The sequence below is a fragment of the Empidonax traillii genome, unplaced genomic scaffold, assembly GCF_003031625.1.
Source record: "Empidonax traillii isolate 1590-97213 ecotype Southwest subspecies unplaced genomic scaffold, ASM303162v1 scaffold27:size3997909, whole genome shotgun sequence".
In the NCBI taxonomy this organism is placed as follows: domain Eukaryota; kingdom Metazoa; phylum Chordata; class Aves; order Passeriformes; family Tyrannidae; genus Empidonax; species Empidonax traillii.
In genome coordinates this window covers 2,467,758-2,537,568 of record NW_020955220.1, presented here as the reverse complement: position 1 = coordinate 2,537,568, position 69,811 = coordinate 2,467,758, and the positions used below count along the sequence as shown (strand labels likewise).

General features: G+C 35.5%; 1 protein-coding gene across 3 annotated transcripts; it reads left to right on the top strand.

Annotated features, from left to right (window-relative positions):
- Positions 1 to 10,905: 10,905 nt before the first annotated feature.
- LOC114071154 (heparan sulfate glucosamine 3-O-sulfotransferase 1-like) lies at positions 10,906 to 54,216 on the top strand. Of its 3 annotated transcripts, none has more exons than XM_027908892.1 (2): positions 10,906 to 10,979; positions 52,383 to 54,216. In XM_027908892.1, the coding sequence occupies exon 2, from the start codon at positions 52,501 to 52,503 to the stop codon at positions 53,428 to 53,430; it is 930 nt and encodes a 309-aa protein (XP_027764693.1). In that variant the 5' UTR covers positions 10,906 to 10,979; positions 52,383 to 52,500; the 3' UTR covers positions 53,431 to 54,216. The 3 variants fall into 3 exon arrangements, with proteins under 3 accessions (XP_027764693.1, XP_027764684.1, XP_027764702.1); XM_027908883.1 differs by lacking the exon at positions 10,906 to 10,979 and adding an exon at positions 11,038 to 11,618; XM_027908901.1 differs by lacking the exon at positions 10,906 to 10,979 and adding an exon at positions 20,243 to 20,292.
- The last annotated feature ends 15,595 nt before the right edge of the window (positions 54,217 to 69,811 follow it).

The window sequence follows — 69,811 nt, the reverse complement described above, 5'->3', positions numbered from 1 at the left end:
ATATACCATCTCAAGGAGAAATAATCCGCTTATCCTTTGCTAACTTGGCTAATTTTGGGGGGAATCTAATTTTAAAATTTTTCTATTTTAAGTATCTAATTATTACTTTAGATCATGATTTTGCATGCATCATGAAATAAACTTCTGTGAATAAATTGAGCAAAATTACCCAAATTAGAACTTGACCAAAACACCAGCTTCTCCAGCAGTCAGAAAAATGAGATTAACAATTACAACAATAATAGTACAACACATCTGCTCTATAGCAGATTAGGTATATTATTTGAGAGTAGAATCAACAACAAAAGATATAATTAACAACAGAAGGATACAGATACTAGTATTTTCTTGTGTTAGGTGATTTCTTTTTTTGACAAGTATTGTAAGTTGTTCTTTTAATGTTACCTTGTTCTTTTAAAGAGTAATATCATCAAGTAAAATTCTTTGATGATATAGAGTCCAAGAAAAGTAGATTATATTTAGTTCAAACATTCTATAATGCTCTGATGCATTAAAATGACCCCATTACTGCATATACTTATCAAGGAAAAAGTCTAACTGAAATATCAAAAACTATATTAAAAAAATAATGCAAAGAGACCAAATATCAAAACCTGAATGAAATCAAGGGCCATATTTCCTTGCTTTATTTACTGTTATTTTCTCAGTTCCCCACCTATACTAAGCGTATATGTCTTTGTTCACCTCCAGTGGTTTCAGTTTCCTCTGCCATGGGTCAATGGCAAAGTCCCAGCTGAATTCTACAAATGTAGGCACAGATGTGAGAGGTCCATTTCATGATACACATGTAAACAACTGAAATTTTTTCAGTGGGAAAGCAGGACTTCTAGAGTTGAGAAAGCCGTAGTGTATTAAAGGAGCATATTCAGTCTCTAGGCTACAATATAATCAAGTTAGCCCATAAAGTAGTTTGAAAGCTGAACAAAGTAGCTGAACAAACACTTAGAAGTATTAAAACTATTATTTATTCATAATTTTATCTTTAGAACCTTCCACATTTCTTCAGATGCATTTAACCCAGAACGATTATAGTTACATATGTGAAAATAAGGGCCAAAGGATTTTATACATTAAATAATCACCATTTACATTTCTTTATTTTATCTGTGGGAGGTTCCTTTTAAATGTTCTTTCCCTGATACTTACTTGCTACCAAACGTTTTTTACAGCCAAGGAGTTCAATATTTGAGACCATGAAGCAAAAGCCCTGATTTTTTAAAATTTAATTAAATAACTGTCAACCCAGCCATACAGATAAAGGAACTTTAGGTGGCCTGAACTTTGCAGACATAGACAAGTAAGCAGGAGGAAACACATAAAAGATGAAGTGAATAAGATAAAAGTATAATTCTATAATTATTCTTAATGTAATCATCTCTCAGTCTCTGTTTCACATGGCTGATTGGTAAGACTTCTCACTGTTCTCGAAAATTGTGGATTTACCCTGTTCTTTGTATTAGTGTCTTCTGTATCTTTTACTGTTATCTCTTAACCATGGTGAGTTTTTTATCCTGATAAGAAGATAATTATAATATATATACAACATAAGATCATATTCCATAATATTTAGATAAATAAAATACCCATCTAACATTTTCTGTGCACCTACAGGAACAAAGCTAAGTTTCAATGCAACTTTCAGAAAAACAATAAAACAAAATCAGTAAGGTATTTCTTATTTCTTTACAGTCTACTTTGTTCTCATTTTTCTGTCTGTGATAAAAAGAAAAAAATCACTTGCCAAAAAAGTCTAATCTGGAATTGTGCCTTTCATCTTTTTCCAGTCCTTATAAAGAACAAAGTACAGTCTTTCAGCTATGATCCCATAAGTTTGTGGTTTTCCTTTGCTATTTTCTGCATTCTGAGCTTCTCCACAAGGTACATACATTTGGAGCTATGAGCTTGTTTCCACATCCTATATGCCACCAGAAAACTTTGCACTGATTCATGGAATTTGACTCCCCATGGTAAAATGCATCTGCCTTAGTTGTTTTAGGAGCAGTGAGAAGAATATATCTCCTTTCTTTCAAAGCTTCATGTGAAATGTTGTCACTCAGTGCTTACAAAATGGACTGCTGATATCAAGGCAAAGGTTGTTCTCTACATTACTTTGATGTGGGTATATTTCTTCATATTTGTTGTAATGCACTTTATCTGAACAATCTTCCAGAACAGTGGCAAGGATAGTAACTTTTTAACCACGCTATCTGAACTCTGTTCAGAACAGATCTAAGAGTAAATTACAGAGTTGTAATAGTCTAATGACTTATCTATGTGATTATTACTACTATTGGCAAAGAACTGAAACAGAAAAAATTCTATCACAGATGGATTTAATGAGCCAGCTCAGGTTATTCAGTGTTACCACAGCAATCAGACTGACTGTATATAAAATACTTTTTCATTAATACTTTTTCAGCCTGAAGAATAATCAGTTATGCATCAATGTAGATGCATGACTAACCATTTCATGTATCTTGCATTATAGACTAAACAGATGGGTTTAAATTCCACCCTTTGAAATTATTATTGCCTCTGGAGTTCAGCAGTGTGTGAGATGATAACAAATCCCAGGAACAAGGGGGATGAAACTCTGTACCAGTTGCTTCAAAATACAGGAGTTTAATACATGATGAATGGCTACCTATGGTTTGTATAATAACATCTCTGTGAATAGCAATTTGTGCTAAAAAACCCAAACTAACAGGTTTCTATCCTGATTTTCCAATCTAGTACTGAAAATGAAGTGAGGGTTAGTTTACTTCTTGATTTCACAATATTTGTAGGATTACTGTAGAATAAATTATTGGCAACCACGAACAAAAAGGAAATAAATACATTGAGGAATTGTGTTAACACGTTGTAGTACATGAGTGTAAAACTACAGAGTGAAAGACAGATTTCCCTGAAGTCAGTTGGAATTTTGCTACCGAGTTCCACATTGCCAACATTTCAGTTCCAGTACACAGACAGTTTAGCTATTTTTACCTTTAATTAATGTACAGTTCATCTGTTTTCCTATCCCTCTTCACTTATTTTCTCCTCTTCCTACTCATCCTCCCTCCTTACCTCTTTGGTTCCTGTTCTATATTTGCTGCATCTGCCAGGCAGTTAAATTTTAAAATAGCTTTTCCCTTTGAAGTGCTAATGCCAGCACTGCTATTTCTATAGCAAGTAACTTCACTGACTGTTGTGGTTTGCTTTTAGTCTTTGTTTTATGTGTTTGTACGTGCATATGTAGGGTGATATGTGATTTTAATGGTAAAGAGGTAGAAAAATGGAAAGAAAGAAAAAAATTTCCTAATTAAGTTTTACAAATAAAAGTTAAATCCCAGCTGCTCTACCTCAGGCTGTGATCTTGTCAGATCTCACAGCCTAAGCAGGTTGAACTTGGTGAGTAATTAGATAGGAGACCTCTGACGAAAACCCAGGGTGCTGTATGTGGTGGCAAGATTCAGTAGCTGCCACTGTTCCTCTTCAGGAAGTGCTTATGTTGTTCTTTCTTCATTGAATCCAGTGGCTATGAAATGTGACAGGTCTGTACAGAAACTCTGTTTCAGAAAACCGTAATACTGCCTGAAGGTAGGAGGATGTTCTTCTGAAAGGACCACTTTGTACACAAACTCATTTAGAGTCTTTTTCCATCTGCTAGTGGCCAAGGATAGGAAAGGAGATGAATTATACACTGGAGGCAGAGTACTGGACCTTTGATTAGTACTGGACCTTGATTAGTTCCAGCATGTGAAGCATTCCATTTTTGTGTATTGAGCACTTGAGCAATCACTGTTGTCTTCTGCAAGATGGTTCTTTCTGTTACTGAATATGAGATGTGTGTGTGTTCATTTTAAACTGCCCTTTTGTGACCATTTGACAGTATGGTGTACATTCATGTAGCAAAGTGAAAAAAATGCTTAGGTATTGAGCTTAAGGAGTTTGGGAGTCCTTGGTGATACTGTGAGATACAGAAAGCTCAGAGGTGTCTATTTTAAATATTTATGTTTCATTCTTTCACACTGGGGATATTTCATTCATGATTGTGTTGCATCTTCCACGTGAATAGTTTTGTTTATTTACACATATAGAAAAAACCCCTCTGATTAATAATGAAGTCATAGTTATGCTTGCACTAAGAAAATTTATCATTTGCACTACCTGGATTATTCTTAAAGTTTCCTTTTGGGAAGATAATTTGAGATAACTGTTTCCTTATCTGTATAAGTCGGAACATACTCATATTTTAATGAGTTTAACAGTGGGTTAAAGCTTGATGTCTTTTGTACAGTTGAGTCTGCTTGTGTTTCTTTGAGCTGATTCTGTTTGTTTAGAAGAAAATACAAAATCCTATTTCTCTGAACAAGGCAATGGAGTATTGCTTCACTGCTTGCTTCAGGTCACTCTCAGCCCACAACCCCAAAGGCTCTGTCCTTTTCTAAGCTTTTTTCAAGGCTCCAGGGTGCAAAGTCAAAAGATACCTGCCTATATTCTCTCTTTTTTTTTTTCTAGACTTGCTGGAGAGGGGAAGTAGGTTTCTTGAGGAGGTTACAGAGGGAGGTTACAGACACCTAAATCTTCACATAAAAGTTGAGAATTAAAAACTTTTTCTCCTGTATAGGAATGCCTTTTTGATTTAGCAGGTCCTTGGTGTATTTGAATGATAGCTAGATATACTAGTCTCAGCTCCCAAAGCATAAATGATTCTTAAGAACATCTTTAAGGAAGGGTTACCTCTGAAAATGTGGGGTGGGAATCCTGTAAACCAATTAATAATATATATAAATCAAATAATATGTATATTTTATATATATAATGTATATTTATATCTGAGATTTATCACTTTAATAACAGCATGTATGTTTGCATCTGAGATTTATCACTGTCACACAGCTTTGTTATTGTGCCGAATGGCTGGTCAAAATTCGGGAGTTTGTAGATTATTCTCACTAGAAGGGGAAAATGTTAATAGAGATTTATTTTTTTAGTGCAGTCCTGTTTCTAAACAACAACATTAAAAAAGTCTTGTTTACCTGAGCATAACAGAAATTATACATATTGAAAAAGCTTTTTTTTTTTTTTTCTCTTCAGAGATTCAACCCAGGTCAGTCTGTGCCAGCAGCCCTAAACCTGTCTAGGTTTGCTCCTCAGTACCTATTGTTTGGTAGCAATCTGACATGAGCTCCTTCTGCATATTATCTCTTTCTCCATGTTCACACATGTCCTACACACAGCCACTATTTGACTCACTTCTATTTGTTTCCTTCTTAAAAAAAACCAGCAAAACCACCCACTTCATTCACATTCTGACTTGGCTTTTTCAAGCTTTTGATTTGTACATGTAATTCTGTTTGGGGTTTAGGGACTACAGTCATTTCAGCTGCTTGTTTCTTACATCTATGTTAAATGAAGAGGGACAGCTATACCCAAGGGCTGCAATGAGGTTTACCTGACCTATAATTTTACAGCATTATAAACCACATTTCAGCTGAAACTTCAGGCCTAGCAAAACAGTAATGGTCTTGCTTCAGCATTTTGGTGTAGTAAGTTTTCCTTCCAGTCATCTCATATATGTTCCTCTAGAAGCAGGAAGTGTATCAAGGTTCTGAAGGGCAAGTCTGCAACACACTTTACTCTTTGGCTATTTGCACAGCTTCAAGAGGATGTTCAGAGACTGTGTACTGTACACACCAGCCCTGTCTGCAACTTGCCCTAGCTTTGTATAGATCATTTAGGGTGAGAGAACTAAAAATGCAATTGTACTTTTAGTTACAGTCTGCTCTGAGTCTGCAGAATGTAAAACTAAGCTGGACTAGAAATTTGGAGTAATGTCTTTTTTTTTATCATCTTATTCCTCGCTGTGATTGTTCATCCACCCTTCCTATTTTCTCTCTTTTCTTTCTTCAGTTCACCACCTCTGGTGACATAATTTAGAGTAACACAATGGACATATGAATGAGGGTATTTAAAAGTGAGGGCAATTTTAAAAATCAGAAATAATGTATATAGCAAAGTGTTGTAGCTTCAACAATTATTTACATTGGTTTGGAATGCCATCAGTAACCCTTCAGGAATGACAGAATTGCCCCATTTTTGGAAAAAAAAAAAAGTCACCTTTCAACACCATTGATGTCCTATCAATAACTTCTGTCTATTGCCTTACTGTTAATAAGGATTTCTAACAGTCTTTCTGACTTCAGTAAGAAAAATTCATTTAATGAAATTAAGATGTCAGGAATCACAATACTCAATTACCAAATAAACGTGAGAGAAAATCCACCTCTCTGAAGTATTTCACAGGTTGGTACTGTTTTGAATAACAAATGCTGCTTATTTTAAGCCCTGAGGTTTTATATGATAAAGTTCCTCTAAGTTTTATACGCATTGAAATACACATTTGTCTAGATAATCTCAATTTGTTATAAAGCTCGGAAGAAAAGGTCTTTGGAGAATGAGGAAAAGTTGAGTTAAACTCACTCTTAACGAATTCTAGTGACTTGAGTACCGAAAGCTGGATCTGCACCGTTATTTGTCAGATATTTAATTCACTGAAAATTAATTGAAAATAAAGGCAAAAGACACCTTTTATGCATTGAGTTTTAGTCTGTGCTTCAGACTGAAACAAATAATCATAATTCGACTGAAACCAGAGTTTTCATGTAGTGTCCAGAATTAATCATAAATCAAAGCAACTTCATGAACCTTAGCAGATGAATAACTGTGACCCAGCTTTGAATATTAAGCCTTGAATCAAGCAAATGTCGCATGGCCTTCAGGCCAGAGATATTTCACATAGACGTACTATTATAATTTCCTTTTAGTTTTACTAAATCAGGATTGATTTTATCATAAAAATATTCTTCCTTCAATATCATTTATTTTCTAGAAATAAACCTAGAAAATGTCTATGTTTACATTTTATATAAGCTACTGTAGTTGGGAATTTCATGCCAAATACAGTAAACCCTCAGAAGAAATTCAGTGAATGAAATCTTAACTCAGATGAAGGAACTAGCAGAATTTCTTTGATTTTTGTGTGAATGAGATTTCATCTGAAGTCTTTGATAGAGATGCAGCAAGACCAAATGTATTGATGTGACAGCACTGAAACTTGATCCACAATATGAACAAACATACTACTTGAAATATTTCCAATGACTCTGTGTCCAGATAAATTCAGATGTTGCAGTAGTGGAACTATGCACCCATATGTAATAAATCTATCTTTTCATACCAATAAGGTATCAACAAGGATGTTAACCATTTTGTAGAAACATAAAGTTGTACTTAAATAAGTAAAAACAATATAAGAAATCTAGGGTTTGAAGTTTTGAACACTTGCATATTTACATAGCTCTGAGATGACACATGAATAAAATTGCCAGTGCAATTGAGTTTTGTGATAAGGAATCTGGAGAATTTCCAAAAATAAAAGAAACAAGCAAAAAGCGTTGAAAATAGGTCTTTTCTCCTACCTCTCTAACAATGGTGATTTTGAGTTATAGTTACTAGGCCATTTGTAAGTAGAAAACCTAGCTCAGCAGATAGACAGAACTTTCACCAGGGTAGCTATATCTGTTTTTCTCCTCTATCCTTTCAGTAATGCTACATCTTTTTCCCTCTATCGCAATTAACATGTCATACACCATCTCATTTAACACCTTTGCTTTTTCCAGAGTTTAATACTAGTAACCTGGAAGCAGGCATCTGTATAGGAACATCTATTGAAATGGAAGAGAAGAAAACCTGTATAGAAATTGTGAAGCAAATAAAGACCTGCAAAAGGAAGAGAGCTTATTCTGAAAAGAGACCAGTGTATAACACAGAATTTGCTAGATTTGTTAAAAATCAGTCTTATTATTTCCATATCCTTTAGTAAATTCAGTAATAATCTTAGAAAAAAGAAAATGTGTAATTTGCTGTTGATTCCCAACTTATCAACAGCACACACAAAATAGTGTCTGAAGAAGAAATTGTGTTATATTATAGGATACCAAAATTCAATACTGTACACTAAAGTACAAGAAAAAATACTGGTATAATCTGGTATTTTGAGAGTCAAAAATTGTATGGCATGAGAAAGAATTGTTGTTGGTATTGAACATGGGACAAATTGAAAGCTATCAACATAGGAAAGTCATGAAAGAAAGACAAATCCCTTTTTTATCAGTATTTAAATGGAGATGGAGAGATAATGCTATTGTGCACCTTGCTAGTAAGTATTTACTGGAATGCCATATACAAAAATCTCTCCATCAGTGTTTAAGACAAACTAATTTAAACTGTAATAGGTCATAGACATAGTCAAGGAAATCTAGAACTTGTCTTATGAGAACAGATTCAAAGAGGATCTTGTTCAATTAAACAAAAAAAAATTAATGTGAGTGTTGTATATAAACACATCAATAGGCAAATAGAAGTGAATAACGATTTGGAATGTTATTGGGAGAGAAACAAATGAGACAATTTCTAATCAGAGGAGTGAAGTTCAGGCACTGCCCTCACTAGGAAGAGTGAAATGAACTGATTTTAAGATGAAGCACTGGATTACAAAAGATGTTAGATAATGTCTGCTGAAAAGCAGTTTTGGATTAGTGATTCAGAGGTTTTAATCAAGTCCCACCTTTTTTTATTTCTTCCTGCCAAAACTGATGTACTCATCTGAAACTTTTGATTCTAACAAGCTGCTTTGTTTTTCCTTCAATACAAGCTAGGTAGCACTATTCTATCTAAAATTATGTAATTATGTTGGAAACTCTAGTACTAAGTCCAATGTAATATGGTGGTATATATGTGGATATAGCCAGAAGCAGTCATTAAACAATGAAGAAAATGAATCTACTTGAAAAACAGATACCAGAATAAAAACTTTTTTCATCAGAATATTAATTCAGTGCACACACTTTTAAAAACAAAATCAGAAACAGTTTTCTCTGAAAAATTTCTGTCAAATTTCATTAAGCTTGTCAGATAATGGGATGACTTCCTAAGGTTAATTGTAGAAGTTCAAAACTGGCTTTAGTTGTATTCTTTTCCTGCAGTAAGAATGGCTTGCAATATACAAAGGAGCCTTCAGAATTCAGAGATGTGACAAAATGTGAAGATTTAGAAGGAGAGGACAATTAAGATTTTTCCCTGTAGAAGGGAAGTAAATATTACTTTTAAAAGGAGAATTCAACTGTAATTCTTAAGTGCTATTGTGCTAAATGTGTAGTCTAAATGCAAGCATTCAAGAATTGAACAGAGAGATTTTTAGTATCACTATACATGGAAACCACAATGCAGCCCTAGCTGTGGAGTTAATTACTCTTTTGTATACGAATAACACAAAATCTACAGCATAATACAAAAAGAAAATTAACATGTGTCATGTAAATGAAATTTTCCCACAAAACTGCTCTGCTTTTTCACGGATTTTCTTCTACCTCATTGCCCATGATTACCTATCTCAGGGCTTGCGACAATTTGTGGGATCTCTCTACATAAAGCTGAGGAATTCTGTTTGATACTTGGAAATCTCTCTATATAGCTGTATCAGGCTGAAAATTCTTTGCTAATCTAAAATCCACAAGAGGTGATTTTTGCTTCTGGCACATGATCAATAAAGAATTGTTAAACCTTGATAACATCCTACTCAAGTACAGTCCCTTGGAGCATGACAATGCTACCAGGTAGGCAAACCTGGTTTTATAGATGAGGTGAGGCAGTAATAAGTAGGTGATAAATCATCTGTTCTACACAAATTTTAATCACCTGTCAAGGGAGCTACCTGACTAACCAAGGTAAGGTGGCTTCTTGATTGGTGTTGTAAAGTACGTCCCTTACTAAATATTGGAGGGGGATGGTGGACTTGTGGAACTTCTACCTATATTTGGAGTGGAAAAGGAAGGAAGAGAAATGCAAAGTGGTTCCCGCCTTTAACAGCTGTTCTGAAACCCTTGAAGTCGAAGTAGGTTTTTTATCCCTTCTGTGAAGAAACCCCAAGTCCAGAGTACCACTAATTTAAATAAATCAAGGAATCGGCACTGCCCTCAGAAGAGAGGGTAGCAAAGCTCTGCAGCGGAGGATTGAGAAAGGAGCCGCTGCTGCTGCTTTAGCAGACCAAAGCAGGCTCACATGGACACCAGTGGATTGTTGCATGGAAAAACCTGGCTCCAGGAACTGGCGAGTGGCCGAGCGTTGTTTTTACCAAGGCTGAGGGAGGGGTGTTGGACACCTTTGTGCAAATGAGCCTAGTCCTGCTACTGTGATCACGGCCCCATGGATGCTCGGGGCCTTTCGCCCGGGATGCCTGCGCTGCCCGGCTCACCCCTCCGTGCCCGGCAGCTCGGGGCTCCTGGGCCCCACTCCGCGGCCAAGGCACCCAGCGGGCCGCTGCCAGCCACGACACAAGCGAGGCTTGCACCTCCCGTTTCCTGCGGAGCTGGGGAACGCTCCCGCAGAGAACTGCGCGGGGACTGCAACCCGCTTCGTGGCGCGGAGCCTTCGCAAATTCCCACGGCCGCTTCGCTCTTCCCCGCCCGGCTCCCGGAAGGTCCCGCCGGCCGGGAGCGGCAGTGCCGCCCGCTAATATGCCCAGGGCAGTCCCCTCGGCCTCCCTGAGACCGGGCAGCGCTCGGGTACCCGCGGCGAGCGGGGCGCTCGGCACCTAGGATGCCTCCCTGTCCTCCCTCCGTCCCTCCGCGCTGGCGGAGCCCTGCGCCGGGAGGTGAATGAACTCCAGAGAGGGGACCGTCCCGTGCGCCCTGGCTCTCCCCCAGCCCCCGCGCCCCTCCGCCCGCCTCCAACCCTGGTCACCGGGGCTGATGAATTAATCATGAGGTGGCTGCTGTTAATGCATTTATGTGGAGCGGGCTGTGCCGGCGGCTCAAGGCGGGCTAAGGGAGCGCGGGGAGCGCCGGCCCCTCCGCTCCGCCCGGCGCGGAGCCGAGGCCGCGCCCGCACCACTCTTCATGGCTCCGGAGGAGGTAATGGGAGCCGGGACTCGCTCCCCGTTTCCTCGGCCGCCAGGAAAGGGGCAGGGCTGGCAGGGTGCGGAGGGGGGCACGACGGCGCTGGCAGAGGAGCTCCAACTTGCCGGCAGGGGGGAGAGAAATGCTCGTGTTGCCGGGGAGGGGTGTGGGGGGTGTGTTCGCTTCGCGTCCCCGCGGTTCCCCCAAATCCTGCCCGCCGTTTAAAAATCTTGGCTCTCTTGGCACAAGCGCTCGGGAGCCAGGCTCACTTTATCGCCGCTGACGCTGTCAAAATCGCTGTGGCTCCAGCAGTAAGAACAGCGAGTCCCCTCCCTCTCTCTCTCTCTCTCTCCTCGGCCGGGTCACCCGCTCCTCGTGAGAAACCAAACGCTGATATTCCTTTGGCTTCATCTTCCCCGCTTACGCGAGAGTGCGGAAGACTTCCTAATTAATTTACATACGAGGGAATGATGTCTGAAGGAAGGAAAAAATACCCCGTTGCACCTGCTCCGCCGAGACTTGTCATCTGAATCTGGAGGAGAGCTATAAATCATGTAAAGTGTTCGCGGTGGAGTCGGCTTCTTCTGAGAGCTGTAGGATTATGTATCCAAATGCTGAATTTATATTTCCCACTAGGAAAAGACTGAAACTCAGGTCAGATATAAACTACATAATTTCATTTAAAACAAATCTGTAGTTATTTATTGTAATTCTAGAGGGGGTTTTTCTTCTCTTCTGATTAAATAGAAAGCACTATTAGAGCATACAGTAACGATTTACACATTATAGCCTGAAATCTCTTGCAGAGTTGGAAGTGGTTGAGTGTAAGGATGGTGCTTTAGAATCACGTATGTCCTCTTGTTTTTGCTTCATGTGGAAAGACTGAGAATAACCAGGCTGTTAAATTTTATCTTCAGTTTTTAATGTGTACAAGACCATATTTTGAGATACAGAATGGAGAAAACTTGGATGAGGGAGACCACAACTTCCATTGAAAAGGTTGACTTTCTCAAGTACAGCAACTAAAATCTGTGCTGTGTCTGCTTTGATGATTTTCATCCTTTGAAAAAAAGCTTTAAAACTGTGATAAGCTACTTCCAAGAATTTCAGTTACTGCCTCTAAGGCAATACTGTAATAGTTCTTGACACTTGCCTGCTAAATGAGCTGAACTGGTGAGACCTACTGTTCAGTCGGATGTTTATGTTATTCCTGTGCCAGATATTTCTTCATAAAATACAAAAAGAGGGGTTTAGTCTGATAAGATTATGATTTTATATTGTAGAAATGAATTCATACTTTAGTTTTGTGACATCAGTGAATTTTCTTATATTTGACTATTTTTGTTGCTGGCTAAACTAGACTGAGATTTTGTATTTTCAGATGGAACTAATTTAGATTGAGGTTAATTGCTTTATTAGCCTAAAATATTTTTAGTAATACTGTAAATGGCAAATATTATTAAGTTCTTTTGTTCCAATTATGTAAAAACATGGCTTTTTTATTAAAAAGGTGTTGTGTGTTGTAGATGGATCCTGTACATTGCATCAGCATGAGGGAATTAAGGAGTTTGTGTTCTTGGACAGCACATGTCATTTGCAAGTTTCCTAAGTTGTGAGCTTATTGTAAAAGTGTGTGTGGCAAAAGACTGCTATGCTTGTATAAGAAACTTATAATAACACAGAAATCTGTGAGATAAGCAAGAACATATGAGCTAGGCTAACCACTCAATATGCTTACTTTGAAAACAAGCCTGTATGCAGTAGTTTTCATATTACTGTTCTACAGCAGCAAAATAACTGTGCCAAAAATAAGCATAGGCCAGAAATAAAAGGACAAAAATTTAAAAGGAGACTAGTCAGGAGGAAAAAAACACATTTTGAAATTGAATCTTTCTGTCAAATCCAAGACTGCATGTTGTTTTTAAACTAAATCATACTCACATATACAGCAGTTTATGACATGTAAGGTGGGAGCCTTGGTCCAGTCTATAACCAACCAATTAAAAGAGATTCTGTTGCTATTTGGTTTGTCACAGAAAAAAGATGGTAGAGGTCAAATGACAGTCAATAAAAGTAGAGTTAATTTTTGAATTTGGAACCTTTCTGAACTTGGAACCTTTTTGAACAGGAGAACAGTTTGTTGTCTTCTCTGATTCTTCTGTCTCTAACTGGAAATGCTGTCATGAACAGCAGCCCACAAAGTGACCAAAATTTACTAAGTGATGAACATTTATTGTTCTGAGATGGCACTGTAATAAAAATACTTTTTTGGTGAAACTACCATCGTTCTGACTGTGTAGGTCGTGAATAACATGGAGGTTCTGATTTGGGATTTGAACAATATATGTCACTGCATAAGTTTCAGTCCAGTGGACATTTTTATGTTTGGCCAACAAAGTGTTGCATCAAGTTATAGTGGAAAAAACCTTTGCTTCTTTTATAATCTCAAATGAAAAAATTGTCAGGCAGAAGGAGGCAGGGTGGTGTGTTTATACTTACAGACTTTATTGTGTGTACAGTAATGACTCCTGTTTGATATAAGGAATTGTGGGCTTGGTGACTTCAGTGAATGACAAACCCACCTACATTTTCAACATTTGCAACATATTGAGCATGCTTTTTTGTCAGGTAACCATTGGTTATTGATGAACAGATCTTCAAAAGGAGATGAATGGAGAGGAGTCGGATGTCTGCATAATGTTCACTTAATGCTGTACAAATAACTACATGACTACTGGCCGGTGTTTGTAGTCACGTGAATATGCCCTCTATTTTGTGTAGCTGTTTTTGATTTACACAGTGTCATACGTATCTTGTGAATGGGTTGTTCAATGATTAACATGGAGTTAACTATGTTATGGTGGATGCAGATAGCTCCGTGTCTTAATAGACAGGTTAAGTTACAAGATTTCACATAGTGACAGCATTTAAAGTGTATGTGCATGGAGTACAATCAAATACCTTCTTAGACTGTTTATATAGTAAGCAGGAATCCATTAAACTGCTGAGGAGGACAAATATTTAATGAAGACCTGAAGAGGCAATATCATTTCAGTATGTTTGCAATGTACTCCTCTGTTTAGCTGGTGATTAAATCTTTTGATCTCAAGGAGAGCTTCTAGTCATCTGCTTTGATGCAATATTCTATGAAACCATTTAAGCTAGAGGGGTAGGGGTTTGAGTCTTAAGACTGTTTTCTCCTTAGATAAAAAATTTGCATGTAGTTCTCTAATAGCCCTAGTTGAACTTTAGTGGGAATAGTGGCAACAAAAGGACTGGTAAGGAAGGGAGCAAAATAGGGAACAGTTAATCACCACAGTAATTCAAGACTGAAGAAAAGGCCTCTCTGAGTTAGGCAACAATCTTATCTAATTCAAGTCATAAAGTCATCACTGTCTACCTTTAAGCTAGGTAAGCACATTGCCCTGTTGCTCTTTCTGGAAAGATGTTTCAAAACCTCTTTCCTAATGCTTAGAGCTTTCTTTGAACTTTCAGCTTAAATATATTCTTTGATTCCTAATTTTTAATCTCTCAATATTGTTATTTAAAACCAACTCCTTCCTTGGTGTATAGCCCTCAATAAATTATAGACATTGATCATGTGTCTTCCTCAGCTTTTATGTGCTAGGATCAAACAAGCAGAGCAAGCACCTTATAGTCTCTCTGGTGAAACAGAATAAATAGGAAGATACAAAGCCTAGTAATTTATTCTCCTGAATTCTGAACTTTGTATCTGAAGTGTTTCCTTAGGTCTTGAATAAGAATGCTAATGCTCCATTTGGTCTTCTCAAAATATTGTGGCAGATATTGGTGAAGATCAGGTTTGTTTTACAGGTATGCCAGGTTAACAATCTTCTTGTAGTAAACTAGACGTGGGTGTGTGGTTTATCTTTTTGTATTGCTCTGAAATGATCAGAGACCATCACAAAAATAATCACAGAAATTCTTCTATTTTTAATCGTGCTATGAAGAGTTACTAAAGGTTTTGCCATTTCTAATACTACAAATGGTCATCCAGTTTCTTCTGCAAGTTAGAGAGAACCTCCCCTGCATCAAGAGAGCTTCCTGTAACCAGTTCTAATCAAAACACCTCTGCTTTTTGCCACATTCACAGACATGAAATGAGTCTGAAGAAAGATTTTATTAAGTCCACTTAATATCTTACCATTAGTCACTTTTATGTTAATTTTATTATTGTGTTATGCCTGCCTATCTTTTCCGACTCAGTAAATAATTGCTGGGTGATACCATATCAAATTCTTTACTGGAATATGGAGATAGATGTTGGATTCTGGATTTCCTTTCCCATAATATTTGGTTTTTAAAGTTAATTTATTTGTTCCAGACTGCGTATTTTCAAAGTTTCTTCTTTTTGCTTTTGTCTAAAATTTCCTCTTAACACTGTTCATCTGTTTAACATGGAGAGGCAGAGCAAATCCTTTTCAACTTACACTATAAAAGGTCCAGATATAGTTATTAAGTAAAATGTTACACATTACCTGCAGATAAACAGAGGAGATTATTTATTTTGTTTTTCCTACTATGACTTTTCAGAGTGCTTACCAACCATTTTGTGTCACTTAAGTCTCTGCAAGTGACGTCTTGCATTTTGTCATCCTTCTGTTTAAAGGGGGGGAGAGGGGGGAAAGGGTCAAATTAAACTTTTTATAACCTGAAAACAGTAGACTTTTTTTTTGTTTCAGGAATTGACAACAGAAAAAGTGTTCTAAGACTGTTGTTTTTTTTTTTATAAGAGGATCTTAGTTTATGTTTAAAAAACAACAAAATATCAGTTAGTAGAGATACTGGGTTTTAGAGGTGAATGAATAAGGTAATCTTAATAAAATTTTAGTTTCTGGATGGAGATAAACTGGGCTATTTCTATCCTTGTCATAATTAAACATTTATATAGTATTTACTAGATAAAAAACTCTTCATAGGTGTCAATAATCTTCATTATACCTTCTGAGGCAGATACGTGCTCTTCTGCCAATCTAGAGCCAATCTATTTTAGATTTATAAATCTGAAAAAAGTTTAAATTTTGGTATAAATTTGTTTGAAATGTATGAAGGGCAGACTGTATCCTCAGTATTTGGAAGCTGCTCTTATAAGGTATGCTTTCATTTTTAAGGAACAAAGATACAGGGTTTCATTCTGAACACTTGAAGAATGTCACGTCTCTTTGATAATGGAGTCAAGTCAGATGTAGTTTTTCCTGGATAAAAGTGTTGGATACTATAAAGGACAGTTTTTTAAAGGTTTACACAGGATAGATCTTTAATTTACCAAGATTTTGTCAGATTTAGCTTCCACTTTTTGTGGAAAGGTAGTTACACATAGAAAGAGGGAGCTTGTCTTTTCTGTCTCCACCCTCCTTGGTTGACAGACTTTCCCTCCAGCAATCAGTTGACAGCAATCAGTTTGAGGATTATTTCTGGAAGGAAAAAGTTTACAGCTTTACTCCAACAGTAAGATTAAAAATAAAGTAGCTGTCATCTATTTTCTTGGCTTAACTAGTTAAAATCATAGCCACAAAAATGCCATATTACTCAGCTAAGCTCTTCTGTGCATTTTATACAGTAAGCAGACCTTATTAAAGGAAAGGCTCTAAAGCCTTGCAAACAACATTTTATAAACCAAAATGAAAAAAAAATAAATTTAGACTGGAACTTCATTATTTGTTATTTATTTTTTCTAATTAAACCACTTCTTTTAAAAAAGCCTTACAAAGATATTGTATTTAAATACTTTATTTTGTGACCTTGTCATATATGGAGGACATGTAGGTAATTCTCAGGATAAAAGAAGTTCATATCTTATCCAGATTTTCGACCATCTTCCAGACTTGCCTCACAATAATTCCCACATCACCGTGTTTTCCATTGTACAATTTAGAAAGGAAAATACTGGTTTAAGATGGAAAATAATTTACAACTACCAACTTTATGCTTTCTAATGATAGATTCCTGAGATGCAATATGCAAATAAACATTTAAGATTTTTTTTCCCAGGGTGAACCAGCCTGACGTTTTTTAGAACTAATCCCAAAACATTAGTTCCTTTCAGTCTCAGAAAGATATGACTTTGTTTGTTTTGTATCACATGCTACCTATTGTTTATTCTGTAAGTAAATAGTTCAGTTTATTTAGATGGGGTTTTGTTGAGGTTTTCTTAATCTACTTATTTAATTTACATAATTTCATTTTATGGCTTTGATTTTGTTCTATACTATCAAATGTGGAGTCTTCCAGTAGTTTTGGTAACTGTGCAACACTGATTTTCTGGCTGTGAAATTTTCCCCTCCCTTCCTATGGCAGAGTAATGAAATTATCCGTAGACTTCTTTGTGCTTTTGGGGTTTTCTAAATTCAAAATCTGACATGTGCACTGGAGAATGAAGAAGAACAAAAGGCTTGTTATTTTCATACTCTACTGCATTCTTAGCTCCAAGTTTCTGGATCCTGAAGTGAGATCCATGCCTGCACACTGCACAGTCCTGAGAGGTTAGGCCTCTAGCAAGTTAGAGAGCTGAATGTTTTTGTTGTTTTCATTCTTTTTTTGATCTCCCTCCTGTAAAATTAGGGAGGTTTAAGACAGTTATCTAAATGTTTGATGATTGGCTTCTTATGCTTGTACTTTATCTCCTGTATCCTGAGAACATAAATAGGGCTGGTGATAGAAAAGCAAAGTTTCAAAACTAAATTTGTCTTGAAAAGAAAACTGTTATGATAATTATGCATAGAGTTTTAGAAAATAAAAATACTATAAATGTTCACTAAATGGTCATTACTCAAAGTTAGATAGTCTAGCATTCGGAAAATGGCATTGTAGCTCTCTTCTTTAGAATCTTTGTGTGGTCACATGCACAGAACATTGTGCTTTAATACTCCAAGGAATTGTTCTACTTTGCTTCTACAGTGAAGCCGTTTCTTTTAATCAAATGGAAGCCAACAGAAATACACAAACATCGAACACAGCTCTATATTGCCCACCGGGAGATATTTAAATTTGTGCTAGCTTGCGCTAGAAGGAAATGCTGTTCAAGCATTTTGTTTTGTTTTGTTTCTGTAAAAACTCTAATATTCAGTGTGTAAAATTTCCATTAAAAAAACCCAGATAATATTATATGCACTGTATAAGGAAATTAACTGTTCAGCCAATTGTGAAATAATACTATACGCGTTTTAACATTTATTCCTGTACAAGCTAATTATATTACTTCACACCACAAATAAAGAAACACAGGCAACTCTGCTGTTTCTAATTTACTTTTTGTGATCCCAGATTATTCTCATTTATTAAATAAAAACAATCATTTATCTATATATATGTGAGGAAGGAAATAATAATCTAGGTCTTAAGTTGCAAGTATATGTTTTGATCAAGATGATTTTGCTTTTAGCTATAAATGATTCCTTCCTAGAAAGGTTCAGAACAGGAAGAATGCTGAGATTACAGGGTAATTTTTTAAAATTATGAAACAGAAAATATCAGTTGTCTGTGCATATGGTTTATTATATGTACATTAGTATTTTGACACATTCTCTGCCTGTGCAGTCATGTGCTGTTGATCCTGGTCCCACAAATTGTGTTAATTGTGCACAGTTATTAATAGCAACAGATACTTTATAATTTTTCATTTGTAGATTTTAATGAGGATAATAAGATTATAATTATATTTATTTTTACAGTCTTATTATAATATTATTTTTTAAAACAGATAAAGGAACCAAAGTGTACATTATGAGTTGTTATACAGGAAGCTTTGGGTAAGACTCAGAATTAGGTAGTTATTATTGTAACTATTGAATGAGAGATGTTCAATATGATTGATACGCCTCATGTACAGTAGTTTAAATTTGTTATAGTGTGTAATTGAGGTGAGCTTGTTTTTTACTACTTTAAAACGTACTTATATAAGACATGAAGAAATTTTAGGTATCAGCATAGGGTTGGTAAAAAACTTTTGGAGGGAATGCACTTGTTCACACACTACTTCAACTTAATATTAAGTGAGAAAATGTTGATTATGTATAATAGAATTACTGTTCTTCCTACTCCTAACTGACTTAAGGGAACTACAGGTTCCAAGAATCCCAATTGTAAGGCAGAGCTTACCATGCTGATAGCAGGAAATCCGTATAAGTAGGTGAGTTTGTTTCAGCTAACTTAATGGAAAATCTCTTATTTTCTTCTAACAAAAAGCTCGGGGAAAACTTCTTTCCCCCTCTACAAATTATCTAAGAAATTTTTCTTCCTAAATGGACTAATATATTGTAATACTGGAGCTTCAGATCTCCTCAGAATCCTTAGTATCCAAGTATGAAATAATTTCATCTTGACCTTTTAATGTCTAACTAACTCAAATTTTGCTGCTAAGTAAATAACTACTTAGTTTGAATTTAAAAAATCCTGTTTAATGTGAGATGGCTCTGAAAAGTGATTACCAGTAGGTGGTATTTGGATTCTTGTATTTGCAAATTATGCTAAATTTGGATAAACAGTAGAGTCACATTTTGTGCAGAAGAACCTAGATTAGTTAAGTATTCAGGCTAATAACTATCACATGTAGTTAAATGCAGGTATGTAATATTACTCTGTGGCAAGGAGATCTACTTTATTTATGAAGTGTATTAATTGCAGAGGGATAGAAAGACCTGTTAGAAGAATACCTGGTGTTTAAAGCAGTGTCAGTACAGCATTACTGCAGCTGGGGTGAAAGAAAAGGAAGAGTTATATACATATAAATATGCTGAAGTCATAGAAGTTTAGCTCATGTGTACATGGGAGCATTCAAAGTTAAACTTTACATTCCCTCCCATAGTTAAACAGGTGCATTCCCTCCAAAATTTTTATTCAAATCATATGAATTCAATACACATATAATATTTCTCTCGTCTCCACTCAGTGTGTTTCATTGAATGGCCATTTTATTTCTTAAGAAGTATGTGTACACATGGATCAATATTTTAGATTTAATTTGGCTTAATATTCTAGAGTTCTCTTATATTGATGTGACCTCAGATCCTATCTGGCAAAGTAAAGTGTGCTGTGCGTGTTTGCCTCAGAGTAGTTACTTTGTGTGCTTAAGTCATAGATTTATATTATCTCCCAGTGAAAATGCAGACAAGTTAAAAATACTGGTGTACATTCTTGCCAAATAGATTTAATCTGCTGCATGTGAAACTGTTATTTTGGAGAGGCAGTAGAGAGTAAATAGAACATAATAAAAAAATTCTTTACGGTTCTTTCTGTATGGAGCAAAGAGTATGAAACACATCAAACAACAGGGTGGAAAAATAGATGTTCCTGTTTTATTGCAATCTAGGTAAGAGGAATGTCTGAGATTAATCTAGTGGTAAATTAGGTTCTGTACTACTCTCGTAATCTGTGCTCATTGGACTTGCTATTGTGTGGTAATGCAATTTCTCCATATGACACCAGTGTAAAAGAAGACTGTCTTTGCCTGCAGAGCCCATTTGCCATCCATTTTCCTTCCTGCCTCCTCTGCAAACCAGAAAGTGATTGTACATTGCACTGCCTTTCTAAGTATGGCCTTCTTTGCCCTTCACTGGATCCTGCATTTGGCATAGAAAACTCAAGAACTGAGAGTCTGTTTTGATCTACTGGACTTGACTTTATTGGTGGATCAACAGATGGGACTCAGACTTGATGTCAGTGAAAAAGCTGAGCTTTTTGCTGTGAATAATCAACAGTTGGCCAACAGCTGTGTGTGGAAGGGCTCAACTGTAGAGCCTTGTTGGGGAAAGCTAGTGTTTTCTCATCCATATAATTGGTGTCTGAAATCCATCTGCAGCCATGTGTCAACAGATAGCTCAGGTTAGAAATTAATAGTCTCTAGCAGTGATAGCTAATTCCTGGAGAAAACTGGATGCTGTAAGAATGTGATAATGCTATAGTGTTGATACTGAACCAGCATTAGAAGTCTGGGGGAAGGACAGAGCTTTAAGCCAAGGTTTTGTTCACGGAACCTTGGCCAAATTCTGGTTTGAATAGATGCTGTCTACCTACCCTGGCTGTCTTATTTTGAGAATTATGTAGGATGAAGAAAAGAAACTGTAAAATGTCCATGGTGCAAAGGAGAAGTTCTATCTCTGGCATTATAAAATACAAGACACCCATAATTAAACTTGTGAAGTTAATCTTGCATGCTCTCCATACTCAGTTATTTAGCATTAGAAACCAGAGGGTCTTCACTGTGGCAAATGCCCGTCTTTTTCCCTGCTCTTCACTTGTGGTCATCCTAAATGAATTCTATGTTCAGTCATTTCTAAGGCTATTGCAAAGAAATAGCATTTGTTCAGTTTGAAATTCTGACTATTTGCTTTTAAAGTCACCAGTTCACTTTTATCCCTCTCTCTCTCTTTGATTCTTTTTCACCCCAAGCACTGTGAATCTTTTATCATGGAAAACGGTCTGCTTGCGCTAAATACCACCCTGCCATTCTAATTCGTAAATTGAAACCTTTGGGTTTATGTTTTTATGTATAATCTTGGTGTATATGCCATCTTTCCCCTCTATTTGTCAGAAAGATTAATGTGAGAGTACAGTATTAGCATAGCACAGCACAGGATTGTATTAGATTGTTCTTGTCTCTCTAGAAAGGACCTCTATTCCTTTATTGTGTGTTGTGTTTGAATTTGTTGACAGTGAGAGTAGGATCCCACTGAAGGATAAATTTATCTCTTTGGAAAGCTAACAAAGGAACAATTTCATGCAACAGAAGTGTCACAGAAGAGTGGTCATAGTTTTCATTACTTGCACCTTCAGAGTAAAAAGTTGAAATAGATCCAGTCATTTTATGCAATTCTTGGATACTGCAATCACAATAGTTGAGAGTAGTTGCATAAGTGGAAAGACAGGAAAATAGTCAAAGCACTTTAGTATTTAAAGGTATATAGTGTTTGAATTATCCACTGAAGAAGCATGGGGTCACTATTTTTCACACTTAGGGAGGATGACCGAATAATTTAAACTCTTATTTGTAACAATGATAACTGAAGCTGATGAGCTGCTGCCTTTCATTTAAAAAGCATCAGAACAAAGTTATGCCACTCAGTAAAATGACAATACTTGTAGCTGAGGGGTTTTGCTGAATAATACTTAGAAGAAATGAGAAAATGACACAAAATTGAAAAATGAACCAAATGCTCATGACCTTGTGTAAATGACTACTTGAAGTGTGAATTTAGGCACTGCTTTGTGAGAGGTTTTAGATGGAATGGTAGGGGAAGGTGAGTAGTAAGGCACAGAAAACAGTTGCTTGCCTGTGATTTGTTGTGCTAAGAAAAGTGGAATTTTAACTCTGTAAATAAGCAAGATTGCATCAGACACCAAATTTCATGATCTTTTCCTTTTCTTACTTAGAAGGAGCCTTGAGAACACTATAATTTTATGTAACTGTCTAGGTCAGCTATAGTTGAGCCGCTTCCACCTTCAGAAAGAACCAACTCTTCTCATGCTAAAATAATCGAGATAAGAACGGAAAAAAGAAGTTTATCATGCTTTGAATCATTCCAACTCTGACCTGAGTAGTTGTCTCAAGGGATCTCTACAGGATCTGTTTTCTGGGTTATTTTTTTAGAGCACCAGGAGCACTCTAGCCTCTTAGGGAAGCAGTTATTAAATCTGCACGGTGCACTCTAACTCACTTTTGAAAGACTTGTACCTGCTTCCACTGAAATGTCTGAGAAGCCCAGACGAGGTATTGGGTGAGCAGAGGGCTGAGCACGCTTCTTGCATCTGTTCTTGCATCTGACTTGTTACACAACTGTTGAGTAACAAGAACTGTAACTGTCAAGAACAAACAGAGTCATGTTGAAACTGGGAAGAGATTAATTCTTCCACAATGGGGTGTTGATTTTTTATGTTGTGGGTAACACAGTTTTTTATCTAGACTTGTTTAAAAGTATGAAGATCTGTAATCTGCAGCATATGTAATGTACAAGACAATATGCATCTATTAGAAGTGTTGTTTGCAGCACCATTTTGATTCTTACTGTATGAGTAAGTACTTAAAAGAGAATTAGCATTTAACATCTATTTCACTTACCTTCCTTTACTTTAAGACCCTTTTTCCTATACCCATAAAGAAGTGCGTTATTTGTGGTCATATTGTGCATATTTCGAGAACACAGATATTGGGTGTTTTGGTTGGATTTTTTTTGTTGTTGTTTGTTTAACAGTGGTAGAGCTAGTTCAGATCTTAATCTGTTCCTTTAAGATGAATTGTGAATACTTCTGTCATAGATTATAGGCCCATACAATAAATTCAGGTTTGAAGATATCTCAGGAGATATCTTGGTCCAGCCCTCTGCTCAAAAGAGAGTCAGTGTTGAGGTCACAGTTTTCCCAGACTGCCTTGAGGACAGAGACAGAGTGGGGCAACCTGTTCCAGTTCCTGACTGTTCTCATAGTAAAAAGGCTTTTCTTTATAGGCAGTCAACCTATAAAGTGTTTAATCTTTCATCTTTTATCTTCTGTCCTCCCACCACACAATGCTCTGAAGATCCTGACTCTGGTGCTGTGGTGCCCTCCTTTGCTGTTAACAGTAGTATTATAGATGTTAAAGTACTCTCCCGCACTTAGAAGATTGGCTTCCTTTTTTGTGGTTCTGATGCCAAAAAGGAATTGGAGGAAATTCGTCCTATGTGTCTGATCTTCTCTGTCATAGATGTGAGTGCTTAGAGAGAAGGCCCAGGAAGACCTTATCAGTGGTTATAAATATCTGATTGGAGAGTGCAAGGAAGATGAACCCCTACCTTTCTCAGTGGTGCCCAGTGGCAGAATAAGAGATAATGGGCATAAACTAAAATACATGCATTCCATCTGAATGTAAGAAAAAGTTTTTTTACTGTAAGAGAGGTCTGGAGTGGAAGTGTTTAGATTTGAGGTTGTTTTTATTATTATTATTATTATTATTTGACAATAATAAAAATAATCTCATGTAGATAAGTAAGTTTCACATGATGATCAAGAGATGAGATGAGGTGCCATGATTCTTTTGATGCAGCCCAGAATATGATTGGCCTTTTGGGCTACGGGCACACGTTACCAGGTTGAGCTTCTTGTTAATGTTAAGAGAGCGCAATAAGAGTAGACTTCTGCCAAATCTTTTTGTCTACAAAACCCCCCAATAGTGACAGCATATGTATGGTTTTTTGGTGTGGGGTATATGTTTTGTTTAGCACTCAGTGATCTGTGGAGGGACTTCACATGGTCTTAACTGCGAGTTTCTCAATGAATTTTTTTTGCCATTGTGCACTGAGGTAAGCCAATTGCTTAGATAAATTTTCACTGTAACAATACTCTTCAGTTTTATTGGAACTTTTGAAAATGAGGTATTACATGTTTCAATAGCCTAGATTATATTTTAGGTATGAAACTCATGGTTAGAAGGGTCTGACTTCAGGAATTTAGACACTTAAAGTGGTATCAGAATCTGTATCTGTAGTGAAGTGATTTGATGAAAGTGATTTTTCAAAAAACCAAAAGTATAAACAATCCTTGAATAAGAACAAATCCTGCTCAGAGGCATTTCTGGTACTATCAAGTTTCCTCTTTTAGCCATGAAAGTGATAACGATGCTCTGACATATGAGGTTGCCTTCAGATTTTGGAAACGGTTTTAACTGAAAGTGAATTTTCATTTTTGTTCTCCTGTTATTGATCTGTGGTGACTCTGTGTTAGGTAAGTTTTTTTCCTGTATTGATAAGCTTTGTAGGAAATCCCTTGCTGATCATTTCACTTATTAAGTTTTAAAGCTTTGGTATCCTGGGCATTAAATGTAAATCTAATTAAATCTAAATGAAGCTTTTTTCAGGCTTCTTGGTTTTGATGCATTTACCAGAAAATTACTGCAAATGCAAATAAGTTTTTTGAGATAGGTTAACATAGAGGTAGGTATACATAGAGGTAGATGTTGTAGAGGGAACATCTTTAATCCAGACTTGGATTTCTGCACTTCTAAACTATTTTTTTGATATGTGATTATTATAATTGTTTCTTCAAGAACAGAGGAAAAAGATACTGTCTCCACCCCAGAGTCACTGTCATAGAAGCTCCATTCCCATCTTCTTTCAATTCTTTTTTGTAAAAATATTTTTAGAAACCACCAAAGAAAGGAAAAAAAAATCATGAGTAGAAAATATCATTAAATCAGTGTTCCCTGTCTCTTACCATCTGGATTAATTATTACTACATTTGCAACCAGGTCTAAAGAATGCTTTAATTCTATGTCATCTATCACTTTAAAAATAGTATATTTAAACCCTATCCAGGAGTCATAATTTCTTTTAATTTTTTTTTTTTTTATAGATAGCCTTCTGTTTCAAATAGATTATGAAAGAAAATATTTTTTAATGTTTTATATTAACTTCGGTTTAGTTTGCCCCTCCTTTTCCTCTGATTGTCTTTTTGGGACACTGGATACAGCTTCAGACAACATCCTTTTGCCATTTGCATATTGGTACCAGAGTGATGAAATTGAAAATGAAGATCAGGAAGGACAGTGTAGGGCACAGATATAAAGTACTACAGTACTACAGAGCACCTGCTACTTACTGATGTTTATGTGCTTGAGCAGTTGGTGGTACTTAAAACTGACACTGCACGTTGAGACCATGCTGTGGACTAAGAGAGACACGGGAGAAATCTTGATGGGAATGAAGTGTTGTGGCTGTAATTGTGACAGACAGGGATCTCTGCCAGTTCTACAAGCAAATAAATATATAAACTTTTTAACACCCTAAATGTAATTTATTTAGGCTCTTTTTCCTTGTCTGATAAATATAAATTTTAAAATATGTGATGTTTTTGAAATTTTGCTTTTTGTTCTTTAACCTGTTCTTCAGAAAAATGAGCTATATTAAAGGTCTTGCAAGCACATCAGATATCCTCAGATGCTTCACTAAGGGGTCTGTTTTGAAATATAACACGTACAGAAAGGTAACAGTTTATAACTTCAGGCAGGTAACTAATTTTGAATAGAAACTTTGCTGCTAACCTGATTTAGTATATCAGTGGTGGTAAAGAACAGTGCTTAGTTTCAATAAACAAGGTTACCCTTACTACACAGTTATCTTTTATGTATATTTATTTATACTCCTTCACTTACCAGCTTTAAAAATGTAGTTGATGAAGCTTGAAGAATAAATCATTTTCACTGCAGACTGAAGTATTTTGCAATGGCTCAAGTCAGGGCTAGCTAGAAGGTGACATATGTTTTGATGGCACATTTTTTGATCTCAGTTTTCAAGTTTTCTTTTTCTTAGCTTCCTCCCATCTGTAGTCACCTTTACAGATACTACTGTAGCACAAGAATACTCTTAAAATAGTTATTATAGACTCTATAAAGTCTATAAAGGAGTCAGTATCTTTAATTATTAGCATCCTAACTCACATCTTGTTTTACTTGTTATATTTATCTCTTGTTTGTTATTTTGAACCCCTGAAGATGTGCCACAGAATAGATCATATACTATAGTTATTACTATTACTGGAATTTTCCGTATTGCACATTGCTAGAGTTGTAAAATACTGTACTTTTAATTAGTCAGATACAAAGGTTTTTCAGCTGTTCAGAGAAACTTCTGATGCTTTTACCACTTCCCATAACTTTGATCTCTGATTAAATTAAAATAATACTAACAGTTGTTTTTTTAAATTTTTACTGCTTTGTAATTGTCGTTAAAAGCATCAAAGACTAGAATGAAACTGATATTCTTATAACTTAATTAAAATGTTGTTTTACTGCAGAACGCTAAGCATAACATTCATGAGCAGAGTGTGCATATGAAACAACTCGTTATTGAACTGCAGGAAAGAATCTGCACACACAGAGATTCACATGTAGGGTACACTGAGGATAATGCTGGTGCATTTTGCAGCTTAATGTGAGAACACATGGTAACTTCATGTATATCTGCTTAAGTTGATTGTAGCTCTTACACAATACAGCCCTCTAAGAGTTAATGGATCATGTCTGTAATGCTGTCCAAGAGCTATGCAAAAACAACTCTTGAATGACTAAAATTGAGGAATTTTATAATTTTTTTTTAAATGCATTTGTTTTTGTGCTCGTTATATGCTCAACAGTACTTCTTGTCTTTTACCTGGCAGTTGGTTTGGGGTTTTTTGGTTTGGGGTTTTGGGGTTTTTTTAGTGATCTGGGAAAGTTCCATATGTCATCACATACCAGAAATGCCATGTCTTTAGGGCAGATAGTGAATATGAGAAGACTCACGACCAACCCGTGTTTCTTGAATTCTATGATAATGAATAATCATATGATAATAATAACTTCCAATAATGACTTTTTCTGTGTAATTTTATTCAGTTCCTAAGAATGCCTACAGTGGCCATTTAGCAGTGTCCAACTAAGTCCATGTTGAGCATCTGGCTCTTCTTTATAATTCCATTGTTTGACATAGTTTTGGGATTGAATCTTTTGGGAATTGGATGATGTAAGCTTCTTGAAACTTCCTGTTCTACTTCTTTTAAGGAAAATTCAGGGAAAGAGAAGTTGATGCTTTGATATCTGTTTCTTCTTCCTTCTTTTCTTTTTCTTTTTTCTTTGTTGTTGTTGTTTGGTTTGGTTTGTTTTTTGTTTTTTTTTTTTTAATTATTTCCTGCAACCATCTGTTCTTTTTAGTTTAGTTTTATGCCAGAAAGTTCTTACTCAGGACAAAACTAGCTTCACAGACGACACTGTGTGCTTCTTGCATCATCATAAAAAGGTATTGGATTTTTGCATAGGGATAACATTCCTTTGCACAGCAGTCTTCAAAAGAAAACTAAAATTACTGGTGGTTTTCTTGTGACCTTTTTTTTACTGAAGTATTTTCTAAAAGCATGGTTATTAATATCCTGATATTTAATAAGTAGCAGTTGAGGTTGAAAGAAGCTCAAAGATTTTTTTATTGTTTCTGTTTTGTTGTTCTCTGATGCAGGATTTTGTGTGTGAGGCCACTCATTAATTGATAGCACTGCTTCCTGGAACATTTTCTGATTATTAGTGCTTATTGGTAGCATGTTGCAGTTTTATTTTATTATAGGTGCAGCCAAAATCTCAGTCAAGAGATACATTTCAAAGAATAACTAACAATGAAGTGACAAGGTATTACAAAAAAAACCCAACAACCAACATTGGAAAGGTGAAGTAAAATTATCAGAACCAGGAGGAGCCTTTTCAGTACCTCATCATGAAATTGAAATTTAAAGGCTTTCTAAGTTTTTGGACTACTTCAATTGAAAAATTTTGGTAGGTTTTTTTATCTAATGCACTTTCATTGTGCCCTGTATTCTGATTCTTTATTTAGCTCTATTGTGTATTCTCTCCAGCGAGATTAGTAGCTTAACCTCATTTGTTATTAAGAAACTAAAAAAAAAAAAAAAAGAATACCAGTCTTTAAAATGAAATCTTATATATTTTTTCCTGAAGTCTTTTTATTCTATTATCTATCTGGGAGATCTTTAATTTGTCACTAATAATGGGGGAAAAAAAGCTTCAAAATAAAGTCTGTGTAGTTTTCAAAGTATTATTTTCTTCAAAAGCAGATTTACAATAACACTATCAGATCTTTCTTCTAGCAGAAGTTTATTATAGAACTTACAGTGAGCAGAGTAGACATTAATAGCACTACATCTGGGGAGGGGCTATCTTACCACCTGCAGTATCCAAACTAACATTAGGACTATTTACAGTGGGAAGGGGTGCACCACAATTACTGCTTAAAATTGTCTGCTGTGGCTGATTGAGGGCTTCTCTGCATGCATTGACTTGTCACCCAGTACCACTCTCCTTTTGGGACATGACCTATTGTTGCCAATGGCATCTGTGAATACTTTATTACCTTGCTATGGAAGAAAAGGCAATTCCATAGCTAGTAGCAGCTTACTTTTTCAGGCCTAGTCTCTATTATAGGAAGTGTGAGAAAGAGCTCCACCTTTCAGATTTTTAAGGTTCTAGGCTTTCTAAACTTTTCCGTGCCAGTTGGCTTTACAAGCAGCATAGCAGCACGATCTATTGCAATTTTGTCCTGAGGATATTTTAAAAACAAACTTTTATTGCTGCATTTCTTGTCCAAAATTGCAAAAGGCACATCCTTTTTACAATTATGTCAAATGTCCATTTTCAGAGAAGCCGAACATAAAGCAAGAACTGGAAAGCTGCAATAGCAAACTGGCTATAAATAAACATTTATTAGGTTATATTTTATTTAAAGAATTTAGGCGTGGCTTGTAAAAGATAAAAATATGCTTGGATGTGTTAGTGTTCCTTATAGAGTGAGTTTTCACTCTCTGGGAAGAGGCCTTTCAGTCATCTCTGGTGGTTACACTAATGCCTTTGCCATCTTAACATTTCTCTCAGAAAAACATTCACTTTTACTGGTGTATTCTATTTCATTACCTATACAGCTTGTTCCTAATTATTAGTAAGATTTTGTTACCAGCTACTCCAGGTTTGTCCTCCTTGCACACAGGGGCCATAAAAAAGTAGAGAAATGTCAACTCAAGAAAACTGATGTTTTGGGGGTATTTAATTTACAATACTGAAATGTGTCTTGGAATTCAAACCTGGAACCACTGGGTGGGGCTGTACAAATGCCAAAGACTTCTGCCTATGAGTTTGTAATATGAGCATGAACTAAGAGACAACTCATGGATACAAACCAAGAAGGAGTAGTAATATGAGGAAACAATGAGATGTTGGATGATAATCCTTTAACAAAAGAGCAACTTGGCTTTTGAAGACCAAGGGAGCAAAAAATTTAAAACAGAGCAATAAAGTAGCTTTGTTGATACTTTTCAGGATGTTTTGTGTGCAGAAGAGCACCATAAGAGAAAACTTTGCAATCGTCCTGCAAGGAAGGAATACAGTACAGTTGGATGATGAAAGATGCCAACAGAAAAGGATAGATTATGAACCACTGAAGAAAAAAGGAGCAGAAGACCATACATATTTTTGGCCTATACTGAGATGGCTTCAAATCCTTTTAACTTTTCTTCTGTTAAGGAACTGTATTGTGAAACATCGGGCTTAAAACATCCATCCTACGTACAGTATATTTATTTTACTTTTATCAGAAAACTTGCATGTTAGTCTGACTTAGTAATTTATGTTATCTTTCAGTTGCAGTAACTACAGAATCCAAATAATTTAAAGATCAAAGCTTCTGAGAGTACATCTGATTCTTTCCTTTTGTCTGTCAGGTTGTTGAAAATTTCACTCTGAATGGCTACTGCCATGCTTAATTAGCAAGCAGATCATAAGTGAAACTGCCTCTTCACCAACTGTGACCAGCAGGTATTGACAAGAAAGCCATGTAAACTCTACAAATGACTGCTGGTGTGCTTAAAACAGCAGAAAAATATGTTCACTTCAATGTCCCTGGGGCATTTAGCTTTGTATTAGACAGCAGCTTTTACTGGAAATCTGAGCACAGGGCTTGTGAACCTGCAAAAATCTATAGATAATGTTCCAGCTGTTTGAAAAAGCCCATACACACTTCTTGGTAGAATGTTGTCAATATTTAACTCAGTAAGTTCAAAACTTTTCTTCTAGAGGATATAAAATTTAAAAAAAAAAAAAAAAAAAAAGAAATTGTTCCTTTTTTCTCTTTTCAAAATAATTTTTGATCTAGTTTTGGTACTTTTTTGCTTCCAGGTATAAGGACTAAAGCCTTAAAGCAGTCCTTTTTGTATAAATTCAAGACCTGTCACTCTCTACCACCATGAAAATTTTAATTTGTCTAGTAAAATTATTCCCATAAAGGATTAAAAAAAAAAAAAAAAAACACCTAAGTTGGGGGGAAAAAAAAGTTAGCAGCCTTAGTTAATCTGTATTAAGTTCTGGAAAGAGTTGTTGCCTTTGCAAGAAAATCCTGCTGGTTTTTTTGCTGTTAGGAGAGAATTAATTTTTTATCCTAATTGCAACCAACCAGGATTCCCAAATCATGCTTGTGAATAAACTGTTATATTGACCCTTCAGTGCAATCAGGATGCAGACAGGTGTCAAGAGCCATCTGGCTTGGCTTAACCATAGAATCCTCATTTGTGAAGGTGTTAATTTCTTTATCATTAGATCCTTTGGCTTCAACAAACCTAGACCCGCTGGGAACACTTTGCATTATAAATTTGGATTAAACCACAGTCCACCCATGGGAGATGTGTGTGTATATTTATATATATGTATATGAAAATGTTTGTCCTGTATCAAAAATAAGTGAAAGTAAGATAAATTTATTTAGCATACACTGCACTGTGTTGGAAAATTCAATGCATTTGTACTGTTCTTAATTGTGAAGTCCTCTGCAACTTACTAATTTAGGAGCACTGGTGATCAGTTATGCAGAATTACTCTTTTTATAAAATTGAAAACCAACATACATTTTGTAGGCCTAGTCACAGAGATATGTGTGCATAGTTATCTGCATGAGGTCAAGAGGACCATATCGCATATTAAAACTGGGAAAGAATTAATCTTGCAGACCAATATCAGTAAAGACTTTTTGCAATATTGAATAGTAACTGCAATTTGTAACAATATTTGTGTAGATTGCCTTAGAAGCTATGGAATTTCCATCATTGGAAATTTTATAAGATCAGGTTGTACAAATATCTGTCGAGAATGGTTTCAATATAGTTGATTATGCCTTGGGGCAGAGAGGCAGACTTAGTGACTTCTTGACGTCCCTTGATCTCCGTGTTCTGTGATTCTGTGGCATTATGATGCCACATATTGTAGATATGTATATAAAAGTTACCCAGTTATAAAAGTTTATTTCTCCCATTTTGTCCCACTCCCATTTCTTAAGGTTGGGAGATTCATGTGTACAAGTAGAAAAGAAAGGAAAATGGTTCCTCATTAATTATGGGAATTTTTACCATTTAATTGGATTATGCATTTTAAGATCTACCCTGAGACTGAAAGGAAGACATAAAAGTAAAGCAGCAAGACTTGCAAGTTTGTTTAATCAATCTTTCTTATTTAAATGTGTTTTAAATTAAATGCATCTCTAATGACAGGACTAAGTATTCTTATGACAAGTTTATGAGGAGTAAAGACTGACAGTGCCTGAAAGGAGACTTGAATGTTAGAAATGACAGTGGAGAGAGTTTAGTATGAAGTCCCAGTCATGCAGTGCTGTGGATTCACGATTCCTGTTAAATTCAGCATGGTCTTGGGGAATGTAAAAGGGTTGCAATGACAATTATTGCTTTACACAGTGGACTGTCTTGTGCCACAGCTTTTCCATTTGTGCATTTATAACTGTGGATGAAAGAGCTAGAATAACATACTAATTCAGACTGTTCCTCTGTGAAGTCCAAAATGTACGTTTGTAGCCTCTCACTGCTGTGTTGTAGCTTTGTCCTGTTGATGGAGGAAGCGGTACAATTGCCTTCAGGACTTTTCAAAACTATAGATGGCAACAGATGGCAGCAACAATGTTTATGCCTATGCAGCTATGCCTGCAATGTATTATCAACTTCCCAAGAACCCAAGGGAGGTGTTAATTAAACTGAAGTTGAAAAAGTATACTGTTGTGTAAGGTGGGAAAGCTGGCAGATAAGGAGAAAACACAAAGCGTTGCTCCTGAGGTCGTCAGATCTAATAATGGAAAATTAGATCTCCATCAGACAAAACAAGAAGTTGACTGTTCTCCCAGGGCCCAGATAAATGTCCTAACAGGGGCCCTTCAAATACCTCTTAATGACATACCACTTTCATTAAACCTTGAAAAGGTTTTAGTTTTGGATTTCTACGGAAGGAACATCAGTCAGAAAATTTTGGAATGAATATGGTTTTGCAGTAGTGATCTCCAGTACATATGAAGGTGCAATTAGTATAACTTAGTTGGTATGAGAAACACAACATGGCTTCTTTATTGCAAGCTTGCTAGAATTAACTGAAATTAAACCTCTTATGATAGTGAAGCAGTAGTTTCACTGCTAGAACAGAATTGAATTATCTTGAGTCTTGAACTATGCCTTATGGTTAAGTCATCTTTCAAGTGTAGTAACAATTTTCATCTGTGCATATGCATAGTGTTTGTTGTTCAGTTGAAGACATATGTTATCTTGGGTTTAATATTACTGAGTTCTGATTTTTTAAGTCAATATTATTTGATATTATTGCTTAATATATATGTTATTAAAATACATGTCTACCATTAAATATTACCTCTAGAGAATGTTCTTTAAATACTGTACAATAATAGACTGAAAGTATTTAGGTTTTTGCAACTGACCCATTTTTAGAAATTTTTGCAGCATTTGCAGATTCAGAATACAAACAGCTACCCTGTTTATAGAACACTCATTAAAAATGAAGTAGCAATGAAGTATAGAATAGTTAAGAGGTCAATGAAAGTCACTGCAGCCTGGGATTAAAGTACTGCCTTTAATTGTCGTACTGTATACAATTTTTCCTCAGTAGGATTAAAACCTGGTAATATGTGGGCAACATAAGTTGTTCATTACCTGAAATCTACATGCATGGTTAACTTGCTTATTCTGAGTAGACATACTAAAATAATAAGCGCTGACAATGTAAGCACATAAGCAAATATCCACGTTCAAGGAAACTAATATGAGAAAGTATTTTCTGTTGCCTTGAAAAATATTTCACAGGCATTTTTTAAAGTACTTCTTAATTTTATATGCCTCTGTTCTTAGCTGTTTGGTGTAGTTATTATCAGGTGATGTGTACCTTGCTGCTTTTGGTAATATTGGCTATATTTGTAGAAGTCCTGCATTTGTGAAATCTTGTATATTAAAAGTTGTCTATTTAGAAGAGATGAATTAAAATATACTGGAAGTTTCTGAAAATGTTGTCCTAAGGTCCCATTAGGGAACTTTAAGACTCCATATCTATGGAGGCTTAAAACCTTGTGTGTCTGAATCTAATTATTACAGGAAATTACTAGTTTGAGCCTTTTTTGTTCTGGTTTGTTCTTTTTGTTCAGATTGCTCATTTGTTACGGTTAATCAAGTATTTAAGAATGTGTGAGCAATTCCAATTAATTTTGAAAGGGAGCTATTAACATGAGCCTTAAGATGTACACTTGCTGAAGTTCAGGTAGAATGATGTAGTTAAAATATCCCAGGACTTGATGGGAAGATACGTCAACTTAAGGAGCTGTTGCTGAAATCACAGCATGATATGGTTGTCTTTCTTAGGCACTAAACTTTTTGATAACAATGTAATATAAGCAAAGATTTTTAGACTGAAGTATGGCTTTTTTACCTCAAGCAATTCTAATGTGTGCCTAAATTCAAGAACATGACTTAGAGCTTTGTTGGATATGTCTTTTCAGTCATGTCTTGAATAGAGAGAAGAAGTGAAAATACAGTTCTAAAAGTTAGCTGAGATATTGACAACTGATCTTCAAGAAATAATTGCTCAGTTTCAGAGAGGTTGTCTAGTCTTAATCAAATAATAAAATGTCAAGTGTAAAGACATTTTTGGGTTTAGTAGCATTATTTAACCCACCCTTATGAACTGTTCCAAAGCTATCAAACTCAGTGCAAATAATTCCCAGTGGCAGGTGGAGTTTGTGTTGTATACTTATTGTAGAGAATGTTTACTGCAAAAACCTCAGCAAATCTCAGCAACTGAATTGATGCTTTCATCTAGACCACTTCCAAAGCAGTGTATTGGCATCTTGAACTGTCTGGTTGTTTTTGGTTTTGGATTTCAGTACCAAATTAAGATCCTCTAGGATACAAAAAGGTTCCGTTAAGTTGTTCTAATTAATTTGTCTCCATCTTACAAAGCAATTTGTAAAAGACATAAGACTAGCATTGTTTCAAATGCATTAGGAACACAAAGCCTGTCTTTACACAGCAGAATTTGCAGCTGATGGTAAGTTATTCAGACTGAGAGAAATGAAAGCCAACTGCAAGGAAGCACCTCAGTGATACTGAATGATAAAGTGACAAGTTAAATTCACTGTAAATAAATGTAAAATAGTTCTCAAAGGGTAAAAAAAAAGTCCTTTTGTGCACAAGAATGGACTTCAAACCGACTATCTCTTCAAGAACTTCACTGTGAGATTATGTATTCACAGAGTATTCAGTGAGCTATGAAAATAGTAGCAGTAAAAAAAAAAAGGCAAATTTAATATTAGACACTTTTAGAAAGAAATAGAATCAATTAGAGAACATCATGCTTACAAGCAGTCACAGCACTGTATCTGCATCTTGAATAGGTAAAGAGAGGAATGAGTAGGATGAGCAAAGGATAATTAAATAAATCTTTCAAACAAGGGACAAGTAGGAGAAGTTTTCAGTTTGGGAAGAAGAAAGTTGAAGAAGGCTATGACAAGTTTATTAACTCATGAGTGGTGAGTAAATATATTATGAGTGATTTTTCACTGACTCTTCTACTGCAAGGACTCTGGGCATTAGATGAAACTAGTAGGTGGTATGTTTAAGTAAAAAAAAGGAAATATTTCCTATAATTATGCCATGGAACTCCTTACCACAAGCTGAGTTTACACTGATTCGAAAAGTAAGAGTGGTTACTGGTCTTGTAAGGACTATAAAGCTGATAATTCAGAGAATCACTGAAGCTCAGACTCACTGGGTGCTAGGAAAGCATGTTTGGAAAAATGACTGTGTGTTTGCCTTGGTTTTTTACACTCCCTTATGGACCACTGCTAGAGAGGGGGTACAGGACAAGTAAATGCCTGGTTCAACCAACCTTTTTTAGATGAAGCTTAGCAAATGTTTCAGTTAAAAATTCTAACAAGAAGTAAGAATGCTTCAATTTGCCTGTAGCTTCAGAGATGGAGGGCTGTCCTTGTTTCTCTTTTGTTTTTATTTTAGTTAATCCAAAATTAACATCTCCATTGAGATGAATGCATTGGATTTCTAGATGCTTGTTGTTATTGTTACATGAAAGTATGTTCATTTCATGGCTAATTATATTTCAATTTACTTGCTGCATATATATCCATATCTCTTTTTCTGCATTTAATCACATATCAACTATTGCCATGTATTTGCTTCCTCTACTTTCTTTTTAATATATCTTGAATGAGATTTGGGCTGAAGAGTTCAGTGTTTATTGGCAGGTAGCTACACTGGACTGCACAATTTTTAAGCATGGGAAAAACAATAGGTGGTGTCTTTTATTAATTACCTGAATAATGAAGGAGACAAGGGTGGCTCTAAGTGAGGAAGACTGCAAGCATACTGGAGAACAGGACTGGATGTCAAGATGTTGTAGCTATATTCCAGAAATTTGAATAAAATAGGCTGCAGTTTAATAGGAACAAGCACAAGTAGAAAAAAGAGAGAAATGTTTAACTGCGCAAATCCCAGGTGTGTAATTGTTGACTAGCTAAGAGTGCTGCACAGAAGAGTGTGATTTGATGGGCTAGAAACTGCCCAAGAATTAATGCCATCCAAGCAAAAAAGCAGGAAGAATATAAGGATTATTTACAGAGACCACAGTTTAGAAGCCAAGTCAGGTGCTTGTTGCTCTCTGTGTTAGTGGGGTCTGATCTGAGGAAAGAGGTCTAGAATTCGGTGTTGTGATGTGGATATGAGGCAACAGAAAGAGTCTACAGATCAGTGAAAATGGTCAGTATCTAGATGACTTGCAAACTGAAATTAAAAGAACTGTGACTGTTATCACATACCCTCTTAATTTTAATCACTCAATCATGTTATTTTGTGCCCTGGCATCTACAAAATGTAGAAGCATCTGAGTTCCTAACTTTCTCTGTTACCTTGATCAAGTTTTTATATTTGCAGCCTTTTCTCCTCTGGCATGTGACTCTGGTCTGGCATGGTGCTGTCCTTTTACTTGTCTTCTGTAAATCATTCAACCTTACTTAACTTTCACTATCAATGTCAAAGTGTATGCTCTAATTGTATAATTCCTTGTCTTTAGTAAATCAGTGAAACACAGAAGTTGTGCTTTAATCAATGACAGTGGAAACTATGGTCATTTAGTCAGAAATGGAGATTTTTCTCTGCACCTCTTTCCACAGAACTCAATAAACAAACCCATCCAAACTTATTAAAAATTTTTTAGAATTTATGTGAAATTTCTATGGTAAAATTCTTTCATAAGTTGCTACATTTTTTTATATGATCCAGCCCCTAGTTATTATGAATCTAGAAATGTAGATTTTTCAAAATTAATTCTCTTTCCCCTTGAGCTCTTGTAAAATCTATTCTTTTAATACATTGATTATGTAAGAAAGTAAATATTTTGAAATACAACTGAAAACATCCTTTGCTGGCTGTTCTTGCTTTCTTTTTTGTTTGTGTTACGTAGATCTGCAGTCATATTTAGTGGCAATGACACTCCTAGATTAATTGTGCATTGTTCAGAGCATATAAGTTTGTCAGTTTTAATTTTGTTGCCTTTTTGTTTCACTGAAGCATACTTTGTGAACTTGTGAGGAGATGAGCAAGGGTTATCCCAGTTCACTTATCTAATGTAACAGTCAAAGTACAGACTCTGCATCTTTTGACTATCACCTCATATTAACAAATTATTTATGCTTGCAATCTTCCGTTGACAGCCACCTCTGAACTCCCTCTCTCTTTTGAGAGAGATTGACCAGAATGAAACACACTGTTCCTAGTCATTCTGAACTATTAGTTTACCAAAATACATTAAAATTGTACTGTCATTTTCTCTTGCTGCTTTTGCATACTAATAGTGTGCTCGCCTTTGTCCGCTGCTGTGCATCAAACTGAAGCTTTCAGTGAGATTTTTGAGGGCTTCACAAAGAATCCTAAGGGTAGGGATTCCCAGGAAGTCTGAGGGATCTAGGTGTTCATGTCTAATTTGAAATTCAAATTTCAAATGAATCAGTAACTGAAGCTCCTTAGACTTCTTTGAAACTCTCACCCTGTATCTTTTTCTGAAGAGATGCATGGTGCATCATGGTCCTGAATTAACTGATGCTGAGAATTTCCTGTGCACTCCTACACTTTGTTTTCTGAGCTATTTTTTTAATCCTCATTGAATCTTTGCTTTTTACCCAGACACTAATAATGCAGCACTTCATCTGAAAGTCAAGTAAACGGTGTAAACCTGTTTTTCATCCTGTGCTATTTAGCTTTCATGGTCTATGGAATTTAAAAGCTATGTAACAACTTTGCTCAGCAAAATAAGATATGTGTTTGTTTTTATGGGAAGGGGAGTATGATCTAAAAAATTTTATTTCATTCATTTAATTTTAGCATATCATGGCTATCTTCCATTTCCTTATTTTTTTTCAATGTAATTTCTCTAAATTTGTATCAGTGACTTATTTTTTTAGTATTGTTCATAGCTTTAAAATTGTTATCTTTCAACATAAGGATTTATTTTGTGTGATAGTTTGTCATCTCTGTGATTTAAAATCCCTCCAGAACACCTGGATGTATTTCTAAACGTGCATAGTAATTCAACATTTCCTTCATTGCTGAGATGTAGCAATGCAACTCAGCATTTCAGTCCATTTCATGGTTTCCTTCACTTTTCTATCATCTGGACATTTGAGGTGTTTGTAATATCACTACAAGGTGAGAAACACAATTCTGAAGTGCACAAGGTGAGGAAAAGATGGGAATGTTTCAGAACTTTCATAACTTTGCTTCTAAGTCAGTAATTCTATGAACGATTTCCGTGGGACTAAAATTGGACCAGCATAAATGCTTCTGAAAGATTTCACCCTCAAGTCTTGTCTTCAAGGGGCAATTACTGTGAAAACGCTGAGGTGTAAATTTTAGAACATATTAACTGCTGAGCATTAACTCCACATATGAGGAGGATGCTCTACTTGGAGACCTTGTAATCAACAGTAAATTCAAACTCCATCTCAGTTTGTTATGACAACACTGTCCAAGGCATGTTTGATCCAGCCACAAAAAAATGTGGAACTTGATCTCCAATTCTTTCAATTTCCACTTCAATCCAGTACAAGACCATCCTTATCACTTTTGCCTTTCTTTGTACCTGTACTATAGTGGAATCTAAGTTTTTTTTAAGGTCTGATATGTTGTAACAATTCCAAGTTCTTCTTCACCTGAACATTTGATCCTGAACTTGTTTACAATGTACACATTTATCTTTTGCAATTAACTGTTACAATCTACATTTATCAGCATCAGCTGCATTGCTCATGAACCCGACTAATTTAATCTTAAATCAGACTGCATTATTCTCTATTACTGTCTGTTCTTTATTTCTCTGTGTGCTATATATGTGTGTATTTGCACAAGTATTGAATCTAATTCTGGTCACTAAAAGTATTAATAACATGGTTTTGCCTACAGATGCTTAATTTTTTGCTTTTCATAACTTCCATTGCTTTTTCCACTCCTTCTCTCTTTAACTACTAACTTTGTGGTGCTTTTAGTGGAAATCTGTTACATTTTATAGTTTTAAGTACCTCATATTCAGTTTCTCTTGCATACTTGCATACTCATACATTCACAGCAGATCCATGACGTTTTATGAAACAGGTTGGACTTGATTTATTTCTACTAGTACTTTTATATTTGAGTGAAATTTTGTGTCTGAAACATTCTCAGACTGTGAATGACAGTTATATTGTTTATATTTTTTAAATGTCAGGGGAAATAGCTTCATTTTATGTTTTTTTTTTTTTCTTTTTTTTACATACTCTAATTTCTTATATAATTTTGGTAAGCTCCATAATATAGGAATTGAGACTCTTTCACATTCAATATTTGAACTCCTTATTTCTCACACGCTGACACTTCAATACTGTTTGATGGTATCATCTTTATTCTGATCTCAAAAATTTGCTCGTAACTGTTTATTATCTATAAACTCAAAGTGACTTTTTATTTTGATTATAATTCTTTTTATAGTATCAATAGGTGTGATAACTTTTCAAGTACACCCACGTCAGACTTTCCTCCCTGGACAAAAAGGGTTTTAAAGATATTTAACCTGCTCTTAATATTAATGTTCTTTTTGCATATTAAAATTGACAGATGCCATAAAGAAGAAGGGAGACATGACTATGAAAACATTTTAGCTAAGAAACGTCAAACTACAAATCTAAGATGAAAATTCAGCATTAAGAATGTAAAATAATATATACAATTTATAGTTTCTAGAAGAAATACTCTCTTCCTTTGAGAGGAAAAGCTACTACCATTGCTTTAAAACAAAGCTGGCATCAGTAACCAGTAGCTTACACTGCTTACTTGCACTAGCTTTTTTAGTACGCTATAAACAGAAATAACAAATTAAATTTAAAATCCAGATTTATTTTCTCTTGTGAGCACATATTTAAGGTAAAGGAGTAAGAGGACCGAACACTCATAATCAGAATGCAAAAAAAATCTTTTATTGCCACAAAATAAAACATGATGTTGCTTTAAACAGAAGTATACATTTTTCACAAGCTGGACTCTGGGGATATAGGATTATGACGATGCTTTGCAAAGCACTGTAGCTACCAATGGCCAAAGAGTAAGGTATTAAAAGCTGAGAGCAGAAGGATGGATAGGTTGTATAAGTAATTTGGAAGTTCCAGCAGAGATCTTCTTTCCCTAAGTAACTTTCATGTTAATCTTTCCAAACCACTTTGCATTTGTGAGGTTTTTTAAAATATTGAAGTTCTCATTTGGTAGGAGGTCTGGACACATCAGCAGCAGCAAAGAAGGAGGATGATGCAAATGTCTGCCGGAGAATTGTTAAACATGCTAGCATACGTTTCTTCCATCTTGTTGAGTTGGAAAATTGTTGTATCAGTGCCTGAAAACAAACAACCTTCAGTGGAGATCTCAGCCATCCTAAAATACAAAAAAAAGGCTCAGATGCTCAACATCTTTAAAGTTTACGTCACCATTTATGTAGGGAATTAAGATTCTCCAGTCTTACATTCAGTGCTATCCAACTCCATCTCCCTTTTACTAAAGGAGTAAACTCCTGTTCACTGTGAATAATAGCAGCAGATCATCTTTCTGATTTCATGTGCTTTTAGGCAGTCTGATTTAAAAGTGTTGGTTTGGTGCTTTGCTTTCTGATTTTTTCTATGAATCACACTGGACTTGCAAATTTAACTGGTATTTAGATGTTGACATTTGTTCTTCAAATGGTTTAAAGTAAATGCTAAGACACTGATGAAGGATACTGCAGAAAACCTGCAGAAAATACTTCTGTTAACATGCTGGAAAAACTCATAGTGCATTGAAAACAGGGAAAAAATGTAATCAGAAGTAAAATCTACAGTGAGATAATGACTTTCTTTAAATTGCACCATCCGTAGGGACTGCTAAGTGTGTTTATGAGGCAAGAGAAACAAGGATCAGGATGCACAAAATGTGTATTTTATGTTTAAAACCACCACATACAAACACCTATGTCTGCTTTATATAACAGTGCTTTTTGGGTGATGGAGAACAGGTGAAAAAGAAACAAGGACTGATCATCAACTTTTCGTTTTTAAATTCCCTGCAAAAAAAATAGAATGGACTAGAACAGCATGGAATGTTGTGGGTAATAAGATATATAATAAGAAAAAAATTAATTTTGGCTAGAAAATGGCAATGAGAGATCACAAAATTGATTATCTCCTCCTATAGAAAAAGTAAACTTCTTTTGCCAGTCTGAACCTGAAATAACATTTTCAGCTTTGGGGGATTTTTTTCCCTTTTATTTGGGAAGGAACAAGACTGAGAGGGAGAATGCAAGGTAGTGTAGGTACCTTTCTCCTCTATGCTATGTTTAAAGTATTGGTCCTTGGGGAAATGACCCATTGTTGGGATGCTGTAAGACCAGTCTACTGTCATACTCCATCTGTTTAAGTAGCTGAAATCAGGGGATTTAGAATCAATTAAAATGCTTGCGCTGTGCAGCCTACCTCCTCTTAAGAGAAGGACTTTGAACGTTCTAACATTTTATTGCTCTAATAATATGCAGTTAATTATGAGAATATATCAGAGTCCTTCCTTACCTTTGCCTCTTTCTCCTCTGCCATAGGAGTTTCTAGAGCCTTATCAAATACCTGAATACTGGTAAGACCAGTCAGATCTAAGGAGAAAAATGTGAAAAGGTCATTATAAGATATCTAGGTGCAATAGATGTTTTCCAAATAGATACTACATTTTAAAACAAAAAATAATAAGTATAAATATTATTTACTTCTATTTATAGACAGCAAACAAAATATTTGAACCTGGGAGGTAATCTTACTGTGCTCTTATTTAGTCTCTGACCACATCTATTGTGGCTCTTTCTAGTCAGTTTCTAATGTGACAAATCCTCATCATTTGTCACAAATTCAACATATTCGAAGTCTTAAAGTCTTGATCCTGAATGTATGTGATGGCTCCTAAATATGACTTTACCTTAAAGACTTAGGTGAACATTGACAGAGCTTAAAGGTGCCAAAGAATTGCTGTAGGCACTCTCAGCCATCAAAGAACCTTTCTGAGAAGTTGTAATTGATCTGAATTGAAGCAGCATTAAAGGAAAAGTGTGGAAAGCTTGTTTGGGTGCAACATAGCACTGAGCTATGGGGTAGAAGTGATGCTCTATGGCAGGTACCATGTTCTGCTTGAATTAACCATGCTGTTTGATGCAGTGGTTTAACAACAGAATGTGTTTTTGTGGGGAGACTTTAAACTTGTAGATGCAGAGGTTGCTTTTTGCATAGGGAAGCTGTCATAATAACTGGCTGGACTGCAGCAAAGAGGAGAGGGAGTTGCTTTGTTTTCCACTCAGGTGTAAGAAGTATTGACATTCATACATATATCCTTGGTTGGAGTACTGACATGACTACAGGTACAGGTTATATATCGAAGTTTGAAAAATTGGGACTGCACAGAAGTTTTCTAAGTAGTGCAAAGAACAGTCAGTTAGGACCCTACTAAAACTCAGAAGTCCTGGAGAAAAGTATAAGACATGTGTGGTATTAGCTAACTGTTCTCAGACTCTTTGGAATGGTGGATGTTCTTTTACTTCATTTTAACATGCTACTTTGGCAGTGGGAACAGTTTTGGTAAGGAGCAAAGATCTGATTTTTGTTTTTCTGTAATAGCCAGAAAATAATCTGCCTTTTACTTACTCCATATTTTCAAACTGTCATCTTTGACTCTCTGTCTTGGCCTGAGGAGGAGTGCAAAAGACACATTAGTTTTGCACACCGGGCTGTTTTGTGTTTTGTACTCCAGTTGTAAGGCATTTTTAAATGTTTTCTCAATTGCTTTCATTCCTGTGTCTCTACAGCGATCTGCTGGGTTGAACATGCACGTGGTTTGACAGTGGATGTGTTGAAGGCATTAATTGAGTTTCTATTCAAGAAGAACCTTATCAATTTGTTTCTTTTCTAATATGTTTGTCTCTTCTATATTACAGTATATTTACCTTCTTTGTTAGCATGGATTTGTTTACCAGTGTAAGACAGAGTTTTGCCTTTTTACTACTATCTTTATTAATCAGTGTTAAGAATTGCTAAGTAGTTGCTTTCTGTGGGCTCTGACTTGAAGTCGTGCATGTTTGTTTACTTTGAGGAAAGACAGAGAAAGATGATGCCCTTCTTTGTATAGTTTTTGATTCTTTGATGCCTGAAGTCTCTCAGCATATCTGAACTCTGAGTGGATTGCGTGGATTGAGTACATTTCTTAGTTTTGCAAATCCTATTATTTTATCAAACATTCATACTCACACCTTTTCTCTGATCTGTATCTTGATCTTCCTCTTATCAGGGCCTATGACAGTACTCAAAATGTCAAAATTGAATTTTCAGTGTTAAGTCAATTGTCTAGATGACTTATGATTTAAGTTTCTTTATATTCCCTCACATCCTCTGTTCTCTCTATTCACTCATTGAAAAAAAATTGCTCCTGAGCTGTTATTTTTTTCTTAAATTTTGTTCAGTCATCCTTTACAAGGCCAAGACATTTCAGCTCTGATGGACCTTCCAGCTGCTTTGTTTTATTGCAGGTGAATTCTCAGCTCACCCTACACCTGTGCTTTACAGTATATTCCTGAGCCAAGAAGTTGGCTCCTTCTCTTAGTGTTTGAATTTGACATTAGAAGGTCTCCAATCAGCTGATTGTTGGGTAACAGGACTTATAACCAAGGGTAGGATCAGTTTATTTCATGCCTTGTATGATGGGGAAATGCAGCAATTATATAGGACCCAATGCAGCAATTCTTATCAGTCAACATCATATAACTACTTCCCAGAGACTAATGCCAGAGCCTCAGAAAAGTTATTTAAAAAGATATAAGCAGAGGGTAAGATACTGACCTTGGCTCATGAGACTTGTCTGAAGTGCCTGGCTGTTGGACAGCATTCCAGGTGGGGACAAGGGAGCCTCCTTGCCCGCAGGACTTTGGCTGCATCTCTCCCTGGCCATTTCCTCACATGTCACTCCTGGCTGTTTTAGGCAGCTCCCCGTGCAGCTGCCACTGTCTGAAAGTGGGAGCTTTCGGCAGTGCTGAAAACCTAAAGTGTAATATTGACAAGTTCTGCCCAGAAAAATTCTCCTGTGAGACAATCTTTTTGGAGTCCTCAGAGTTGTTATGCTTTAGAATCCCCACCAGTTCAGATTAGCAGGGCTTTATGGGTTTTGTTGTTTTTGTTTTGGTTGGTTGGTTGGTTGGTTTTGGGAGGGTTGGTAGGATTTTTTGTGGTTTTGGTTGGCTGGTTTTTTAATGCCAGGAAGCTGCGCTTTTTACAAGAGCATAGCAGGTTCTAGGGTCACTTACTTGACGTGGATTTCCTGTAGGAATTTGCTGTTCTGTACCACAGAGAGTTAACCTGTCTTCATCCCTATCAAATGCTTCTTGTGCCATCTCTGACCCTCTGAGGAATCGTTTCCTTTGAAAGACATATCTCTCATAAATGCTCTACATCAAATTCTAATTTTAATTCCTAAACATCTGTGAGTATTAAGGTGTTCTTTGTGACAACGAGTGTGGGAAAATTAATAGTATTCAATGAATTATACTAGAGGCAGAGAGGCTGAAGTTTCACCTTGTTACTGTGCTGTAGAAATATTTTAAAAAGCTGGTTACCAGCCACACATCATTACTTCTTGCACCTTTACTGCTACTGCTTATTTGGCTGAAGATCTGATATGGCATCTTTGTTACTTCAATTTATATTAATCCAGATGTATAATTAACAATTAGAGGTGTAAGTTTAGGTCAACAAAATGGTGGTGCAATTCCATTTGAAATATGCCAGTGTAATAGAGTGATTAGACAAATAAAATTGGCCTTCTCATCTGTGCTATCTGACCATAATCTATGCTTTACATCTTAATAGGAACTGAATTTCTTTCTATGTCTATTTAGACATATGCCTAGAATGTACCTGACTTTATGGACTAAACATATTAAAGACCTTTATGAAATTGTAATTCAGTAACTTCTATGCGGATGGTTTGAATACGATATTTTTGAAAGATACCATAAAATATAAGTATGTAGGCTGCATACTTATGGAGAAGGTTTGTTTACCTCAGAAATTTATTTGTGTGTTTATACAGTATATATTACCATATATAAGGTAATATGACTGCTATATATTTGCAGTCATACTATCATCAGGCAATTTTCTATCTTGAGTTATCAGAAAAGGGAATTAGGAAATGTAATGCTAGCCTTAGGGAAATAAATTTTTTTCAAAACTTCTATCTGCTACTATCACCTGCCAACGATTTAATGTGTTTATAGTTTATGCTAACCTTTCTTAGCTTTCCTTTTTATCCATTGTAGCCTGTGTAGCTGGTAGAAGCCTTCAGCCAATTGCTGTTACTTTGCAGCTCCTATCTTTATTCACCAAATAGCTATTTTCTTTTTTATTCCTTTTTTTATTTCTGTAAGGTGGTAAGTGTAGGTTGTTATAAAACTGCAGTGTCATTAGAAAAGGTTCATGCAAATAAATTCACTGCTGATATTAGGACTTCATAATGCTAATGTCTTCATCTTTCTTTGGGATAATGTATTTTTGTATTGATGCTTAAAGAAACACCTTTAAACTCCTTCATTAGCTGGAGTTATGATAGCAAGACATCACTTCTGGACAGTCTGTGGGATCATGGGTTTTTAATTAGTGCTTCATTTAGGAATTCTCAGTACATGTCCCTATTAAAAATATGTCCATAATTTGAGTAAAATTAAAGTGAGCAAAATTCTTAAAGCATACAAGACTCTTAAGGTTCTGTATCCTCAGTATGAGCTGCTGCAATATTGGTTTGACTTTGGATCTGTGGTCCTTTTTGTGCTTCATCCTCTACCCCTTGTATGACCAGGGTCCAGTGGAGCTCAGCTTGCAGCTCTGTTACAAAACACCAATGGCATATTTTACTGCCTCTAAACCTTTCTTGCTTTCTCCACTTTGTAGCAGACATTTTTCATGACTACAGGTGGGAAGTTCTTCATGTCCATGCCATGTACATTGGTGGGAACTGACTTAACTCTCCTAACTGATTTTGATAAAGCCCACTAATGACATATTGGGAATGTTATTTAGTTATTACACTTAAAGGCAGTGGAGTCTAGAGTAAATGCAGCAGAAAAGTTTCATGCCCTATCTAAAGATAAAGGGTTATCATTTGCTGGGATAACTGTCATTACATACACAGTCTTTAGTTTCATGGAATAGTTAATTTGGGATCCTCCTGAATCAGACTGCACTTCTAGGGCACAGCTCTAAAGCTATTCAATCCCACCTATTTCTGATTTAACTCACCCTAACATAAACCTGAAGTAATGGCACTGCTTGTAATAAAATTAAGGCTTACCCGCAATTTTTTCTACATAGGAAGCCTTTTCAAAATTTTAAATATTTTTCATATCAGAAATGTGCTTTCATTGTCTCCTTGATTCTGTCTAAGCATATCAGAGCTGTGTGGATAGAAATAGCTGAACTGCTTCCTTCCACTTAATATTAAAGAGGATACTTTTTTGTTCAACCATTGGACATGTGCCAAGTATTTTTAAATCTCCAATTATTTCACAAATGATACTGTAAATTAGAATTAAGGTATTACGAAGAGGCCTTTCGATGATAGTATTACTTCTAATATTTAATGCCTAGAATTAAGAGAATTAGTCATTGCTTTATTGGATTTGAATAAATTGATACTGGATTGTATTAAGCAATGTGTCCTACACACCCTGGATATTTCATTTGCCTGTTTTTTAAAAATGTCTAAGCCATACTGAGTGCAGATTTGCATTTATTATGCTATGTAACTAGCTCTAGTTTTACCAAAGGAAAATCACCAGCCCGATTTCAGATATTCGAAAACTTTTAGAATTTTATTAATGTTGCTGTTCTTTAGAATTATCTATTACATAAATCCAGTCTGTATGTGGATATTTTACACTGGTCTAACTGCCGTCACAGTGTGACTGTCTTCCAAAAAGATTTCTGAATCAGTTCACCTTATAGAACCTTTGGTTGTGAATAGTTAGAGCTGTAGCTTTTCTATGTTGTCAGCATTAGAGATGTTCCTAATTATAGAGATATAATTGAGTTGTTACAAATTTGTGTGCAAGTAAACCTTAACATGTTTGAATTGTATTCTTCTCAGTGATTGATCTCTATGTTGGGATGAGTTGATATTTAATAGGAATTAATAGGATAAGCAGTACATTTTTTTCCAATCCAAATATATTTTTTAAAATCAAGGCAAAACTTGGTGCTTTGTTATACTTGCTCTGACCACCTCCCCCTGTTGTAGTTTGGTTCCAATGTTTTGAGGGGAGCAAATGGTAAGAAACTGCTGTATTCCACAAAATACTTGAATGTTATGGTGAAACATTGAGGAATCTCTTTGCTTTTAAGTTCAGCGTGTAATCTAAGTATCACAAGAGGTGTGAGAGGGTGCTGTGTAATGGCACAAAGTTGGAATTGGAAGGAGAATTGGAAGCCCTGGGGTTTTTATTCTTGGCTGGACTATAAATCTGTTATATGACCTTGAGCAGAGCACATTAACCCTGACTTTCCAAAGTATTTGCACTCTGAACTGGAGCTGCGTGTGGGTCAGTTGCAATTTCCTGTGAGATGACAACGGTGCCTTAATAAGGTGTAGACAGACCATTAACACAGAGTGCTGCTAAATTCTCCAGTGAAAAGCATTACAGGTAGTGGGAAGTATTATTAGGAACTAATAGTATTCTAAATTAGTCATTATAATACAGTTAGCTTTACCCTATGATGCTGTACTTACCACAAAGAAAGATAAATCATATGCTGCTTAGAAGATTTTTTAGAGTAGAGTGCATCATTTAAGGGTCTTTAGAACATTTCTGCAATATTAAAATGATTTTTCAGCCTGTATAGTAGCTTTTTCAGTCTAGTTTAAGGTTTTAAAAAAGTAAAACAAACAGAAGCCCAAGGTATTATTTACTTAATTAGTCCTATCTGCAGCATGAATTTATTTCTGAACTTCATTTCTGCTTAATAAGTATCATATCTGTTGATGATCCCTATGTTACTAAGCAACACCAACACCACCAAATAATTGGGAAAAAGCATGTAATAAGGCACTATAGTTCTGAACATGTGTCATGGGGTTAATTTCCTAAGAAATGTCTTCTCAGATTCAAAGAGTGTGCAGTGCAGCACTGTAAAATGTATTGTTTTCATTATAAAAAGCAGTTCATATCTTCTAAAAATGTGCATTTAATTGCATACAGGCATAAAAGCAACACAAAAATTATTCAAATAACATTCCAATTATATATGATAAATCATCTTTAAAACCTTTACATTTATGTAGCAATTATAACTTAACCACAGGATCTAACACCTTAGAACTCCATCGAAATCAATCAAATATCTTAAGCTGAAGCTGGAATGTTATTCTGATAGAATTGCTCCCAAAGGCAATTTTTATCTGTTTAGGCACCAGTTTTAGAGCACATTCTGAATTTGATTATTTCTGGTAGTATTACCTGGGTAAGGTTTTGTTCTACCAATGACTCTAAGAAATTTGTAAAACAACTAATTAATTACAAATGGGTAAACTACCATAATTGTTTTTAAAAATGCTACTAATACTTTGATCCATAGAAAATGCAGAATCTCTTCTGCTACTTGCTTTCTAAGTGTGTTATATAGAGAAATGTTGATTTTAGATGCTAAATTAAACAGACTCTCGCGCACATCAAGTGTGAACCTGATAATATTTTGGAAGACCAGTCTTTCCTCAGTAATAAAAAATATAAAATAGGAAATTTTATATAATATAAAAATATAAAAAATAAAAAATAGGAATTTCTCACTCAGCCTCTTTGGGTTTCAGTATTTGCACCTGATTCCCAGGTGCATGAAGCCAGAAAATACTCAGTTATTTAGGGATAAAATAATATTAGTGTCTTGAGGTTTTTTAAATAAAATAAAAAATTGAGTGTGAGCATTTTTTCATCTATCAGTCACCAGACCTAAAAAGAACATATCTCTGTCTATTCTACTGCAGAGTCCCCAGTTTCAAAGATTTCTGGTATTTTTTTAATCTGGATTTAGTTTATTTCAGAGAAATTCATGCTTTTTTCTCTTCCATTCTGTTTTTTTAATTTAAACTATTAACCTTCAGTTAACAGATAGTCTCAAGAATACTGATTCTCAAAAACTCTAAAAATAGCTCTCTTTCTGTTTAAGTAAAGTTGTCTAAAATACTTATCAAGAATCAGTTCATGAAATTGTTTCAGGATAGAACAGTTCTGGAATTTAAATCAGATAATGAACTGTATGTCTCCACCTTGGTATTTGCAAGTCATTCCTTGCTTGGCAGACTTTCAGGCTAGCCTTGCCTTAGTTCAAAATATTATATACAGGTGTACATGCATTTGTAATGTTTAATGTGCTGTATTTGCACAAATGAGGTAAGCTGAAAAAAATGGTAAGGTGTTTACAAAAACATTTCCTCAATCTTCCTGAAATAATTTTAATTTAAAAACGACAGTGTGTGGAATGTAAATTGACACTGGGATTTCAGAACAGGTTACAAGAAAAATTAACTGCTCCCTTGCCCCCCGCTCCAAAATCCCAGCCTAGTGGCATCACAGTTCTGGAAAGCAGCTGTGCTGCCATATGTTGCTACTTCAGAGACCATCTTATGCATAGCTCTACCATTACTCAGACTGAACCGTTCAGGAACCTCGTGATTCATCAAAAATTTGGCTTGGAATTAGTAAAGCAGAGTCACTTGTTTGAAGGGTGGCATTTCAGGAGTCATTCGGGGTGTGATGCCTCATATTTCATGGTGTACATTCTATGGAGCTTTTCAAAACCAACCCCAGCTCCCATTATAGAAGAATGTATTTTATTTCCTTGCAGCACTAAATAGCATGTTTGCTACTTCCCGAATTTGTCATCCAAAAGAATAGTAAATACAAATGGTTTTGGTATAAACGTACCTGTTCTTCCCTCCTGTAATTGCTATAGAAATACTTGTGTAGTCTGCTCTTGAGAACTTCAAATAGAACTTCCATGTGCAGTTCTTAGTAAAAAACTTGTGATCTTTAAAATGAAACTTCCATTCCAGTTGGTAAAGGAGAACAGTATTTTCCGCAGTCTGCCTTTACAAAACCAATCTGTACTTGGACTTTTCCAATATTTAGTAATTGTATGTTTACACACTTCTCCTAGTTGAAACTGCGCTCTTTCTGAAGAAGCAGTTGCCCTTTAGGTCTTGCTTGGACATAACAGGGAATCCTCTCCACAGATTTCCTTACTAAAGGTCATAGTTTATTTTTTAAATGACAATCTGAGGGTTAATATTTGCTATCTATCTGTGAGTTTAGCACTCACTGAGGCTAACAAGAGTCATTCCCTAGATACCCAAAAAGCTGGAGTAGGTTTTAATAAGATTTAGAAAATAGATTTATTGAATCTGCTGCATTGCCTGGCCTGTTATAAAAAATTTAAAATCTTTAAGTCTGTAAAATAAGCCTCAAAGTAAACAATTTTTAAATAGAAATATTGAATGTTTCTCAGGGCCATGACAAATGGGAATTGGCTGTGTTTTCTAAGGTTGTTTCTAAGAGACAAAGTACTGTGACCAGTATAGTCAGAAAAAGACTAACTGACAGTGACACTGAAGAAGGAGCTAAAGTTGTAGCATTTCTGAGACTACTTTAAAATATGAACCATAACTCAAATAGATTCCAAAAATCGTTATTGTTTTTTAAATGACTGCTGCTTCACATTATGAAATAGCTTGTTTCCACACTCTACACTGATAAACAAAACAAGTTATAAATGTATTCTACACTACAAGTCTTAAAATCCTGTAATTGCTCAGAAGTGGAATGAAACCCAAGAATCCTTTCAGTGAGCATTTGTGCTCTAAGACTTTCAGACATAGAAACTGGCAACCCAAGAACGGTGGTTCCAGTGCAAGTGTTGCATTGATCTGAATTTTTTATTTGTGTTGTGATGGCACATTTGTAAGCAATCTGTTTTAAATAATACACACATGTTATGCAAAAGATTTCAAATGTCAGCAAAACAAGTTACAGAGACATTTTCTTTCGCTTACATTTGCATGGGCACATACCTGCATTCCTAAAGTTCTTACAAATTTTGAAGATAATTAACATTCACCAATTCTTAAAATGATCATATGCTACATGGATTAAGTAAAAGAAGTTAACTTCAGACAGACTTGATTCCCTGTAGATGTTTTTAAGTACCCAGAAAGCATCCAATTGTCTCTTATATGGATGGAGTTTTGGAGTAACTGCAGAATATTACCTAATTTTTGCCAAGATTTTTCCATCACAACATGACTATGCATCACAACACTTAGATAGTTGAAAAGAATCCACTGTCTGATTTATTTTTTTCCCTGGTTGATCCAACTCAGTCACTTTATTCTTGCTTTGACACACAGTTTTCTGCTCTAAAGGGCTCAGGTTTCAAAATTTTGCCTGTGTTTTGTTTGCTGTATCTAAACAGAACTTTTTTTAAATGATTCATATCTCACTAGAACCCAAATGGTTGCTCAACCATCCAGGTCTGTTAGTTAGATTAGGATATAATATTCTAGCAGGCAATTTAAGGAAAGGCATTGACATTCAACTGTACTTTGGAATTATTTTTAATATCATAATGGGTATGGTATTTATAAAAAGAGAAGTGTGTGTATATATGTAAGACAATTAGGAAAATCAAAACAAGCGACTAATGGTCAGGAATTTAAAATCAGAAGAAATCAAAGCTGTTGAATGGTTAGTATCCATCATTGGTCACCCATGGGTAACGGGAAAAAACATGTGGGGTTCTTCTTGCCCTTCTGTAATAAAATCAGGGAAAGCAAATAACTTCACTATAAATTTTCGGTTGGGATCACAAATTAGATTTGTGAATTGAATTGTGAGTTGAATTTTCAGCTGATGATGGGTTTGGAAATACTGACTTGTCTTATTTTATTTTGTAGATGCTTCAGAAACTTGATGTGTCCTTACCACGGGTTCTGCCAACCATCTCAAGAGGGGACTTACCTATTCTTTCATTTGTAAGCATAACGTTATCTTGAAATAATTATTCCTCTCCACATGGCCTTCCTACTAGTGTCAGCTTATCTTCTGCTGACTCATGCTCGGGGTGCTCCTGTTGAGAATGGGGCACTGTTGGAAACACTGAAGTCACAAGTAGGATTATTCAGCAATAAAAGTGAACACTATTCAGCACAGGTGAGACCTCCTGGCACGAGCCGACAAATACCTCAGACAATCATCATAGGAGTTCGTAAAGGAGGGACAAGGGCTTTGCTGGAAATGTTGGATATTCATCCTAATATTGTGGTAGCAGCTACAGAAGTCCACTTCTTTGACTGGGATGAAAATTATGTGAAAGGAATAGACTGGTATAGAAATCTGATGCCATTTTCTTATGGAAATCAAATAACAATTGAGAAAACACCAGGCTATTTTACATCACCACAGGCTCCAGGAAGAATTCATGACATGAATAGCTCCATTAAACTGCTGCTCATTCTAAGAGATCCCACTGAGAGAGTTATATCTGACTATACTCAAGTATATTACAACAGAGTAGAAAGCCACAAGCCTGTTCAGCTTTTTGAAGATATTGTTATTAAGAATGGAGTGCTTAATACCAAATACAAAGCTATTCAGAGAAGTCTATATGATGTTCATATGGAAAAGTGGCTTAAGCATTTCAGTTTGGATCAGATTCATATAGTGGATGGCAATACTTTAATCAAGGACCCTCTTCCTGAATTACAAAAAGTTGAAAGATTTCTAAATCTTCCTTCCCGAATTATGTCTTCTAATTTTTATTTTAACCAAACCAAGGGATTCTACTGCATTAGAAGTGATGGGAGGGAGAGATGTTTACATGAATCCAAAGGGCGTCCCCATCCTCTTGTTAACAGCACTGTTTTAGAGCAATTGTATTCTTACTTCAGAGAGCACAATGCAAAATTTTACAGAATGGTTAATCATTCCTTTGACTGGCACTAATGCATTTGGAGTCGATGTGTCTTGAAAAAAGGGCCTGAAGCAAACTCTTTCAAACATACATATCTTTATAAACTGTAAAGACTTATATTATGAAAATTAACACACTGGCTATGTGCTTCATTGGAATAACACATTTGTTAACTCATTGAAATGGTACTCTTTATGTTGGGAAAAATAAGTTTTATGTATTTGTATGATTACTGTGAGTCATATTCTGATCTTTCTCTCATCATGCAAATACATTAACTTAGTACAGCAAACTTAGTACAGACGTGTATATCTCTACAAGATTTGTGCTGTTTTGGAAAAATGCTTCTAACTGTAAAAAATGTAAATATTTGAAATGGTATTATTCTAACTGTTCTGTATTTTTTGTTGTTAGTATTTTTTTATATCCCACACAACGATAGTGGTGTTGATTTCTAGAATTTTCATAAAATAAGCTCAAATTGTATGTTAAAACAGGGGCATGATTAGTAGCTCCAATAAATCATTCCTCCTCTTTAATATGCTGAAGTACTTAATCAATAAATAATAAAAGGAATCTCCTTCACCTGTAGTTTTGAATAGGTGAACTGGAAGCTGTCTGTATATCATTAGTATTAAACTATTAAACCACACTCTTACTATCCTGGGTTTGCAAAAAAATCTCCAAAATCCAAAATCTCCAAAGTAAGAACATGAACTGTTTGAAGAAGATTAAAGTGAGAGTTCTGAATGTAAAGAAATTAAAATATCCCAGGCAACCTCAATTTACAGTGATACTTTATACATTAAAAAAAAAAAGGCATAAAAATTATTAGTATCAGCAACTGTACAAATATTTGATTTTATCAGTTTTGTCACTTTGCTCTTGAATGGAAAAGTTCTTAGTTGGTACTACCATAATAATTATGTTTGCATTCTGTGACTAGTTACTCTATTGCTCTCCTGGCTTTATTTTATATATCTTCCTTGGCACATTGATTCTTGTTTAAAAAAAAAAAAATTATTTGTTTGCCCCCTGAAGCATGGAGTAGTTCTTATTTTGCCATTTGTAATGCAGACCATGGAACACTCTCAAAAAACATCTTGTAGAGTGATATATCTTAGACAGTGTTCAATACGCTCAATATGACATACCCAGATTATATATAAGAATCACATTTGTCTATAGCTCTGCATTAGGATTATATTTTCAAATTTTTTTTTTTTTTTACAGTATTGTGCTGGTCTTTTCTACTTTTTCTTGTAAATATTTTATTATCGATACCAAAGAAAAAAATCGACTTGAAATGTTAAAGTTGCTGCCAGATAGACCTACAGATGCAGATGTTCTTGCTTGCCATTGTACCTTGCAATCCAGACACCCTGGTGCACCCCCTGGTAGAAGCAGCGCTCAGCAGGTGCCTCTGAGAGCCCTGAGAGCACAGGTGAGCTGCAGTGCTGTGGGCCCACTGAGCATCGCAGCGTCCAACTCCGCCGAGCCCCGGGGAAGGTCCTGCATCTGTGTCCCTGCTCAGCCTGCAGGAGTGTATGTTCTTAGCGTGGGATTCGGTCTTCCACTTCACAGGCTAAAAGGTACATATTGCAGTGCTAATTTTTGGGCTTCTAATACCTTATGACCAGGCTGCTTAGATATTAGGCAGGTAGGAGTATTCCACTGAAGCTGCACAGAACCAGACTTGACTCGGAGTATGTGGAAACAGCCTTCATCAATATTTCCTTAATAGATATAAAATGTTAAAAATAATATAATAAATTTTATTCTTTACCTGTTCCACTACTTGTATATGTATATATGAGAGAAAATTATTTTCATTAGCATGTAATTAATCTCTGAAATTACCTTTCTGGAATATGATTGTTTACTACATTTTTGATTCCTACAGAAGCCCAAATTGTTTTTTACTTCTGCCACTTTTTCTAAGATTGTGGCTTCTTAATCATTAATATTGATCAGAGGGGGGCACTAAGAAGTACAATATCAATGGGACTGTGTATAAATATGAATATATTTGTTTCAAATTAGCCAAAGTTTATGCTGGTCTTCTACCATCTCTACAAGGACATTGGATAGGTAAAATGTAATAACTACAGTTGTACAGTTTAACAACATCTTCTTTGTTATTTGTCAAGGGAAAAGTTACACCATAAAAATTCGGTACTCTGAATTAACAGTGTGATTCTATATCAGAACAACTCTTTGTATTTTGTGGGCACAGCACTTTTGCCTGATAACAGAAGTCCCAAATCCAGATTCACAGTATTTTTTAACACAGCCTGTTCTTTCTGACCAGTGTAATCTCAGTGACAAACAAAACCCCTTCCAGTTCACTAATTTTAGATTTACATTATTGAAGGTAGCAACATAAGTGCAGTTTGTATCAGATACAAATATATTGCTTTATTTCTTACACATTCCAAAACTCTCTTCCTTTTCTCTCTCTCTTTTCTTCCTTTTCTCTCTTTTTTTTTTTTTTTTTCCTTGCAAGAAGCAAATTTGAAAGCAATGTATGCTTTAGCAAAGGTTTCAGGTAGATGCTAGTAATTGAAGAATTCACGTCTATATGCCACATTCAATTTCATAGGCTTCCAAGAAAAAGGAAAGGAAAAAATTCTAATGTCTTACTATATTTATGCCTGCAGGCATCAAGTCTTTCTCTTTCTTCTCTGAAGTTTACAGCTAATCTTTAAATGAGCTGAATGCAGGAACACCAGTTGGCAGGAGCTTGATGCATCTTTGAAAATGCAGGTCCCTTTCTGGAATTTACATTTAAAGGAGAGTTGAGCTGTATGGATTAGTGATGCATATATCTACTTGATTTGTTATCACTCTTCATTCCTGCTCAGCACTTTTGGGAAGGACAGAGTTGATGGAATGAATTCAATGATCATTTTAGAGTTTACTGAGTTGATGGAATGAATTCAGTGATCATTTTAAGTTTGCTAATATCTTGAGAAGTACGTTATGCATAGTATAATCTGGGGGAAGGGTTGGTTGTTTTGGTTTGGTTTTGCATAAATCAAGATTCTCATCAGAAGTTTAGCTTTGGTAAATAGTCTGCAATAACCTCTGCATAACAGAATTCAATAAATATAATAGACTGTAATTTTGTATTGCAGACTGTTTCAATCAATTTCTCATTTTGTGGTCTGAGAAACATGCTCTCATGCAGTCCTGGCCTTCTCCATTCTTACTGTCTTCAAGAAAACCCTCCTTGCCTCATGCTCAGGACAGGGATCAGGTCAACTTAACAGACAATCCACTGAGCCACACTTAAATAATACTGAAATAAAAGTGCTCAGTATTTGGCACTTGGAATTCAGAACTAGTCAAATTTTGGAAAGACCTGTAGGCTTGCAATCAGTTTAAAGCTGTTATTAACAAGTCAGTTCTCAGTTTAAGAAATTACAAATATCTCATGAATTTCCACAATTGATAGTAAACCATAAACTATTCTTCTCCACCTGGGTCATCAAAGGACTTTCATCTAATTATCTGACACTCAAGAGATGTTTGCAAAAGTAAATTTCATGTGGGCAGATGGCTTAAAGAGATCATGCGTTATTTCAAAGGTTTTTGGGAGCATCTGAAGCAGATGATATAGTCACGTGTAAGACTGCTGCAGAACTTGTGATGATTGGAGCAGCTCTTTGATTTTGTTTTACATTCCACAAATACTAAGCTTTCACTTTAAATACTGTTTCTTTCCTTTTTTAGTAAAAATGCCATAGTTATGGTTGCTTTGATCTAATATCACTGAGAATTAACAGTCTCAAGCAACTGCAGCTGTAACCACATCAGTTTAGCCTTTACCACAAAAAGCAGCATACACACTTAATATCTACATGAGTCTAATATTACTATTTTTTTATGTAGACTATATATATTACCAATAGTACATAAAGAAAAATTACTGGGAAACTTAAAAGCTAGGATTTTGCCCCAGAAAGCTCCTAGTATGTAACTAATAGGAAAGAAACAAAGAACTTCCTCTATTGCACTCACACCCATTATTTTAACAGGAATAGGATGGGATTTTTTCATTGTATCCTCTGTATCTAACCTGGCTTTTGACCTTTTCTTTCGTAGCTTAGGTTTGATAGAGCATTTACAATTCCTCTTAAAGAATAACTGTTAAAACAGAGACATTTTTTTAATATTGTGGAAAACTTTATACAGGGCATGCACATCATTGCAAGCTGCTACACATCAGCTCCTTCGGTATCCATGTGATACAAAGACAATAATCCAGTAAAGATTATCTATTGATGACCAATCAGATTGATTACTGTATGGAAGCACATTCACATGAGGAGTTTTCAGTCTTCATTCACATCAAAAAGAAATTTAAAAAAAATAGGTTGTTTCTATCAAATTTGACAGCCTTTGCCCCTTTGGATGCTTTCATGTATTAGACAAAAATTTTAATATTTACATAATACCTATAATTTCTTGCTTTGTCTATGTGGTCAAGCACAAAAATATGACTTATCAGTTTGCTTACACAGTTTAATTGAAAAAAAAAAGACATACCCCCAATACCTTGGTTCATAGCAAGAAATGCACAATAACCTTTCCTTGCAGAGAAAGGAATATTTAAATTATTAAAATAAGTATTATACAATTGTAAATTATTATTTTCTGTATTTGTGGATTTGCTCCTTCATTTCCTTGAAAAGCTTGAATTTTGTCATAGAAATACACAGACACATTGGAAATAAAGTCAGTAATAATTTGCCTACCACATTAATCATTACCAGCAGTTAATGAAGAATATTTAGCTACTGGCCAAATAGTTTCCACTTCAATTATTTCAAGTTTCAATGTGACTTACTAAATCATGTTTCTATTTTCTAAAACTAATTTAAAAGTTAAAGCCGACAGTGGCTAAAAAGACTCTGTAGTATCATTCTGTGATTACAGAGGAATTGTATTGTCTTGTCTTTAAGGTTAATTAACAGTGACATGTGCTTACTACAATTCCTGAAAACATTTTGGAAGCCAAGATTCTAACAGAAGTGCAATGTATAAATTAGTTCTTGAACTGCAACTTAGAGAAAACACAACAGATGAAAACAGACTGCTATAAATCATAGTTTTCTGTTAAAATCTATGTGATGCAAAACTTACAGCCTCTCCTGTATTAGCCCATCTAACAACTACTATGAAGCCTATTTTCTGATGCAAAATAGCTTTACACTAAACATACACATAAAACATACATTGTATGTTTTTTCAGTTCCATCACAAAAACTTCTTGATAAGTGTATAAAGGAAAACATCTTCATGTAAACTCTTGACTGGTGATACAGTTTTTCTCTCAAAGGCCATTTCTCTAGTTTCGTATTGTTTCCTCTGAGATAAAAAGGTGGGTTGAGTCACCCTGCAGTAAAAGAGGAGAATTATCATGCCAGAACTAAGATTACTTCTGTTTATTACAGTTCTCAGTGAAAAACATTTTCATGTAGGGACAGATAAAAGTTTACAATCTCTTTGTATTTTCTCTGTCTTCTTTACTTAATACAACTCTTACAATTTTTCTTATTCTAAAGAATGTTACTCAAAATACTTACATTGTCAGTCTAGAGCTCTGACTTAGAGATTTAAATCAGATAGCAGTAATAAAAAGGAAGTGCACGTAATTAAGAATCCATTCCCTTTGCCTCTTGGACCGGCTAAGGTTTTCTTATTTTTAAACTCTTCTGATGTGAACATTTTGATCCATCATAAATTTTCTATGTATCAGCCAAACTTGCAATACAAAAAAATAGGAGAAGAAAGACTAGAATGCAATAAAACCTGAGTTGAAGGCCCTCTTCTGCTGAATATTTGTTGATATAATATGGCACAGTTATAAATGAAAGTTACGATTGGCCTGGTCAGACAATGCACAGGACTAAACATGCTATTCCAAGGATTTATCTAGGTATTCCACATGCCTGAACAAATTTTATGATCATTAGGCTATTAGGGACACACATGAATATGCATTTTCAAAACATTGTATTTCACCTTATTAGAGAGTACTACAGTGCTGTAGGACAGGTTGAGCCTATCCTTGGCTGAATCTCTGCAGTGATATAAAGGCAACTTGGATGGGAAGTAGCAACTGCCCACACTGAATACTGGGCATTTTAAAATGCCTTATGGAAAATCAGCAGCACTGGAAGCAGCAGGTTTGTTGATTTGACAGGGACTGTCAGCGTAGAAAAATGCTGTGCAGCTGTCACGAGAAGATTGAAGACACCTTTTCTATACTCTGCCACGATACAAATCTACAACTCAAGACAAGTGACGCAGATGGAACACTGTAAACTGCAGAGGGGGGCATTGCTGCCTTAAGTGAAGAAAGATTAAAGGCTCATAAACACCATATGCTATAGCTACACACACACATATCATACACGGCTTGCAAACTACACTGAGTTTAAAACAAAACCAAGTAGAATCTAAAACTGTGCACAAAAGTGACCGTATTGAAGGCATGCTAAACCAGAGGCAACAGTTACAATATGAGCTATCTATAATTTAGTGTTTGTCATATTAATAAACTGAAGTTTGTTTAGACCATGCACTAGGTATCTTCTGTGAGCTAGCACCATATACTGCTCTTAATATTTTCACCTTACAGACGATGGGTTTTGTTTCCTTAGATTCAAAATAAGCTTCATCCATTATGTGTTTGCCAGACAACAGTTTTTAAGCCATTGAAGTTCTTTGTCAGGTGTGCATATGACAAAACTAATAAAACAGATGTACAGATTCTCTGGGAGAAATGGCTAGTGGATCATATACTTAGGGCCTGCCTATGCACAGTGGGCACACCAGAACAGGGTTTAAGTAAACTGCCTTTCACACTTACAAAAAATATTGGAGTGTATGTGTGTGTGTGTGTGTGTGTGTGTGTGTGTAATCCTCCTACACAGTTTAATATTGAACTTGGAGTTTTAAAACTGAACTTCATCCGAGAAGTTAAACATATTTTGGTTTCAGTGTCCTAAAAAAAAAAATTATCATTCAAAGGTTACTATATTTTTAGCAACATTAAAAAGCTTCTGTTTAGTTCTTTCATGCCTTACATTGCACGGTCCCACCTCTCTCTTGAAAATATATTTTCATAGCAAATACCCTTCCTGTCAGCTGATTTCAGTGTTACATGGATAGAGTTCACAATATTCATCACTTGCATTAAAAATACAAAAAGTATGTATGGGCATAGCCAAGTCTTACACTTCCACATAAGTGGGAAAAATAGCATATGAAATGAAACTGTGGTCACTTACAATTGGTGCCTGCTGAATCGTACTGACCTGTGTGCTACAGGTTAGAGAGAGATCAGGTCTGCTTCAGCCATCCAAATGTCTTCTTGCAACATTTTTTGAGAGCTTGGAAAGAGTGGTTTCCCCCTTCCGTCAAACAGACATCCAGGCTTCAATCTGAGAAAAATCTTTTTTCCACTTGGTAGGATGCTTGTGTGGAAATGACTGATTATGTGCCTTTTTACCCCTCAGATTACCCACGGGACAGATTTTTGCCAATTGCAGTAAGTAATCCTTTGATAATGGCAAACTAACTTTGGAATCCCATTTAATTTCTTTTACTAGTTTTTGGTCCTCCCTTATTTTTGTCCAAAGCACTGGTTGTCACAGATGGCAACTATTTTAGATAAATAAAGCTACTCAAATGACTAAAATCTACTAATCCAGCTTTCTTACATACTAGATACGAACCAGAAAAAAAACAGGAGCTTGTTATCTATCTTGTTAGAATCTATCTATCCTGTCCATGACTTCTTTTTATCAAATAGCTATTGAGTACAGTTATATATGCTTGTATGACTCCCTATCCTGGTCATCTATGTATTATGATCAAAGGGAACAGGATTATGTTACCTCACCTTAATGCTAAAACCCAGGATGTTTATTTCACATAAATGCAACTTTGCTGTCAGTCACCCACTATCTTTGATTTTCTCTATGAATTCTTCTCTCTGTGTCTGTTTTTTGGGTTTGGTTTATTTACTTATTTTTTACTTCTGCCTATTCTCTTTAATGGAATAAATAGTTTTCATCTTAAACTGAGCATTCATGATCTGAGAACAGTAAAGGCAGAAACGTATGCTACAGCTTACAAAATAAATATATTTTGTCTCTGTGATGTGTTAGTATGTCAGGGAATCAGATTACAAATTTGCAAGCAATTTAAAAAATAGCTAATCCTACCACAAGCATGACTAAAGATATTTTGGGAGAGATAGGGAAAAAAAATCATGTACCATTTTTAAAATGAAGTATCTATTTGGTATTTAACAGAAGTATTTGGATTCATGTGTTCCACTAATGTAAAGTGACACTGATGACAGTCCACTACAGCAACTGCAGTAAAACTACTCTAATTTCTATTAAGCATTTAGCATGAAATTTATATACCTAGAGAATCCTACTTCAATCTTAGGTGGCTGATAAAGCAAATTAAATAGCAGCACTTTTGGAAACATAAATACTCTTATCTCTTAAGACACAAACTAAACATTCAATAGTAATGCTAATATGTTTCTCTCTTAATTTGATTTTTCTGCAGAAATTCTAGTCAGTGAGTTAGTCAATGACAAGCAATAAAACTGCAAGAAATGGAGGGAGGAGAATTCCTTTATTTGCATCGCTGGCCTCATTCTGTCAACATATCACCCAGATTGCTGGATACACACAGAGATGCATTCTGGCAATGCTAGGAAGGGACCTGCATTTCTTGCTGTCTATTCCAACTTATTAGTAATAGGATGATGCTTCTGGCACATCTAAAATAAATTAATATTGGATTAATTCTCTTCAAAAAGGTGTCAAGAAAACACATTGCAGATTCATTCATCACAAACTTGAGACTAATATGTTTAAAAAAGGAATACCGTAGTAATTATTTTTACATGTATAATTGCCTAAAGGTGAGCCAAATGACAGAATGTATTCTAATACTTTCCAACATGCCTTCAGTGCTGATTAAGCCACCAGTTCATAAAATAAATACAGTATTTTCAATGCTAACAATAACATAAAGAAATTATTTAAAACAGTTTTGTTTTACTTCAGAAAACATTTTATCTAAATTAACCAAAAGATATTTTTATTGCTGTTGACTCGAGAATGTATTCAGTGACTGTTTTTTGCTGTTCACTGATGGTCATTGAGATATCTTTGAATCATCAAGGAATGACTGGGCAGCAGTATTTTTTAAGTGGTAATAGGCTAGGCAAGAAGAACCGCCAACTTTATACAATTGTCATAGTGTAGTACTGGTTGAAACATTTTATAAGACTGTATCTAACCAAATCATATATAATATAATACAATGCCATAAGCAAAAACAATAGAAAAAGCTGAAGAAACATTTTAACATTTGCAATACCTTATTGATAGGAAGATCAAAATAAACAAAACAAATGGGAGCCTGATTCTGTGCCTTTGATTTAAAATAAGCAATCATAATAGCCTCTCAAAGATTATTAAAAATACTGGGAAGTAAGAGTCAAATTAAGAACTTTTCATATCCGATGTCCAAGGCAAAGAGTGATGACTTATATAAGATCAGGATATTTCTGAAGTCTTTCTTCCTTCCTCTGCTACTTTAAGTCATAACTACCAATGGGTAAATAATTACAACTAAAAGTATTGCTGTGCAAAGCTTAGGTGGAAATCATATTTTTAAATATACTAAATTTATGACACATTTGAGCTCTGGAGGGAAAAGATTCCACACAGCCGGTACTCCAGAGGAAAATATACTGTATACTCTCAGCTTATTCCGTTTCAGAAAGCCCTCAGGCCCGAGATCTCCTCCTCCTAACCATCAAGATTGAAATGGAATACAGGGCATCAGAAACTCAAAAATGCACTTGGGATGCAATTCTCTTGGGACTTTAAATATTAACGTGAAAAATCTTAAACCTTGGGTTACCAGGCAGCTGAGACAGATAACAAAACATCACGAGGAGTCGCACTCCCTTCTGCTAATCTCTCTTGCAACAATAACACACAATTACACAGCGAACCAGCTGCAGGCAACAGATCATTTATGCAAGTTGCCCAATGTACTGCATGTATTTCATTAATCTGTCTGCCATTCCACAGAGATATGCATCGTGATTATCACCAGGGAATTTAAACAGAGCTTGATCTCATTTTCATCGCAATGAAGTTACCAGTGGCTTCGGGTCCTTGAGTTGCAGCCTCTGGTCAATAAACAGCACTTAGACTGCACAACCTGCTGGCCCTCAGGAATGGTACCTCATCAGGACTCAAAACGCCCAGGGAAATAACACTTTCTCCAGACCTTCTGCCCAAACCCATCATGATAAGTTAAATCTTCAGGGATTCTGTCTTAGCTAATCTTGCCTTTTTATCACGTACTTCAGCCATATAAATGGAAAGCAATTGCAAGTCTTGTTTAGTTGCAATTGGATATAGGTTATGCTAATGGTAACTCAGGCCATCTTGGTCTCAAACCCTCAATAAGTCAGACTGTGCTTTCTACATAAGTACAGGTACCAAACTAGACCCTTGTGAGACACAATGCTAGGCAAAAACAGGGAAGAAAATAGCTGGCTTCAGAAGTATGCTAGCACCATCCCAGGCAGTTTAGAAAAATAAGCCAATCCCAAAGATATGCAAGACTGAAAGAAAAAGGTTTCTTTATACTCTTTGGTTTGATATAACCCTGCATTTGTAAGCCTTCAGGGTGTTCTAGTGTCATATATCCACGCTTTTCTCTCTCTACAACTAGAAAACATAGGCATATTCTTTAATTTAAAAAAAAAAAGGCAAGATTCTTACACTAATATATTCCCAAATTTTCAATAGCTGAAACAGTGAGGGGAAAAAGAGCAATTACCTCGACACTTGAACTTCCCACAGACATGGGAGCTGGCAAAGTTGGAGGCAGATTCATCACACACTTCCTCTTTCTAGCTTATCAGCTGGAGAGCTATCCGGATCTGCAGTGTCAGAGAAGAGATGATGCAAAAAGGTGGTAAAGTAAACAGTCATAAACCAGAGGGCCAGCATCTTCTCATCAGATCCTCATTTAAGTTTATGCTTATGGCATTACTCAAAGCCAAATTCCTCTGATAATTTAATCTGAATTTGGGTCATGGTAGGCATTTACAACATTTAGATCAAACTCTGTGGACACACAAATTTATTTTCTATCTGGGGAATATATGCTTTTATTGATAATAATCAGTGATATATATTCTTTACTTTTTTTTCTTGTAATGAGACATTATTCTTTAAAAAGATTTGTATCCCTGCCCTATAGAAGTCTTGAAATTATGCACATTTCTTATGGACTCTGCTATTGCTCAGTCATGAAGCTTTGCTAAATGTTTATGCAGTAAAGGAGTTAAATCAGATTAGGGCTGTATTAATGCTACAATAATGTCAGGCATTCTGCCTACAGGAATGAAGTATAAATTGCATAATTTAATAAATGTCTGGTTTGATAGCCAACATGTTTTCTTGATGAATAATACATAGAAGTTCTGTTATGGATGGGAATGACACTAGCTTTGCATTTATAAGCCCATCAACAAATGAAAGATCAATTATTTTAAGGAGCTGGGAAGCAACCATTTCATGATAATCTTTTAGTTTATCCTCAACCAAATACCTGTGCTTTGACCCTTTGTAAAACATTAAATGTGAAATTTCCTTCTAGTCTTTGGAAGCCAGCAGTGTTTGCTGGTAGATCCTAGTCTTTCCTCCATTCAATTCCCATCTATATCTGTTTATCCTTACCTCAGTCACTGTGATCAAGTAACTGAGGAGAAACTAAATTGTTTGAAAGCTGTTTGTAAAGGGGAAGGAGCAGTTTTCTCTTCAAGGCTTCAGGTTTACTGGCCAGTTGTTAATTTACTGTGACTCCCTTCAGCAGCAGTTAAATTGGATGCATGTTTAACCAGGGAAAAATATTGCAAAAAGCAAAGGCAAGTGCCGTTGGAACATTTTCTTTGCATGATGTTATGGATTGTAAGCAAAGAAGCCACAGCTTTTGCAGACAATGCCTCTACTGGTGTGAACCAGCATTAGTATCCTTTGTGTACATAATTCTGCACCAATAGATACAATCACAAGGACTGTGTTATTCCTTAAGCAGCTCCCTGAACTGTGCAGACATTGCAGCCATTCTGTGCCTACACCTCTGCTATGGGCAAAACATCCCTGAGACAGTTGTCCTGTTCTCTGTAGTTGTGTGTCGATGGTTCTTTATCAGTCTTATCAACAAAGAAAAATAGAACAGAAAATTAAGTCTCCTCCAAATTTCTTAAATGCAAGGGATCCATACCTTTCAATAATGGGAGGCTGGGGGGCAGGGAGTGGAATATCAAACTACTGGGAATGTCTGAGAAAGGAGAGAGAAAAAGTCATGCATTTATTTATACCAAAAAGAGACATTCAACAAAACTTCTGTACGGAGAGAAATTTCAAACCCACAGTAGAAGTTAACATTAAAAACATTCCTGTCATGCATGGTGAATATAAAAAGACACCTATATTTCATGTTGAAAAAGTTAGAATTATGCAGATTTACTTAAATGCTGGGGGGTGATCAACAAATGGTAGATAGATCTTCATTTCAAAAGAGAAAATAAATAATGAGTTAAATGGCAAAGAAAAACTTATGTATCATTTAATGAGAACACTAGATAGATAAAATTAAGTGGGATACTGTTTCTCATTTATTTTATGTAGATATATTATTTGAGTATGTTCAATCTCATCCACTATATTGGCTTTAGATATATCAAATGATTTTTTCCCTCTCAAAATGAGTCCATGTTGTTTGAATACTCACTGTAATATAAATAGAATACTGATGGATTTAGAAATATTCTGTATTATAAGAACTATCTCTCAAATAAATTTATTTTATAAAATGTGCTTTTAATGATAGAAAATGACACTATGAATATTAGCAACCAAACATGTGGAACCAGATGTTGAGACATTAAGAACATATTTCAGGAAAAAATAAAGCCATGGTGGCTGATTTCAGATTTTAAGGATACATCATAGCTGTATAAGTTCCACTCAGTTAATAAGAATGACTACCAGGCTGAGCTGATAATTACAATTACTTTTTCCTGCCACAGCAATAGTTTTGCTTTTTTTTTTCCCCTGCAGATAGTTGTTTGTGTTTCTTGAGGGAAAGTAAAACAAACAAACAAAAAATAGCAAAACAGAATTTTCCTTGAAGAAGTCCTACCTACCTGTTTTCTTTTGACTAAAACTAAGTTTTAATCACAAATACTTAACTTGTTCACACATTTTTTGCATCTGTCTGTGTATTATCTCTACCCATGAGTGTCAAACAGGAATGCAGGATTTTCCAGGAGGCCGAAAAGAGTCTGGCACTAAATATGGGGGGGTTTAGTGTATGCAAGTGTGCAGAATGTATTTCTAAATAAGTATTTTAGGAGAACTGGTAGTGACTGTAAAGTAAATTTTTCAGATGTATCTATTTAAAATGCAAATGTGTGTATATGTGAATATAAAGGTCTAAGTCTATAAAAAGTCTTTTTAAAACCTAAAATTCTTAATTATTTTTTCAAAAGATTCCTAGAGACTCTTTCACTCAGATCACCTTTCAATTTTTAATTTACTTTATTAAAATCTCAATAAATCATCATACTGTAAACTTCTCTATCTGGAATTCATTAACATATCAGAAGATAATTTATCAGCCACATCTCATATATTGCTTCTCATACATCAATTTGTCATTCCTCTGCTTTCATTCTCTTTTGTAACTAAGAAATCTTATCTCATTTCAAATTTCTATTCATCCAGGGCATATACTTTTTGACTATTTAAAGTCATCTAAATGTTTAAATTAACTAAGTTTATATGTGCCAACTTTTTAAACTTCTGTACTCGATAGATGGAAGATATTCTAAGCTACTGAAGTATGGAAAAGGTTAAATTGAACGTTCATCAATGCTGGCAAAATCTCGCAATGACAGATTAATAGCCGTCTACACACAGATAAGAACTACTTAGCTCTACCAGTATTAATCGTGTTGATATAACAAGACTTGCATTTTCTGTGCAGTTTTGGACAAGTCCCTTAAGCCTCCCTGAATCCCAGAGGTTTTTGCAGGACATCAATCAGAAGAACAGAACTGTGCACTAAGTAAACACTCTCCTTCCAGCACACATAAGCCACAGCGGAACAACTACAGGTTGCCCCCACTTAGAAAATGCAGTGTCCCTATTTCATGGAAGTGTAGTGAAGATGAATAATACGGGATTATGACGCAATCAGGCACACACAAAACCTAAAACAGGTGAGTAACCACACGTGTCTGAACTAATATGATCCAACTGATACTAAAAATGTTTTTGGTAGCTGGCCATCTGCTTCCTTAGAAACCAGGCTCTCATCTGCCTTTTCTTTTAGGTGAAACACATAGTACATTAAATTACATCTACACCTATTCTGAGTTTTCCCTGATGGTGGCAGAAAAGAGCTACTGTGTAAAAGAGATTCAGTCTTAAGACAACAGGTATTGTCTGTGGGAGCAGAGGTATATTTTATAAAACCCAGTTACACTATGCAGACTATCATTGGATAAGAACTCCATGTGGATTAGCAACTGAACAGTCAGAGAGGCTTTACACCATTTAAACAAACTTTTGTCTGAATTTTGAAAAACACAAAAAGCCCACTTTTCTGCACCATGGTTTCAGCAGGCCAAAAGTAGTCCCACTGTAAAACTTTGTAATATAAACAGAGGACTGACTCCATACATATCTGATAAAATCCATCAACAAGGATAATAAAAGCTACATGATTTATTAATAGAACCTTTTCAGGAGTGAATATAGAAGAATTTATGGAGACACCAGATAGAAGCAAAGGAGGCTGTAGATAATCTCTCAGCATTTTGCAATACTTCAACTCTGAAAGACAGTTGTGAACAACTGAGACACGACCAATAAGAGATTCATCTCACCTAAATTTACATATTTACATTGTAGCTATCTGCATGTAAGTATTGTCTAATTTTTTTCAATAAGAAGCAATATGCAGCAGGGGAAGAAATATTCACTTCTAGAACACAGTTCATCTGACCTATTTTAGACATCTATGCAAGAGAATACAAATTATGCCCTAAAGGTATCTGTTGCCATTCACTGAAATCTACATAAAAGTTAATGTTTGCAAATATTTATACTGAAACTATTCAAGTTTGAGCAAATGAAAAGCGTTTGTCTATAAACCTGGATGAAAACAATCATATTGTTTCCCTCCGGCAACCAAAAACATTTTTGCGATCATAAATAATTGTGAGAGTTCAAGTAGAGGTATTTTCTTTTATTCATATACTGCCTTTTTTTTTTGGTTTGTTTGCCATTGTGCCCAAGATCCTTGCTTTTGAACATGTATCTGCTTTCTTCAGTAAGTAGTATTTGCAAAGTACTCAAATGAAAAAAATTCTACTAACTGCTGTTAATGAACCCTTAAAAGGCAGTTACAGTCAACTCCTGACTTGTCTCAATGACCTCCTGAAACAGCAAAAGCCAGTGAATGATTATACTCCAGGGAGAAAAAAATGCCTTTGTCCTTTAATTTCACTTTATCTCCTTACTTCATACTTTGTGATAGTGCTAAAAGGAAGGCAGTAGTCATTTCTTACAAATCTTTTCACTTCAATCAAATCCCTATTATTCACCTAATTCAGACTGAATTATCCTTGTACTTTTCAATCACTCTTTGTTCCTACAGAAGTGCTATTGTAGCCTTAATCACTTTCTTAACACCTATCTGGACGCTTTCAGTTCCAGCTTTATCTTCCTTAGGCAGCTGCCAGAGAAGGCACTGGGATCTCAAACTTGTGGAGAAACAGTTTCTTACACAGAGTTTCTCAGGTTACCAGTGAGCCTGTGCACACACTTGTTCCTTCCTTCAGCTTGAAAAACAAGATACCCTTGTATCAGTTTACAGACTGTAAAGAATCTTCTAGATTACACAAAAGGATGTAGAATTTGTGAAAGTTTCAAATGACAACACAAACTTGTAATCTCTTGTAAACATAACGTAGTCATGAAAACAAAGTGACAGTCTGTCAAAGCAAATATTTTACAACTGCAGGGGAGTACTGTGGGAAAATACTGTGAACTGTATGATAGAAGATGTAGGCCTAACAGTCACAGAACTGAGCACAGGTATAGAGAACAGAATTAATTAAGAAGAAAGATCAAGTAATAGAAAATTAAACAAACAATAGAAAATTAGTTGATCTAGGGAATCTGCCTAGGTGGAAGGAGAAAGACAGTGTAAGAGATCAGGGATATTTTATTCTGGCAAAAGTATCAGAGAACATTAATTCCCACAAAGTTC

Coding starts and splice junctions, on each gene's coding strand:
- LOC114071154 (XM_027908892.1), top strand. CDS start 52,501: ATGGCCTTCCTACTAGTGTCAGCTTATCTTCTGCTGACTCATGCTCGG.